The sequence below is a fragment of the Camelina sativa genome, chromosome 12, assembly GCF_030686135.1.
Source record: "Camelina sativa cultivar CO46 ecotype springtype chromosome 12, ASM3068613v1".
Lineage (NCBI taxonomy): Eukaryota > Viridiplantae > Streptophyta > Magnoliopsida > Brassicales > Brassicaceae > Camelina > Camelina sativa.
Window position 1 is genome coordinate 26,065,645 of NC_141891.1, and position 72,089 is coordinate 26,137,733.

Below are 72,089 nucleotides of genomic sequence, written 5' to 3' on the forward strand. Positions count from 1 at the left end.
CTTAGAAGTTGTAAACAGCTATGTTAGTGTTTCTGGGGTTAAAATGTGTCTTAATCCAATGCAACTAACTAATTATAAGAGTTTGAGATAGATGTGAAGAGTTTAAAAGCCACTTATACCCATTTTGTCCAAAAATAGGCTAACAGCAAGAAAACATTGCTTAGTAGCTGTAAACAGCTATGTTAGTGTTTATGGGGTTAAAATGTGTCTTAATCCAATGCAACTAACTAAGTATAAGAGTTTGAAATAGATGTGAAGAGTTTAAAAGCCACTTATACCCATTTTGTCCCAAAACAGGCTAACAGCAAGAAAACATTGCTTAGTAGCTGTAAACAGCTATGTTAGTGTTTATGGGGTTAAAATGTGTCTTAATCCAATGCAACTAACTAAGTATAAGAGTTTGAGATAGATGTGGAGAGTTTAAAAGCCACTTATAACCATTTTGTCCCAAAACAGGTTAAAACCAAGAAAACATTGCTTAGAAGCTGTAAACAGCTATGTTAGTGTTTATGGGGTTAAAATGTGTCTTAATCCAATGCAACTAACTAATTATAAGAGTTTGAGATAGATGTGGAGAGTTTAAAAGCCACTTATACCCATTTTGTCCCAAAATAGGCTAAAACCAAGAAAACATTGCTTAGAAGTTGTAAACAGCTATGTTAGTGTTTCTGGGGTTAAAATGTGTCTTTATCCAATGCAACTAACTAATTATAAGAGTTTGAGATAGATGTGAAGAGTTTAAAAGCCACTTATACCCATTTTGCCCAAAACAGGCTAACAGCAAGAAAACATTGCTTAGTAGCTGTAAACAGCTATGTTAGTGTTTATGGGGTTAAAGTGTTTCTTAATCCAATGCAACTAACTAAGTATAAGAGTTTGAGATAGATGTGGAGAGTTTAAAAGCCACTTATAACCATTTTGTCCCAAAACAGGCTAAAACCAAGAAAACATTGCTTAGAAGCTGTAAACAGCTATGTTAGTGTTTATGGGGTTAAAATGTGTCTTAATCCAATGCAACTAACTAATTATAAGAGTTTGAGATAGATGTGGAGAGTTTAAAAGCCACTTATACCCATTTTGTCCCAAAACAGGCTAACAGCAAGAAAACATTGCTTAGTAGCTGTAAACAGCTATGTTATTGTTTATGGGGTTAAAATGAGTCTTAATCCAATGCAACTAACTAAGTATAAGAGTTTGAGATAGATGTGGAGAGTTTAAAAGTCACTTATAACCATTTTGTCCCAAAACAGGTTAAAACCAAGAAAACATTGCTTAGAAGCTGTAAACAGCTATGTTAGTGTTTATGGGGTTAAAATGTGTCTTAATCAAATGCAACTAACTAATTATAAGAGTTTGAGATAGATGTGGAGAGTTTAAAAGCCACTTATACCCATTTTGTCCCAAAATAGGCTAAAACCAAGAAAACATTGCTTAGAAGTTGTAAACAGCTATGTTAGTGTTTATGGGGTTAAAATGTGTCTTAATCCAATGCAACTAACTAAGTATAAGAGTTTGAGATAGATGTGGAGAGTTTAAAAGCCACTTATAATAATTTTGTCCCAAAACAGGTTAAAACCAAGAAAACATTGCTTAGAAGCTGTAAACAGCTATGTTAGTGTTTATGGGGTTAAAATGTGTCTTAATCCAATGCAACTAACTAAGTATAAGAGTTTGAGATAGATGTGGAGAGTTTAAAAGCCACTTATAAGAGATTATACATTAATATAGGAGAAGAAGGTCATATGACCGTTAGACACAAAGAGAGAAGAAGAAGGTGATAGGGACGTTCTCAATTCAACTTGGTGAAAGCGACTTCCTTCCTTCACCAAACGCTCACGTGAATCTTCTCCCTTCCTTCCTTTTCCTTGTGGGTTTTCCTTTCTTCTTCTTTATGGGCCTCTCTCCCTTGTAAGGCCTCGTTTTCCTTTCTCCCAAGCCTCTCAAACTCGGCCTTTCTATCTCATGGACCAAGAGCAGCCCTTTCTTCTCTTGTTCGCGGCCTAACTGGCCGCTCTCATGCCTCCCATGGCCTCACCGGCCATTCTCTTGGTGTACACGACCTTACCGGCCGTTTCTCCTCTTCCTTCAAGGCTCGGCCTTACCGGCCTCTCCTCTCTCTTCCTCCTTACTCTCTAATACTCCCCCGCACGCTTGATCTGCAGGGCACCATGGGGACCAAAGATCAAGGGTGGACTCGTGTCGACTACCTCATTAAAAACCTTAACAAAGAAAACCACTTGGGAAAAAAACTTTGTTAAGTAAAAAGAGTGTAGTTTCCACGGTCCTTGATGTCCCATTGATCTTGGTTTGTCAAGAACCAGCTCTCTCCTCTTCAGGCCTTTGAACCGCTACACTCCTTAGCCCTTCTTGCCTTGAACTCACTTCATATGATCTCTCCAAGCTTGCACTTCTCGAATTTTCTTTTGAGGCTCTCATAGTCTCCTTCACCCTTGAAACAAGTGATAAAGAAGAAAAGAATAAGTGTTTGCTATGAGGAATATCAAAGAAAATTCTAAAGAAAACTTTAAAAGAACATATTAAAGAGTAAAGACTAGTAATAGAGCTAAGATAATGAATTTAAGAAATTTAAATAGAGTAGAGTTTAGAGCACAGCCTTTATGGTGTTTTGATGGATAGGAAGGAGAGGGTTGAACACTGATGCGGTTTGGAATTCCTCCTTGAGACCGCTTCTCTAACCATGGTTTTTAACCCGGTCAGTTTTATCGTCAGACTGACATATGCCCACTGAATCGGACATAACTTTCGAACGGCTGCTCGGATTGGTATGATTCCACTTCCACTGACAAGATGACTCCATGGTCTAGAACTTTTGTGAAGAACGCGGAAGCTGAATCGCAGTGGAAGGGTTTCGTCCGAGTCGATCTTTGAGACGCTTCGGCTGAGCTTTAAGTAAAAACTTTTGCTTGTGGCCGAGCAGAATCTGTGAGGTACGGTCTGAAGTCACTTGATAGTTGATCTCCCCCGTAACCTTTACTTGATGATGGGCTGAAACCTCATCACCTCAGTTGAAACCTTGTGCATCACCGTTCTTGTGCACATCCGATCAACAGTTGAAACCTTGTGCATCACCTTTCTTAAAGACCATTGTGCACATTCGATCAACAACTTGGCACTAACACACATGCTCTTGGACTGATTCATCACATTCCACCAGCTTAACAAAGACTTGGTGGCCCTTGGTTCTAACTCCAGGCATTGTGCTGCGCTCTCCTCATGGCTATCTTGTAGCCTTCAACCTCGCCACTTCTTCTTCTTGAGATAGTAGGCGAGCTCCACACAATCTTCAAGGCTGAAGCTGAAACCAAATTCAATGGAACAGATTCTAAACAAGAGATTGTTAGAGATTAGAGAATAGAGAATATAGAATATTACTGAAAATAAAATAGAATTTAGAGAATAAGTAACCAAGAATTAGAGAATTAAAGAGAATAATGGCGGAAGTATAAGAGAATGGTGAGTAGAATAGAGAATTTGCTCAAGAGTTCTTATGGACAGAGATTAACTCTGTTTTTCTTGAGTTGAAACAAGCTTTGAAAACAGCCTTGAACAACCCAGAACTTTAGGGAGTATCACACTATGGTGTTTGTTTACTCAAGAACATGGGAGTTTAGCGGCTGCAACTTCTAAGGACCATGGGATTTTGAGTTTCCCACGGTTTAACAACAAAACTCATGGTAGAATCACCTAAAACAGAGTGTTCTCCAAGAGATTCAGGCTTTAGATCCACGAAGATAACATATAGAAGATGTTTTTCGTGGTCCCAAGCAAAGAAGAAACAACAAAAGCCTTTGGAACAACCTATTGTCCAACGGTTAAAAGAATGCATCTTGAACCAACTTGAATCTATTTGACCAAGCGGGCTATACTTGCTAAAATAAAGTCTCTCTCTTCCTCAAACTCGAATCTGGACACACCATATGGCCAGAAACAAAGCTTTCTCAACCTTGAGAAGAAGAATAAGCGATTTAGTAATTAAGCCTTTAAAGGAAATTTAACAAAAGCAAAATTAAACCTTTAGAGGAAAATTAACTAAATCCTAAGAGAACTAAATCCTAAGAATTTCGTGGCTCATACAAGCACACAAGAACCGTGAATCCTCACCATGAACAACACAATTTGCTCAATGGTTCATCACTTCCCACACATCCCAAAATAAACAAAGCTATTACCAAATCGGTAAAGCTTAAGGATGGGGCTTGTAAAATCGATTTCTTTCCACACACTTGGTCTACAAATTCTAACAAGACAAGAGACCAAGCTTACTCAACAATGAGCTGCTAGAGAATCGATTTAATCAACAAAAGCAAAATTAAAACTTTAAAGAAACTAAGCTAAGCGATTTAACACCTAAGCAAAGTCTAAAACTTTAACTAAGCTAACTCCTAAGAAAACGACTTTGAGAATGAGTTTAAAACACCAAGAACAGAACCTGGCTCTGATACCATGTTGGGATTTATGAGACAAAGCTCACAAGAGAGGGTAGACAAACACTTGGTGAATGAATCCCCCTTTACCCACAACAAACTAACTCATTCTCAAGGGGAAGAAGAGGACATCAACTTGTGATGAACTCCTCATAATCTAGGCTTAGTAAAGAGTAAATAAGAAGACTTTAGGTGAGATTTGGGAAGAGAATAGGCTGCCTTAAAGGCAGCCTCTAACCGATTCCCTAAACTATCTACATTGAAGCTAAGAACAAGAACACAAGGTAAAAGAGGGGAAATCGGATTCTCTTCTTATTAGAATGTGTTATATTGTTTTACATATGAGAGATTATACATTAATATAGGAGAAGAAGGTCATATGACCGTTAGACACAAAGAGAGAAGAAGAAGGTGATAGGGACGTTCTCAATTCAACTTGGTGAAAGCGACTTCCTTCCTTCACCAAACGCTCACGTGAATCTTCTCCCTTCCTTCCTTTTCCTTGTGGGTTTTCCTTTCTTCTTCTTTATGGGCCTCTCTCCCTTGTAAGGCCTCGTTTTCCTTTCTCCCAAGCCTCTCAAACTCGGCCTTTCTATCTCATGGACCAAGAGCAGCCCTTTCTTCTCTTGTTCGCGGCCTAACTGGCCGCTCTCATGCCTCCCATGGCCTCACCGGCCATTCTCTTGGTGTACACGACCTTACCGGCCGTTTCTCCTCTTCCTTCAAGGCTCGGCCTTACCGGCCTCTCCTCTCTCTTCCTCCTTACTCTCTAATATAAAATGTGTCTTAATCCAATGCAACTAAGTAATTATAAGAGTTTGAGATAGATGTGAAGAGTTTAAAAGCCACTTATACCCATTTTGTCCCAAAACAGGCTAACAGCAAGAAAACATTGCTTAGTAGCTGTAAACAGCTATGTTAGTGTTTATGGGGTTAAAATGTGTCTTAATCCAATGCAACTAACTAATTATAAGACTTTGAGATAGATGGAGAGTTTAAAAGCCAGTTATACCCATTTTGTCCCAAAACAGGCTAACAGCAAGAAAACATTGCTTAGTAGCTGTAAACAGCTATGTTAGTGTTTATGGGATTAAAATGTGTCTTAATCCAATGCAACTAACTAATTATAAGAGTTTGAGATAGATGTGGAGAGTTTAAAAGCCACTTATAACCATTTTGTCCCAAAACAGGCTAAAACCAAGAAAACATTGCTTAGAAGTTGTAAACAGCTATGTTAGTGTTTATGGGGTTAAAATGTGTCTTAATCCAATGCAACTAACTAATTATAAGAGTTTGAGATAGATGTGAAGAGTTTAAAAGCCACTTATACCCATTTTGTCCCAAAACAGGCTAACAGCAAGAAAACATTGCTTAGTAGCTGTAAACAGCTATGTTAGTGTTTATGGGGTTAAAATGTATCTTAATCCAATGCAACTAACTAATTATAAGATTTTGAGATAGATGTGGAGAGTTTGAAAGCCACTTATACCCATTTTGTCCCAAAACAAGCTAAAACCAAGAAAACATTGCTTAGAAGTTGTAAACAGCTATGTTAGTGTTTCTGGGGTTAAAATGTGTCTTAATCCAATGCAACTAAGTAATTATAAGAGTTTGAGATAGATGTGAAGAGTTTAAAAGCCACTTATACCCATTTTGTCCCAAAACAGGCTAACAGCAAGAAAACATTGCTTAGTAGCTGTAAACAGCTATGTTAGTGTTTATGGGGTTAAAATGTGTCTTAATCCAATGCAACTAACTAATTATAAGAGTTTGAGATAGATGTGGAGAGTTTAAAAGCCACTTATAACCATTTTGTCCCAAAACAGGCTAAAACCAAGAAAACATTGCTTAGATGTTGTAAACAGCTATGTTAGTGTTTATGGGGTTAAACTGTGTCTTAATCCAATGCAACTAACTAATTATAAGAGTTTGAGATAGATGTGAAGAGTTTAAAAGCCACTTATACCCATTTTGTCCCAAAACAGGCTAACAGCAAGAAGACATTGCTTAGTAGCTGTAAACAGCTATGTTAGTGTTTATGGGGTTAAAATGTGTCTTAATCCAATGCAACTAACTAATTATAAGAGTTTGAGATAGATGTGGAGAGTTTGAAAGCCACTTATACCCATTTTGTCCCAAAACAAGCTAAACCCAAGAAAACATTGCTTAGAAGTTGTAAACAGCTATGTTAGTGTTTCTGGGGTTAAAATGTGTCTTAATCCAATGCAACTAAGTAATTATAAGAGTTTGAGATAGATGTGAAGAGTTTAAAAGCCACTTATACCCATTTTGTCCCAAAACAGGCTAACAGCAAGAAAACATTGCTTAGTAGCTGTAAACAGCTATGTTAGTGTTTATGGGGTTAAAATGTGTCTTAATCCAATGCAACTAACTAATTATCAGACTTTGAGATAGATGGAGAGTTTAAAAGCCAGTTATACCCATTTTGTCCCAAAACAGGCTAACAGCAAGAAAACATTGCTTAGTAGCTGTAAACAGCTATGTTAGTGTTTATGGGATTAAAATGTGTCTTAATCCAATGCAACTAACTAATTATAAGAGTTTGAGATAGATGTGGAGAGTTTAAAAGCCACTTATAACCATTTTGTCCCAAAACAGGCTAAAACCAAGAAAACATTGCTTAGAAGTTGTAAACAGCTATGTTAGTGTTTCTGGGGTTAAAATGTGTCTTAATCCAATGCAACTAACTAAGTATAAGAGTTTGAGATAGATGTGGAGAGTTTAAAAGCCACTTATAACCATTTTGTCCCAAAACAGGTTAAAACCAAGAAAACATTGCTTAGAAGCTGTAAACAGCTATGTTAGTGTTTATGGGGTTAAAATGTGTCTTAATCCAATGCAACTAACTAATTATAAGAGTTTGAGATAGATGTGGAGAGTTTAAAAGCCACTTATAACCATTTTGTCCCAAAACAGGTTAAAACCAAGAAAACATTGCTTAGCAGCTGTAAACAGCTATGTTAGTGTTTCTGGGGTTAAAATGTGTCTTAATCCAATGCAACTAACTAATTATAAGAGTTTGAGATAGATGTGGAGAGTTTAAAAGCCACTTATACCCATTTTGTCCCAAAACAGGCTAACAGCAAGAAAGCATTGCTTAGTAGCTGTAAACAGCTATGTTAGTGTTTATGGGGTTAAAATGTGTCTTAATCCAATGCAACTAACTAAGTATAAGAGTTTGAGATAGATGTGGAGAGTTTAAAAGCCACTTATAACCATTTTGTCCCAAAACAGGTTAAAACCAAGAAAACATTGCTTAGAAGCTGTAAACAGCTATGTTAGTGTTTATGGGGTTAAAATGTGTCTTAATCCAATGCAACTAACTAATTATAAGAGTTTGAGATAGATGTGGAGAGTTTAAAAGCCACTTATACCCATTTTGTCCCAAAACAGGCTAAAAGCAAGAAAATATTGCTTAGAAGTTGTTAACAGCTATGTTAGTGTTTCTGGGGTTAAAATGTGTCTTAATCCAATGCAACTAACTAATTATAAGAGTTTGAGATAGATGTGAAGAGTTTAAAAGCCACTTATACCCATTTTGTCCCAAAACAGGCTAACAGCAAGAAAACATTGCTTAGTAGCTGTAAACAGCTATGTTAGTGTTTATGGGGTTAAAATGTGTCTTAATCCAATGCAACTAACTAATTATAAGAATTTGAGATAGATGTGAAGAGTTTAAAAGCCACTTATACCCATTTTGTCCCAAAACAGGCTAACAGCAAGAAAACATTGCTTAGTAGCTGTAAACAGCTATGTTAGTGTTTATGGGGTTAAAATGTGTCTTAATCCAATGCAACTAACTAATTGTAAGAGTTTGAGATAGATGTGGAGAGTTTAAAAGCCACTTATAACCATTTTGTCCCAAAACAGGCTAAAACCAAGAAAACATTGCTTAGATGTTGTAAACAGCTATGTTAGTGTTTATGGGGTTAAAATGTGTCTTAATCCAATGCAACTAACTAACTATAAGAGTTTGAGATAGATGTGAAGAGTTTAAAAGCCACTTATACCCATTTTGTCCCAAAACAGGCTAACAGCAAGAAAACATTGCTTAGTAGCTGTAAACAGCTATGTTAGTGTTTATGGGGTTAAAATGTGTCTTAATCCAATGCAACTAACTAATTGTAAGAGTTTGAGATAGATGTGGAGAGTTTAAAAGCCACTTATAACCATTTTGTCCCAAAACAGGCTAAAACCAAGAAAACATTGCTTAGTAGCTGTAAACAGCTATGTTAGTGTTTATGGGGTTAAAATGTTTCTTAATCCAATGCAACTAACTAACTATAAGAGTTTGAGATAGATGTGAAGAGTTTAAAAGCCACTTATACCCATTTTGTCCCAAAACAAGCTAACAGCAAGAAAACATTGCTTAGTAGCTGTAAACAGCTATGTTAGTGTTTATGGGGTTAAAATGTGTCTTAATCCAATGCAACTAACTAATTGTAAGAGTTTGAGATAGATGTGGAGAGTTTAAAAGCCACTTATAACCATTTTGTCCCAAAACAGGCTAAAACCAAGAAAACATTGCTTAGAAGCTGTAAACAGCTATGTTAGTGTTTATGGGGTTAAAATGTGTCTTAATCCAATGCAACTAACTAACTATAAGAGTTTGAGATAGATGTGAAGAGTTTAAAAGCCACTTATACCCATTTTGTCCCAAAACAAGCTAACAGCAAGAAAACATTGCTTAGTAGCTGTAAACAGCTATGTTAGTGTTTATGGGGTTAAAATGTGTCTTAATCCAATGCAACTAACTAATTGTAAGAGTTTGAGATAGATGTGGAGAGTTTAAAAGCCACTTATAACCATTTTGTCCCAAAACAGGCTAAAACCAAGAAAACATTGCTTAGTAGCTGTAAACAGCTATGTTAGTGTTTATGGGGTTAAAATGTTTCTTAATCCAATGCAACTAACTAACTATAAGAGTTTGAGATAGATGTGAAGAGTTTAAAAGCCACTTATACCCATTTTGTCCCAAAACAAGCTAACAGCAAGAAAACATTGCTTAGTAGCTGTAAACAGCTATGTTAGTGTTTATGGGGTTAAAATGTGTCTTAATCCAATGCAACTAACTAATTGTAAGAGTTTGAGATAGATGTGGAGAGTTTAAAAGCCACTTATAACCATTTTGTCCCAAAACAGGCTAAAACCAAGAAAACATTGCTTAGATGTTGTAAACAGCTATGTTAGTGTTTATGGGGTTAAAATGTGTCTTAATCCAATGCAACTAACTAACTATAAGAGTTTGAGATAGATGTGAAGAGTTTAAAAGCCACTTATACCCATTTTGTCCCAAAACAAGCTAACAGCAAGAAAACATTGCTTAGTAGCTGTAAACAGCTATGTTAGTGTTTATGGGGTTAAAATGTGTCTTAATCCAATGCAACTAACTAATTGTAAGAGTTTGAGATAGATGTGGAGAGTTTAAAAGCCACTTATAACCATTTTGTCCCAAAACAGGCTAAAACCAAGAAAACATTGCTTAGATGTTGTAAACAGCTATGTTAGTGTTTATGGGGTTAAAATGTGTCTTAATCCAATGCAACTAACTAACTATAAGAGTTTGAGATAGATGTGAAGAGTTTAAAAGCCACTTATACCCATTTTGTCCCAAAACAAGCTAACAGCAAGAAAACATTGCTTAGAAGTTGTAAAAAGCTATTTTAGTGTGTCTGGGGTTAAAATGCGTCTTAATACAATGCAACTAACTAATTATAAGAGTTTGAGATAGATGTGAAGAGTTTAAAAGCCACTTATACCCATTTTGTCCCAAAACAGGCTAACAGCAAGAAAACATTGCTTAGTAGCTGTAAACAGCTATGTTAGTGTTTATGGGGTTAAAATGTGTCTTAATCCAATGCAACTAACTAAGTATAAGAGGTTGAGATAGATGTGGAGAGTTTAAAAGCCACTTATAATCATTTTGTCCCAAAAGAGGTTAAAACCAAGAAAACATTGCTTAGAAGCTGTAAACAGCTATGTTAGTGTTTATGGGGTTAAAATGTGTCTTAATCCAATGCAACTAACTAATTATAAGAGTTTGAGATAGATGTGGAGAGTTTAAAAGCCACTTATAACCATTTTGTCCCAAAACAGGCTAAAACCAAGAAAACATTGCTTAGAAGCTGTAAACAGCTATGTTAGTGTTTATGGGGTTAAAATATGTCTTAATCCAATGCAACTAACTAATTATAAGAGTTTAAGATAGATGTGGAGAGTTTAAAAGCCACTTATACCCATTTTGTGCCAAAACAGGTTAAAACCAAGAAAACATGCTTAGAAGTTGTAAACAGCTATGTTAGTGTTTGTGGGGTTAAAATGTGTCTTAATCCAATGCAACTAACTAATTATAAGAGTTTGAGATAGATGTGGAGAGTTTAAAAGCCACTTATACCCATTTTGTCCCAAAACAGGCTAAAACCAAGAAAACATTGCTTAGAAGTTGTAAACAGCTATGTTAGTGTTTCTGGGGTTAAAATGTGTCTTAATCCAATGCAACTAACTAATTATAAGAGTTTGAGACAGATGTGAAGAGTTTAAAAGCCACTTATACCCATTTTGCCCAAAACAGGCTAAGAGCAAGAAAACATTGCTTAGTAGCTGTAAACAGCTATGTTAGTGTTTATGGGGTTAAAATGTTTCTTAATCCAATGCAACTAACTAAGTATAAGAGTTTGAGATAGATGTGGAGAGTTTAAAAGCCACTTATACCCATTTTGTCCCAAAACAGGCTAAAACCAAGAAAACATTGCTTAGAAGCTGTAAACAGCTATGTTAGTGTTTATGGGGTTAAAATGTGTCTTAATCCAATGCAACTAACTAATTATAAGAGTTTGAGATAGATGTGGAGAGTTTAAAAGCCACTTATAACCATTTTGTCCCAAAACAGGTTAAAACAAAGAAAACATTGCTTAGAAGCTGTAAACAGCTATGTTAGTGTTTCTGGGGTTAAAATGTGTCTTAATCCAATGCAACTAACTAATTATAAGAGTTTGAGATAGATGTGGAGAGTTTAAAAGCCACTTATACCCATTTTGTCCCAAAACAGGCTAACAGCAAGAAAACATTGCTTAGTAGCTGTAAACAGCTATGTTAGTTTTTATGGGGTTAAAATGTGTCTTAATCCAATGCAACTAACTAAGTATAAGAGTTTGAGATAGATATGGAGAGTTTAAAAGCCACTTATAACCATTTTGTCCCAAAACAGGTTAAAACCAAGAAAACATTGCTTAGAAGCTGTAAACAGCTATGTTAGTGTTTATGGGGTTAAAATGTGTCTTAATCCAATGCAACTAACTAATTATAAGAGTTTCAGATAGATGTGGAGAGTTTAAAAGCCACTTATACCCATTTTGTCCCAAAACAGGCTAAAACCAAGAAAATATTGCTTAGAAGTTGTTAACAGCTATGTTAGTGTTTCTGGGGTTAAAATGTGTCTTAATCCAATGCAGCTTACTAATTATAAGAGTTTGAGATAGATGTGAAGAGTTTAAAAGCCACTTATACCCATTTTGTCCCAAAACAGGCTAAAACCAAGAAAACATTGCTTAGAAGCTGTAAACAGCTATGTTAGTGTTTATGGGGTTAAAATATGTCTTAATCCAATGCAACTAACTAATTATAAGAGTTTAAGATAGATGTGGAGAGTTTAAAAGCCACTTATACCCATTTTGTGCCAAAACAGGTTAAAACCAAGAAAACATTGCTTAGAAGTTGTAACCAGCTATGTTAGTGTTTCTGGGGTTAAAATGTGTCTTAATCCAATGCAACTAACTAATTATAAGAGTTTGAGATAGATGTGGAGAGTTTAAAACAGGCTAACAGCAAGAAAACATTGCTTAGTAGCTGTAAACAGCTATGTTAGTGTTTATGGGGTTAAAATGTTTCTTAATCCAATGCAACTAACTAAGTATAAGAGTTTGAGATAGATGTGGAGAGTTTAAAAGCCACTTATAACCATTTTGTCCCAAAACAGGCTAAAACCAAGAAAACATTGCTTAGAAGCTGTAAACAGCTATGTTAGTGTTTATGGGGTTAAAATGTGTCTTAATCCAATGCAACTAACTAATTATAAGAGTTTGAGATAGATGTGGAGAGTTTAAAAGCCACTTATACCCATTTTGTCCCAAAACAGGGTAACAGCAAGAAAACATTGCTTAGTAGCTGTAAACAGCTATGTTAGTGTTTATGGGGTTAAAATGTGTCTTAATCCAATGCAACTAACTAAGTATAAGAGTTTGAGATAGATGTGGAGAGTTTAAAAGTCACTTATAACCATTTTGTCCCAAAACAGGTTAAAACCAAGAAAACATTGCTTAGAAGCTGTAAACAGCTATGTTAGTGTTTATGGGGTTAAAATGTGTCTTAATCAAATGCAACTAACTAATTATAAGAGTTTGAGATAGATGTGGAGAGTTTAAAAGCCACTTATACCCATTTTGTCCCAAAACAGGCTAACAGCAAGAAAACATTGCTTAGAAGTTGTAAACAGCTATTTTAGTGTTTCTGGGGTTAAAATGTGTCTTAATCCAATGCAACTAACTAATTATAAGTGTTTGAGATAGACGTGAAGAGTTTTAAAGCCACTTATACCCATTTTGTCCCAAAACAGGCTAACAGCAAGAAAACATTGCTTAGTAGCTGTAAACAGCTATGTTAGTGTTTATGGGGTTAAAATGTGTCTTAATCCAATGCAACTAACTAAGTATAAGAGTTTGAGATAGATGTGGAGAGTTTAAAAGCTACTTATAACCATTTTGTCCCAAAACAGGTTAAAACCAAGAAAACATTGCTTAGAAGCAGTAAACAGCTATGTTAGTGTTTATGGGGTTAAAATGTGTCTTAATCCAATACAACTAACTAATTATAAGAGTTTGAGATAGATGTGGAGAGTTTAAAAGCCACTTATACCCATTTTGTCCCAAAACAGGCTAAAACCAAGAAAACATTGCTTAGAAGTTGTAAACAGCTATGTTAGTGTTTATGGGGTTAAAATGTGTCTTAATCCAATGCAACTAACTAATTATAAGAGTTTGAGATAGATGTGGAGAGTTTAAAACAGGCTAACAGCAAGAAAACATTGCTTAGTAGCGGTAAACAGCTATGTTAGTGTTTATGGGGTTAAAATGTTTCTTAATCCAATGCAACTAACTAAGTATAAAAGTTTGAGATAGATGTGGAGAGTTTAAAAGCCACTTATAACCATTTTGTCCCAAAACAGGCTAAAACCAAGAAAACATTGCTTAGAAGCTGTAAACAGCTATGTTAGTGTTTATGGGGTTAAAATGTGTCTTAATCCAATGCAACTAACTAATTATAAGAGTTTGAGATAGATGTGGAGAGTTTAAAAGCCACTTATACCCATTTTGTCCCAAAACAGGGTAACAGCAAGAAAACATTGCTTAGTAGCTGTAAACAGCTATGTTAGTGTTTATGGGGTTAAAATGTGTCTTAATCCAATGCAACTAACTAAGTATAAGAGTTTGAGATAGATGTGGAGAGTTTAAAAGTCACTTATAACCATTTTGTCCCAAAACAGGTTAAAACCAAGAAAACATTGCTTAGAAGCTGTAAACAGCTATGTTAGTGTTTATGGGGTTAAAATGTGTCTTAATCAAATGCAACTAACTAATTATAAGAGTTTGAGATAGATGTGGAGAGTTTAAAAGCCACTTATACCCATTTTGTCCCAAAACAGGCTAACAGCAAGAAAACATTGCTTAGTAGCTGTAAACAGCTATGTTAGTGTTTATGGGGTTAAAATGTGTCTTAATCCAATGCAACTAACTAAGTATAAGAGTTTGAGATACATGTGGAGAGTTTAAAAGTCACTTATAACCATTTTGTCCCAAAACAGGTTAAAACCAAGAAAACATTGCTTAGAAGCTGTAAACAGCTATGTTAGTGTTTATGGGGTTAAAATGTGTCTTAATCCAATGCAACTAACTAATTATAAGAGTTTGAGATAGATGTGGAGAGTTTAAAAGCCACTTATACCCATTTTGTCCCAAAACAGGCTAACAGCAAGAAAACATTGCTTAGAAGTTGTAAACAGCTATTTTAGTGTTTCTGGGGTTAAAATGTGTCTTAATCCAATGCAACTAACTAATTATAAGTGTTTGAGATAGACGTGAAGAGTTTTAAAGCCACTTATACCCATTTTGTCCCAAAACAGGCTAACAGCAAGAAAACATTGCTTAGTAGCTGTAAACAGCTATGTTAGTGTTTATGGGGTTAAAATGTGTCTTAATCCAATGCAACTAACTAATTATAAGAGTTTGAGATAGATGTGGAGAGTTTAAAAGCCACTTATACCCATTTTGTCCCAAAACAGGTTAAAACCAAGAAAACATTGCTTAGTAGTTGTAAACAGCTATGTTAGTGTTTATGGGGTTAAAATGTGTCTTAATCCAATGCAACTAACTAATTATAAGAGTTTGAGATAGATGTGGAGAGTTTAAAAGCCACTTATAACCATTTTGTCCCAAAACAGGCTAAAACCAAGAAAACATTGCTTAGAAGTTGTAAACAGCTATGTTAGTGTTTATGGGGTTAAAATGTGTCTTAATCCAATGCAACTAACTAATTATAAGAGTTTGAGATAGATGTGAAGAGTTTAAAAGCCACTTATACCCATTTTGTCCCAAAACAGGCTAACAGCAAGAAAACATTGGTTAGTAGCTGTAAACAGCTATGTTAGTGTTTATGGGGTTAAAATTTGTCTTAATCCAATGCAACTAACTAAGTATAAGACTTTGAGATAGATGTGGAGAGTTTAAAAGCCACTTATACCCATTTTGTCCCAAAACAGGCTAACAGCAAGAAAATATTGCTTAGAAGTTGTAAACAGCTATTTTAGTGTTTCTGGGGTTAAAATGTGTCTTAATCCAATGCAACTAACTAATTATAAGTGTTTGAGATAGACGTGAAGAGTTTTAAAGCCACTTATACCCATTTTGTCCCAAAACAGGCTAACAGCAAGAAAACATTGCTTAGTAGCTGTAAACAGCTATGTTAGTGTTTATGGGGTTAAAATGTGTCTTAATCCAATGCAACTAACTAAGTATAAGAGTTTGAGATAGATGTGGAGAGTTTAAAAGCCACTTATAACCATTTTGTCCCAAAACAGGTTAAAACCAAGAAAACATTGCTTAGAAGCAGTAAACAGCTATGTTAGTGTTTATGGGGTTAAAATGTGTCTTAATCCAATGCAACTAACTAATTATAAGAGTTTGAGATAGATGTGGAGAGTTTAAAAGCCACTTATACCCATTTTGTCCCAAAACAGGCTAAAACCAAGAAAACATTGCTTAGAAGTTGTAACCAGCTATGTTAGTGTTTCTGGGGTTAAAATGTGTCTTAATCCAATGCAACTAACTAATTATAAGAGTTTGAGATAGATGTGGAGAGTTTAAAAGCCACTTATAACCATTTTGTCCCAAAACAGGCTAAAACCAAGAAAACATTGCTTAGAAGTTGTAAACAGCTATGTTAGTGTTTATGGGGTTAAAATGTGTCTTAATCCAATGCAACTAACTAATTATAAGAGTTTGAGATAGATGTGAAGAGTTTAAAAGCCACTTATACCCATTTTGTCCCAAAACAGGCTAACAGCAAGAAAACATTGGTTAGTAGCTGTAAACAGCTATGTTAGTGTTTATGGGGTTAAAATTTGTCTTAATCCAATGCAACTAACTAAGTATAAGACTTTGAGATAGATGTGGAGAGTTTAAAAGCCACTTATACCCATTTTGTCCCAAAACAGGCTAACAGCAAGAAAATATTGCTTAGAAGTTGTAAACAGCTATTTTAGTGTTTCTGGGGTTAAAATGTGTCTTAATCCAATGCAACTAACTAATTATAAGTGTTTGAGATAGACGTGAAGAGTTTTAAAGCCACTTATACCCATTTTGTCCCAAAACAGGCTAACAGCAAGAAAACATTGCTTAGTAGCTGTAAACAGCTATGTTAGTGTTTATGGGGTTAAAATGTGTCTTAATCCAATGCAACTAACTAAGTATAAGAGTTTGAGATAGATGTGGAGAGTTTAAAAGCCACTTATAACCATTTTGTCCCAAAACAGGTTAAAACCAAGAAAACATTGCTTAGAAGCAGTAAACAGCTATGTTAGTGTTTATGGGGTTAAAATGTGTCTTAATCCAATGCAACTAACTAATTATAAGAGTTTGAGATAGATGTGGAGAGTTTAAAAGCCACTTATACCCATTTTGTCCCAAAACAGGCTAAAACCAAGAAAACATTGCTTAGAAGTTGTAACCAGCTATGTTAGTGTTTCTGGGGTTAAAATGTGTCTTAATCCAATGCAACTAACTAATTATAAGAGTTTGAGATAGATGTGGAGAGTTTAAAACAGGCTAACAGCAAGAAAACATTGCTTAGTAGCTGTAAACAGCTATGTTAGTGTTTATGGGGTTAAAATGTTTCTTAATCCAATGCAACTAACTAAGTATAAGAGTTTGAGATAGATGTGGAGAGTTTAAAAGCCACTTATAACCATTTTGTCCCAAAACAGGCTAAAACCAAGAAAACATTGCTTAGAAGCTGTAAACAGCTATGTTAGTGTTTATGGGGTTAAAATGTGTCTTAATCCAATGCAACTAACTAATTATAAGAGTTTGAGATAGATGTGGAGAGTTTAAAAGCCACTTATACCCATTTTGTCCCAAAACAGGGTAACAGCAAGAAAACATTGCTTAGTAGCTGTAAACAGCTATGTTAGTGTTTATGGGGTTAAAATGTGTCTTAATCCAATGCAACTAACTAAGTATAAGAGTTTGAGATAGATGTGGAGAGTTTAAAAGTCACTTATAACCATTTTGTCCCAAAACAGGTTAAAACCAAGAAAACATTGCTTAGAAGCTGTAAACAGCTTTGTTAGTGTTTATGGGGTTAAAATGTGTCTTAATCAAATGCAACTAACTAATTATAAGAGTTTGAGATAGATGTGGAGAGTTTAAAAGCCACTTATACCCATTTTGTCCCAAAACAGGCTAACAGCAAGAAAACATTGCTTAGAAGTTGTAAACAGCTATTTTAGTGTTTCTGGGGTTAAAATGTGTCTTAATCCAATGCAACTAACTAATTATAAGTGTTTGAGATAGACGTGAAGAGTTTTAAAGCCACTTATACCCATTTTGTCCCAAAACAGGCTAACAGCAAGAAAACATTGCTTAGTAGCTGTAAACAGCTATGTTAGTGTTTATGGGGTTAAAATGTGTCTTAATCCAATGCAACTAACTAATTATAAGAGTTTGAGATAGATGTGGAGAGTTTAAAAGCCACTTATACCCATTTTGTCCCAAAACAGGTTAAAACCAAGAAAACATTGCTTAGTAGTTGTAAACAGCTATGTTAGTGTTTATGGGGTTAAAATGTGTCTTAATCCAATGCAACTAACTAATTATAAGAGTTTGAGATAGATGTGGAGAGTTTAAAAGCCACTTATAACCATTTTGTCCCAAAACAGGCTAAAACCAAGAAAACATTGCTTAGAAGTTGTAAACAGCTATGTTAGTGTTTATGGGGTTAAAATGTGTCTTAATCCAATGCAACTAACTAATTATAAGAGTTTGAGATAGATGTGAAGAGTTTAAAAGCCACTTATACCCATTTTGTCCCAAAACAGGCTAACAGCAAGAAAACATTGGTTAGTAGCTGTAAACAGCTATGTTAGTGTTTATGGGGTTAAAATTTGTCTTAATCCAATGCAACTAACTAAGTATAAGACTTTGAGATAGATGTGGAGAGTTTAAAAGCCACTTATACCCATTTTGTCCCAAAACAGGCTAACAGCAAGAAAATATTGCTTAGAAGTTGTAAACAGCTATTTTAGTGTTTCTGGGGTTAAAATGTGTCTTAATCCAATGCAACTAACTAATTATAAGTGTTTGAGATAGACGTGAAGAGTTTTAAAGCCACTTATACCCATTTTGTCCCAAAACAGGCTAACAGCAAGAAAACATTGCTTAGTAGCTGTAAACAGCTATGTTAGTGTTTATGGGGTTAAAATGTGTCTTAATCCAATGCAACTAACTAAGTATAAGAGTTTGAGATAGATGTGGAGAGTTTAAAAGCCACTTATAACCATTTTGTCCCAAAACAGGTTAAAACCAAGAAAACATTGCTTAGAAGCAGTAAACAGCTATGTTAGTGTTTATGGGGTTAAAATGTGTCTTAATCCAATGCAACTAACTAATTATAAGAGTTTGAGATAGATGTGGAGAGTTTAAAAGCCACTTATACCCATTTTGTCCCAAAACAGGCTAAAACCAAGAAAACATTGCTTAGAAGTTGTAACCAGCTATGTTAGTGTTTCTGGGGTTAAAATGTGTCTTAATCCAATGCAACTAACTAATTATAAGAGTTTGAGATAGATGTGGAGAGTTTAAAACAGGCTAACAGCAAGAAAACATTGCTTAGTAGCTGTAAACAGCTATGTTAGTGTTTATGGGGTTAAAATGTTTCTTAATCCAATGCAACTAACTAAGTATAAGAGTTTGAGATAGATGTGGAGAGTTTAAAAGCCACTTATAACCATTTTGTCCCAAAACAGGCTAAAACCAAGAAAACATTGCTTAGAAGCTGTAAACAGCTATGTTAGTGTTTATGGGGTTAAAATGTGTCTTAATCCAATGCAACTAACTAATTATAAGAGTTTGAGATAGATGTGGAGAGTTTAAAAGCCACTTATACCCATTTTGTCCCAAAACAGGGTAACAGCAAGAAAACATTGCTTAGTAGCTGTAAACAGCTATGTTAGTGTTTATGGGGTTAAAATGTGTCTTAATCCAATGCAACTAACTAAGTATAAGAGTTTGAGATAGATGTGGAGAGTTTAAAAGTCACTTATAACCATTTTGTCCCAAAACAGGTTAAAACCAAGAAAACATTGCTTAGAAGCTGTAAACAGCTTTGTTAGTGTTTATGGGGTTAAAATGTGTCTTAATCAAATGCAACTAACTAATTATAAGAGTTTGAGATAGATGTGGAGAGTTTAAAAGCCACTTATACCCATTTTGTCCCAAAACAGGCTAACAGCAAGAAAACATTGCTTAGAAGTTGTAAACAGCTATTTTAGTGTTTCTGGGGTTAAAATGTGTCTTAATCCAATGCAACTAACTAATTATAAGTGTTTGAGATAGACGTGAAGAGTTTTAAAGCCACTTATACCCATTTTGTCCCAAAACAGGCTAACAGCAAGAAAACATTGCTTAGTAGCTGTAAACAGCTATGTTAGTGTTTATGGGGTTAAAATGTGTCTTAATCCAATGCAACTAACTAAGTATAAGAGTTTGAGATAGATGTGGAGAGTTTAAAAGCCACTTATAACCATTTTGTCCCAAAACAGGTTAAAACCAAGAAAACATTGCTTAGAAGCAGTAAACAGCTATGTTAGTGTTTATGGGGTTAAAATGTGTCTTAATCCAATGCAACTAACTAATTATAAGAGTTTGAGATAGATGTGGAGAGTTTAAAAGCCACTTATACCCATTTTGTCCCAAAACAGGCTAAAACCAAGAAAACATTGCTTAGAAGTTGTAAACAGCTATGTTAGTGTTTATGGGGTTAAAATGTGTCTTAATCCAATGCAACTAACTAATTATAAGAGTTTGAGATAGATGTGGAGAGTTTAAAACAGGCTAACAGCAAGAAAACATTGCTTAGTAGCGGTAAACAGCTATGTTAGTGTTTATGGGGTTAAAATGTTTCTTAATCCAATGCAACTAACTAAGTATAAAAGTTTGAGATAGATGTGGAGAGTTTAAAAGCCACTTATAACCATTTTGTCCCAAAACAGGCTAAAACCAAGAAAACATTGCTTAGAAGCTGTAAACAGCTATGTTAGTGTTTATGGGGTTAAAATGTGTCTTAATCCAATGCAACTAACTAATTATAAGAGTTTGAGATAGATGTGGAGAGTTTAAAAGCCACTTATACCCATTTTGTCCCAAAACAGGGTAATAGCAAGAAAACATTGCTTAGTAGCTGTAAACAGCTATGTTAGTGTTTATGGGGTTAAAATGTGTCTTAATCCAATGCAACTAACTAAGTATAAGAGTTTGAGATAGATGTGGAGAGTTTAAAAGTCACTTATAACCATTTTGTCCCAAAACAGGTTAAAACCAAGAAAACATTGCTTAGAAGCTGTAAACAGCTATGTTAGTGTTTATGGGGTTAAAATGTGTCTTAATCAAATGCAACTAACTAATTATAAGAGTTTGAGATAGATGTGGAGAGTTTAAAAGCCACTTATACCCATTTTGTCCCAAAACAGGCTAACAGCAAGAAAACATTGCTTAGTAGCTGTAAACAGCTATGTTAGTGTTTATGGGGTTAAAATGTGTCTTAATCCAATGCAACTAACTAAGTATAAGAGTTTGAGATACATGTGGAGAGTTTAAAAGTCACTTATAACCATTTTGTCCCAAAACAGGTTAAAACCAAGAAAACATTGCTTAGAAGCTGTAAACAGCTATGTTAGTGTTTATGGGGTTAAAATGTGTCTTAATCCAATGCAACTAACTAATTATAAGAGTTTGAGATAGATGTGGAGAGTTTAAAAGCCACTTATACCCATTTTGTCCCAAAACAGGCTAACAGCAAGAAAACATTGCTTAGAAGTTGTAAACAGCTATTTTAGTGTTTCTGGGGTTAAAATGTGTCTTAATCCAATGCAACTAACTAATTATAAGTGTTTGAGATAGACGTGAAGAGTTTTAAAGCCACTTATACCCATTTTGTCCCAAAACAGGCTAACAGCAAGAAAACATTGCTTAGTAGCTGTAAACAGCTATGTTAGTGTTTATGGGGTTAAAATGTGTCTTAATCCAATGCAACTAACTAATTATAAGAGTTTGAGATAGATGTGGAGAGTTTAAAAGCCACTTATACCCATTTTGTCCCAAAACAGGTTAAAACCAAGAAAACATTGCTTAGTAGCTGTAAACAGCTATGTTAGTGTTTCTGAGGTTAAAATGTGTCTTAATCCAATGAAACTAACTAATTATAAGAGTTTGAGATAGATGTGAAGAGTTTAAAAGCCACTTATACCCATTTTGTCCCAAAATAGGCTAACAGCAAGAAAACATTGCTTAGTAGCTGTAAACAGCTATGTTAGTGTTTATGGGGTTAAAATGTGTCTTAATCCAATGCAACTAACTAAGTATAAGAGTTTGAAATAGATGTGAAGAGTTTAAAAGCCACTTATACCCATTTTGTCCCAAAACAGGCTAACAGCAAGAAAACATTGCTTAGTAGCTTTAAACAGCTATGTTAGTGTTTATGGGGTTAAAATGTGTCTTAATCCAATGCAACTAACTAAGTATAAGAGTTTGAGATAGATGTGGAGAGTTTAAAAGCCACTTATAACCATTTTGTCCCAAAACAGGTTAAAACCAAGAAAATATTGCTTAGAAGCTGTAAACAGCTATGTTAGTGTTTATGGGGTTAAAATGTGTCTTAATCCAATGCAACTAACTAATTATAAGAGTTTGAGATAGATGTGGAGAGTTTAAAAGCCACTTATACCCATTTTGTCCCAAAATAGGCTAAAACCAAGAAAACATTGCTTAGAAGTTGTAAACAGCTATGTTAGTGTTTCTGGGGTTAAAATGTGTCTTTATCCAATGCAACTAACTAATTATAAGAGTTTGAGATAGATGTGAAGAGTTTAAAAGCCACTTATACCCATTTTGCCCAAAACAGGCTAACAGCAAGAAAACATTGCTTAGTAGCTGTAAACAGCTATGTTAGTGTTTATGGGGTTAAAGTGTTTCTTAATCCAATGCAACTAACTAAGTATAAGAGTTTGAGATAGATGTGGAGAGTTTAAAAGCCACTTATAACCATTTTGTCCCAAAACAGGCTAAAACCAAGAAAACATTGCTTAGAAGCTGTAAACAGCTATGTTAGTGTTTATGGGGTTAAAATGTGTCTTAATCCAATGCAACTAACTAATTATAAGAGTTTGAGATAGATGTGGAGAGTTTAAAAGCCACTTATACCCATTTTGTCCCAAAACAGGCTAACAGCAAGAAAACATTGCTTAGTAGCTGTAAACAGCTATGTTAGTGTTTATGGGGTTAAAATGTGTCTTAATCCAATGCAACTAACTAAGTATAAGAGTTTGAGATAGATGTGGAGAGTTTAAAAGTCACTTATAACCATTTTGTCCCAAAACAGGTTAAAACCAAGAAAACATTGCTTAGAAGCTGTAAACAGCTATGTTAGTGTTTATGGGGTTAAAATGTGTCTTAATAAAATGCAACTAACTAATTATAAGAGTTTGAGATAGATGTGGAGAGTTTAAAAGCCACTTATACCCGTTTTGTCCAAAAACAGGCTAACAGCAAGAAAACATTGCTTAGTAGCTGTAAACAGCTATGTTAGTGTTTATGGGGTTAAAATGTGTCTTAATCCAATGCAACTAACTAAGTATAAGAGTTTGAAATAGATGTGAAGAGTTTAAAAGCCACTTATACCCATTTTGTCCCAAAACAGGCTAACAGCAAGAAAACATTGCTTAGTAGCTTTAAACAGCTATGTTAGTGTTTATGGGGTTAAAATGTGTCTTAATCCAATGCAACTAACTAAGTATAAGAGTTTGAGATAGATGTGGAGAGTTTAAAAGCCACTTATAACCATTTTGTCCCAAAACAGGTTAAAACCAAGAAAATATTGCTTAGAAGCTGTAAACAGCTATGTTAGTGTTTATGGGGTTAAAATGTGTCTTAATCCAATGCAACTAACTAATTATAAGAGTTTGAGATAGATGTGGAGAGTTTAAAAGCCACTTATACCCATTTTGTCCCAAAATAGGCTAAAACCAAGAAAACATTGCTTAGAAGTTGTAAACAGCTATGTTAGTGTTTCTGGGGTTAAAATGTGTCTTTATCCAATGCAACTAACTAATTATAAGAGTTTGAGATAGATGTGAAGAGTTTAAAAGCCACTTATACCCATTTTGCCCAAAACAGGCTAACAGCAAGAAAACATTGCTTAGTAGCTGTAAACAGCTATGTTAGTGTTTATGGGGTTAAAGTGTTTCTTAATCCAATGCAACTAACTAAGTATAAGAGTTTGAGATAGATGTGGAGAGTTTAAAAGCCACTTATAACCATTTTGTCCCAAAACAGGCTAAAACCAAGAAAACATTGCTTAGAAGCTGTAAACAGCTATGTTAGTGTTTATGGGGTTAAAATGTGTCTTAATCCAATGCAACTAACTAATTATAAGAGTTTGAGATAGATGTGGAGAGTTTAAAAGCCACTTATACCCATTTTGTCCCAAAACAGGCTAACAGCAAGAAAACATTGCTTAGTAGCTGTAAACAGCTATGTTAGTGTTTATGGGGTTAAAATGTGTCTTAATCCAATGCAACTAACTAAGTATAAGAGTTTGAGATAGATGTGGAGAGTTTAAAAGTCACTTATAACCATTTTGTCCCAAAACAGGTTAAAACCAAGAAAACATTGCTTAGAAGCTGTAAACAGCTATGTTAGTGTTTATGGGGTTAAAATGTGTCTTAATAAAATGCAACTAACTAATTATAAGAGTTTGAGATAGATGTGGAGAGTTTAAAAGCCACTTATACCCGTTTTGTCCAAAAACAGGCTAACAGCAAGAAAACATTGCTTAGTAGCTGTAAACAGCTATGTTAGTGTTTATGGGGTTAAAATGTGTCTTAATCCAATGCAACTAACTAAGTATAAGAGTTTGAAATAGATGTGAAGAGTTTAAAAGCCACTTATACCCATTTTGTCCCAAAACAGGCTAACAGCAAGAAAACATTGCTTAGTAGCTTTAAACAGCTATGTTAGTGTTTATGTGGTTAAAATGTGTCTTAATCCAATGCAACTAACTAAGTATAAGAGTTTGAGATAGATGTGGAGAGTTTAAAAGCCACTTATAACCATTTTGTCCCAAAACAGGTTAAAACCAAGAAAATATTGCTTAGAAGCTGTAAACAGCTATGTTAGTGTTTATGGGGTTAAAATGTGTCTTAATCCAATGCAACTAACTAATTATAAGAGTTTGAGATAGATGTGGAGAGTTTAAAAGCCACTTATACCCATTTTGTCCCAAAATAGGCTAAAACCAAGAAAACATTGCTTAGAAGTTGTAAACAGCTATGTTAGTGTTTCTGGGGTTAAAATGTGTCTTTATCCAATGCAACTAACTAATTATAAGAGTTTGAGATAGATGTGAAGAGTTTAAAAGCCACTTATACCCATTTTGCCCAAAACAGGCTAACAGCAAGAAAACATTGCTTAGTAGCTGTAAACAGCTATGTTAGTGTTTATGGGGTTAAAGTGTTTCTTAATCCAATGCAACTAACTAAGTATAAGAGTTTGAGATAGATGTGGAGAGTTTAAAAGCCACTTATAACCATTTTGTCCCAAAACAGGCTAAAACCAAGAAAACATTGCTTAGAAGCTGTAAACAGCTATGTTAGTGTTTATGGGGTTAAAATGTGTCTTAATCCAATGCAACTAACTAATTATAAGAGTTTGAGATAGATGTGGAGAGTTTAAAAGCCACTTATACCCATTTTGTCCCAAAACAGGTTAAAACCAAGAAAACATTGCTTAGTAGCTGTAAACAGCTATGTTAGTGTTTCTGAGGTTAAAATGTGTCTTAATCCAATGAAACTAACTAATTATAAGAGTTTGAGATAGATGTGAAGAGTTTAAAAGCCACTTATACCCATTTTGTCCCAAAATAGGCTAACAGCAAGAAAACATTGCTTAGTAGCTGTAAACAGCTATGTTAGTGTTTATGGGGTTAAAATGTGTCTTAATCCAATGCAACTAACTAAGTATAAGAGTTTGAAATAGATGTGAAGAGTTTAAAAGCCACTTATACCCATTTTGTCCCAAAACAGGCTAACAGCAAGAAAACATTGCTTAGTAGCTTTAAACAGCTATGTTAGTGTTTATGGGGTTAAAATGTGTCTTAATCCAATGCAACTAACTAAGTATAAGAGTTTGAGATAGATGTGGAGAGTTTAAAAGCCACTTATAACCATTTTGTCCCAAAACAGGTTAAAACCAAGAAAATATTGCTTAGAAGCTGTAAACAGCTATGTTAGTGTTTATGGGGTTAAAATGTGTCTTAATCCAATGCAACTAACTAATTATAAGAGTTTGAGATAGATGTGGAGAGTTTAAAAGCCACTTATACCCATTTTGTCCCAAAATAGGCTAAAACCAAGAAAACATTGCTTAGAAGTTGTAAACAGCTATGTTAGTGTTTCTGGGGTTAAAATGTGTCTTTATCCAATGCAACTAACTAATTATAAGAGTTTGAGATAGATGTGAAGAGTTTAAAAGCCACTTATACCCATTTTGCCCAAAACAGGCTAACAGCAAGAAAACATTGCTTAGTAGCTGTAAACAGCTATGTTAGTGTTTATGGGGTTAAAGTGTTTCTTAATCCAATGCAACTAACTAAGTATAAGAGTTTGAGATAGATGTGGAGAGTTTAAAAGCCACTTATAACCATTTTGTCCCAAAACAGGCTAAAACCAAGAAAACATTGCTTAGAAGCTGTAAACAGCTATGTTAGTGTTTATGGGGTTAAAATGTGTCTTAATCCAATGCAACTAACTAATTATAAGAGTTTGAGATAGATGTGGAGAGTTTAAAAGCCACTTATACCCATTTTGTCCCAAAACAGGCTAACAGCAAGAAAACATTGCTTAGTAGCTGTAAACAGCTATGTTAGTGTTTATGGGGTTAAAATGTGTCTTAATCCAATGCAACTAACTAAGTATAAGAGTTTGAGATAGATGTGGAGAGTTTAAAAGTCACTTATAACCATTTTGTCCCAAAACAGGTTAAAACCAAGAAAACATTGCTTAGAAGCTGTAAACAGCTATGTTAGTGTTTATGGGGTTAAAATGTGTCTTAATAAAATGCAACTAACTAATTATAAGAGTTTGAGATAGATGTGGAGAGTTTAAAAGCCACTTATACCCGTTTTGTCCAAAAACAGGCTAACAGCAAGAAAACATTGCTTAGTAGCTGTAAACAGCTATGTTAGTGTTTATGGGGTTAAAATGTGTCTTAATCCAATGCAACTAACTAAGTATAAGAGTTTGAAATAGATGTGAAGAGTTTAAAAGCCACTTATACCCATTTTGTCCCAAAACAGGCTAACAGCAAGAAAACATTGCTTAGTAGCTTTAAACAGCTATGTTAGTGTTTATGGGGTTAAAATGTGTCTTAATCCAATGCAACTAACTAAGTATAAGAGTTTGAGATAGATGTGGAGAGTTTAAAAGCCACTTATAACCATTTTGTCCCAAAACAGGTTAAAACCAAGAAAATATTGCTTAGAAGCTGTAAACAGCTATGTTAGTGTTTATGGGGTTAAAATGTGTCTTAATCCAATGCAACTAACTAATTATAAGAGTTTGAGATAGATGTGGAGAGTTTAAAAGCCACTTATACCCATTTTGTCCCAAAATAGGCTAAAACCAAGAAAACATTGCTTAGAAGTTGTAAACAGCTATGTTAGTGTTTCTGGGGTTAAAATGTGTCTTTATCCAATGCAACTAACTAATTATAAGAGTTTGAGATAGATGTGAAGAGTTTAAAAGCCACTTATACCCATTTTGCCCAAAACAGGCTAACAGCAAGAAAACATTGCTTAGTAGCTGTAAACAGCTATGTTAGTGTTTATGGGGTTAAAGTGTTTCTTAATCCAATGCAACTAACTAAGTATAAGAGTTTGAGATAGATGTGGAGAGTTTAAAAGCCACTTATAACCATTTTGTCCCAAAACAGGCTAAAACCAAGAAAACATTGCTTAGAAGCTGTAAACAGCTATGTTAGTGTTTATGGGGTTAAAATGTGTCTTAATCCAATGCAACTAACTAATTATAAGAGTTTGAGATAGATGTGGAGAGTTTAAAAGCCACTTATACCCATTTTGTCCCAAAACAGGCTAACAGCAAGAAAACATTGCTTAGTAGCTGTAAACAGCTATGTTAGTGTTTATGGGGTTAAAATGTGTCTTAATCCAATGCAACTAACTAAGTATAAGAGTTTGAGATAGATGTGGAGAGTTTAAAAGTCACTTATAACCATTTTGTCCCAAAACAGGTTAAAACCAAGAAAACATTGCTTAGAAGCTGTAAACAGCTATGTTAGTGTTTATGGGGTTAAAATGTGTCTTAATAAAATGCAACTAACTAATTATAAGAGTTTGAGATAGATGTGGAGAGTTTAAAAGCCACTTATACCCGTTTTGTCCAAAAACAGGCTAACAGCAAGAAAACATTGCTTAGTAGCTGTAAACAGCTATGTTAGTGTTTATGGGGTTAAAATGTGTCTTAATCCAATGCAACTAACTAAGTATAAGAGTTTGAAATAGATGTGAAGAGTTTAAAAGCCACTTATACCCATTTTGTCCCAAAACAGGCTAACAGCAAGAAAACATTGCTTAGTAGCTTTAAACAGCTATGTTAGTGTTTATGTGGTTAAAATGTGTCTTAATCCAATGCAACTAACTAAGTATAAGAGTTTGAGATAGATGTGGAGAGTTTAAAAGCCACTTATAACCATTTTGTCCCAAAACAGGTTAAAACCAAGAAAATATTGCTTAGAAGCTGTAAACAGCTATGTTAGTGTTTATGGGGTTAAAATGTGTCTTAATCCAATGCAACTAACTAATTATAAGAGTTTGAGATAGATGTGGAGAGTTTAAAAGCCACTTATACCCATTTTGTCCCAAAATAGGCTAAAACCAAGAAAACATTGCTTAGAAGTTGTAAACAGCTATGTTAGTGTTTCTGGGGTTAAAATGTGTCTTTATCCAATGCAACTAACTAATTATAAGAGTTTGAGATAGATGTGAAGAGTTTAAAAGCCACTTATACCCATTTTGCCCAAAACAGGCTAACAGCAAGAAAACATTGCTTAGTAGCTGTAAACAGCTATGTTAGTGTTTATGGGGTTAAAGTGTTTCTTAATCCAATGCAACTAACTAAGTATAAGAGTTTGAGATAGATGTGGAGAGTTTAAAAGCCACTTATAACCATTTTGTCCCAAAACAGGCTAAAACCAAGAAAACATTGCTTAGAAGCTGTAAACAGCTATGTTAGTGTTTATGGGGTTAAAATGTGTCTTAATCCAATGCAACTAACTAATTATAAGAGTTTGAGATAGATGTGGAGAGTTTAAAAGCCACTTATACCCATTTTGTCCCAAAACAGGCTAACAGCAAGAAAACATTGCTTAGTAGCTGTAAACAGCTATGTTAGTGTTTATGGGGTTAAAATGTGTCTTAATCCAATGCAACTAACTAAGTATAAGAGTTTGAGATAGATGTGGAGAGTTTAAAAGTCACTTATAACCATTTTGTCCCAAAACAGGTTAAAACCAAGAAAACATTGCTTAGAAGCTGTAAACAGCTATGTTAGTGTTTATGGGGTTAAAATGTGTCTTAATAAAATGCAACTAACTAATTATAAGAGTTTGAGATAGATGTGGAGAGTTTAAAAGCCACTTATACCCGTTTTGTCCCAAAACAGGCTAACAGCAAGAAAACATTGCTTAGTAGCTGTAAACAGCTATGTTAGTGTTTATGGGGTTAAAATGTGTCTTAATCCAATGCAACTAACTAAGTATAAGAGTTTGAGATAGATGTGGAGAGTTTAAAAGCCACTTATAATAATTTTGTCCCAAAACAGGTTAAAACCAAGAAAACATTGCTTAGAAGCTGTAAACAGCTATGTTAGTGTTTATGGGGTTAAAATGTGTCTTAATCCAATGCAACTAACTAAGTATAAGAGTTTGAGATAGATGTGGAGAGTTTAAAAGCCACTTATAACCATTTTGTCCCAAAACAGGCTAACAGCAAGAAAACATTGCTTAGTAGCTGTAAACAGCTATGTTAGTGTTTATGGGGTTAAAATGTGTCTTAATCCAATGCAACTAACTAATTATAAGAGTTTGAGATAGATGTGGAGAGTTTAAAAGCCACTTATAACCATTTTGTCCCAAAACAGGCTAACAGCAAGAAAACATTGCTTAGTAGCTGTAAACAGCTATGTTAGTGTTTATGGGGTTAAAGTGTTTCTTAATCCAATGCAACTAACTAAGTATAAGAGTTTGAGATAGATGTGGAGAGTTTAAAAGCCACTTATAACCATTTTGTCCCAAAACAGGCTAAAACCAAGAAAACATTGCTTAGAAGCTGTAAACAGCTATGTTAGTGTTTATGGGGTTAAAATGTGTCTTAATCCAATGCAACTAACTAATTATAAGAGTTTGAGATAGATGTGGAGAGTTTAAAAGCCACTTATACCCATTTTGTCCCAAAACAGGCTAACAGCAAGAAAACATTGCTTAGTAGCTGTAAACAGCTATGTTAGTGTTTATGGGGTTAAAATGTGTCTTAATCCAATGCAACTAACTAAGTATAAGAGTTTGAGATAGATGTGGAGAGTTTAAAAGTCACTTATAACCATTTTGTCCCAAAACAGGTTAAAACCAAGAAAACATTGCTTAGAAGCTGTAAACAGCTATGTTAGTGTTTATGGGGTTAAAATGTGTCTTAATAAAATGCAACTAACTAATTATAAGAGTTTGAGATAGATGTGGAGAGTTTAAAAGCCACTTATACCCGTTTTGTCCCAAAACAGGCTAACAGCAAGAAAACATTGCTTAGTAGCTGTAAACAGCTATGTTAGTGTTTATGGGGTTAAAATGTGTCTTAATCCAATGCAACTAACTAAGTATAAGAGTTTGAGATAGATGTGGAGAGTTTAAAAGCCACTTATAATAATTTTGTCCCAAAACAGGTTAAAACCAAGAAAACATTGCTTAGAAGCTGTAAACAGCTATGTTAGTGTTTATGGGGTTAAAATGTGTCTTAATCCAATGCAACTAACTAAGTATAAGAGTTTGAGATAGATGTGGAGAGTTTAAAAGCCACTTATAACCATTTTGTCCCAAAACAGGCTAACAGCAAGAAAACATTGCTTAGTAGCTGTAAACAGCTATGTTAGTGTTTATGGGGTTAAAATGTGTCTTAATCCAATGCAACTAACTAATTATAAGAGTTTGAGATAGATGTGGAGAGTTTAAAAGCCACTTATAACCATTTTGTCCCAAAACAGGCTAACAGCAAGAAAACATTGCTTAGTAGCTGTAAACAGCTATGTTAGTGTTTATGGGGTTAAAATGTGTCTTAATCCAATGCAACTAACTAATTATAAGAGTTTGAGATAGATGTGGAGAGTTTAAAAGCCACTTATACCCATTTTGTCCCAAAACAGGCTAACAGCAAGAAAACATTGCTTAGTAGCTGTAAACAGCTATGTTAGTGTTTATGGGGTTAAAGTGTTTCTTAATCCAATGCAACTAACTAAGTATAAGAGTTTGAGATAGATGTGGAGAGTTTAAAAGCCACTTATAACCATTTTGTCCCAAAACAGGCTAAAACCAAGAAAACATTGCTTAGAAGCTGTAAACAGCTATGTTAGTGTTTATGGGGTTAAAATGTGTCTTAATCCAATGCAACTAACTAATTATAAGAGTTTGAGATAGATGTGGAGAGTTTAAAAGCCACTTATACCCATTTTGTCCCAAAACAGGCTAACAGCAAGAAAACATTGCTTAGTAGCTGTAAACAGCTATGTTAGTGTTTATGGGGTTAAAATGTGTCTTAATCCAATGCAACTAACTAAGTATAAGAGTTTGAGATAGATGTGGAGAGTTTAAAAGTCACTTATAACCATTTTGTCCCAAAACAGGTTAAAACCAAGAAAACATTGCTTAGAAGCTGTAAACAGCTATGTTAGTGTTTATGGGGTTAAAATGTGTCTTAATAAAATGCAACTAACTAATTATAAGAGTTTGAGATAGATGTGGAGAGTTTAAAAGCCACTTATACCCGTTTTGTCCCAAAACAGGCTAACAGCAAGAAAACATTGCTTAGTAGCTGTAAACAGCTATGTTAGTGTTTATGGGGTTAAAATGTGTCTTAATCCAATGCAACTAACTAAGTATAAGAGTTTGAGATAGATGTGGAGAGTTTAAAAGCCACTTATAATAATTTTGTCCCAAAACAGGTTAAAACCAAGAAAACATTGCTTAGAAGCTGTAAACAGCTATGTTAGTGTTTATGGGGTTAAAATGTGTCTTAATCCAATGCAACTAACTAAGTATAAGAGTTTGAGATAGATGTGGAGAGTTTAAAAGCCACTTATAACCATTTTGTCCCAAAACAGGCTAACAGCAAGAAAACATTGCTTAGTAGCTGTAAACAGCTATGTTAGTGTTTATGGGGTTAAAATGTGTCTTAATCCAATGCAACTAACTAATTATAAGAGTTTGAGATAGATGTGGAGAGTTTAAAAGCCACTTATAACCATTTTGTCCCAAAACAGGCTAACAGCAAGAAAACATTGCTTAGTAGCTGTAAACAGCTATGTTAGTGTTTATGGGGTTAAAATGTGTCTTAATCCAATGCAACTAACTAATTATAAGAGTTTGAGATAGATGTGGAGAGTTTGAAAGCCACTTATACCCATTTTGTCCCAAAACAAGCTAAAACCAAGAAAACATTGCTTAGAAGTTGTAAACAGCTATGTTAGTGTTTCTGGGGTTAAAATGTGTCTTAATCCAATGCAACTAAGTAATTATAAGAGTTTGAGATAGATGTGAAGAGTTTAAAAGCCACTTATACCCATTTTGTCCCAAAACAGGCTAACAGCAAGAAAACATTGCTTAGTAGCTGTAAACAGCTATGTTAGTGTTTATGGGGTTAAAATGTGTCTTAATCCAATGCAACTAACTAATTATAAGACTTTGAGATAGATGGAGAGTTTAAAAGCCAGTTATACCCATTTTGTCCCAAAACAGGCTAACAGCAAGAAAACATTGCTTAGTAGCTGTAAACAGCTATGTTAGTGTTTATGGGGTTAAAATGTGTCTTAATCCAATGCAACTAACTAATTATAAGAGTTTGAGATAGATGTTGAGAGTTTAAAAGCCACTTATAACCATTTTGTCCCAAAACAGGCTAAAACCAAGAAAACATTGCTTAGAAGTTGTAAACAGCTATGTTAGTGTTTATGGGGTTAAAATGTGTCTTAATCCAATGCAACTAACTAATTATAAGAGTTTGAGATAGATGTGAAGAGTTTAAAAGCCACTTATACCCATTTTGTCCCAAAACAGGCTAACAGCAAGAAAACATTGCTTAGTAGCTGTAAACAGCTATGTTAGTGTTTATGGGGTTAAAATGTGTCTTAATCCAATGCAACTAACTAATTATAAGAGTTTGAGATAGATGTGGAGAGTTTGAAAGCCACTTATACCCATTTTGTCCCAAAACAAGCTAAAACCAAGAAAACATTGCTTAGAAGTTGTAAACAGCTATGTTAGTGTTTCTGGGGTTAAAATGTGTCTTAATCCAATGCAACTAAGTAATTATAAGAGTTTGAGATAGATGTGAAGAGTTTAAAAGCCACTTATACCCATTTTGTCCCAAAACAAGCTAAAACCAAGAAAACATTGCTTAGAAGTTGTAAACAGCTATGTTAGTGTTTCTGGGGTTAAAATGTGTCTTAATCCAATGCAACTAAGTAATTATAAGAGTTTGAGATAGATGTGAAGAGTTTAAAAGCCACTTATACCCATTTTGTCCCAAAACAAGCTAACAGCAAGAAAACATTGCTTAGTAGCTGTAAACAGCTATGTTAGTGTTTATGGGGTTAAAATGTGTCTTAATCCAATGCAACTAACTAATTATAAGAGTTTGAGATAGATGTGGAGAGTTTAAAAGCCACTTATAACCATTTTGTCCCAAAACAGGCTAAAACCAAGAAAACATTGCTTAGATGTTGTAAACAGCTATGTTAGTGTTTATGGGGTTAAAATGTGTCTTAATCCAATGCAACTAACTAATTATAAGAGTTTGAGATAGATGTGAAGAGTTTAAAAGCCACTTATACCCATTTTGTCCCAAAACAGGCTAACAGCAAGAAGACATTGCTTAGTAGCTGTAAACAGCTATGTTAGTGTTTATGGGGTTAAAATGTTTCTTAATCCAATGCAACTAACTAATTATAAGACTTTGAGATAGATGTGGAGAGTTTAAAAGCCACTTATACCCATTTTGTCCCAAAACAGGCTAACAGCAAGAAAACATTGCTTAGAAGTTGTAAAAAGCTATTTTAGTGGTTCTGGGGTTAAAATGTGTCTTAATCCAATGCAACTAACTAATTATAAGAGTTTGAGATAGATGTGAAGAGTTTAAAAGCCACTTATACCCATTTTGTCCCAAAACAGGCTAACAGCAAGAAAACATTGCTTAGTACCTGTAAACAGCTATGTTAGTGTTTATGGGGTTAAAATGTGTCTTAATCCAATGCAACTAACTAAGTATAAGAGTTTGAGATAGATGTGGAGAGTTTAAAAGCCACTTATAACCATTTTGTCCCAAAACAGGTTAAAACCAAGAAAACATTGCTTAGAAGCTGTAAACAGCTATGTTAGTGTTTATGGGGTTAAAATGTGTCTTAATCCAATGCAACTAAGTAATTATAAGAGTTTGAGATAGATGTGAAGAGTTTAAAAGCCACTTATACCCATTTTGTCCCAAAACAGGCTAACAGCAAGAAAACATTGCTTAGTAGCTGTAAACAGCTATGTTAGTGTTTATGGGGTTAAAATGTGTCTTAATCCAATGCAACTAACTAATTATAAGAGTTTGAGATAGATGTGGAGAGTTTAAAAGCCACTTATAACCATTTTGTCCCAAAACAGGCTAAAACCAAGAAAACATTGCTTAGATGTTGTAAACAGCTATGTTAGTGTTTATGGGGTTAAAATGTGTCTTAATCCAATGCAACTAACTAATTATAAGAGTTTGAGATAGATGTGAAGAGTTTAAAAGCCACTTATACCCATTTTGTCCCAAAACAGGCTAACAGCAAGAAGACATTGGTTAGTAGCTGTAAACAGCTATGTTAGTGTTTATGGGGTTAAAATGTGTCTTAATCCAATGCAACTAACTAATTATAAGACTTTGAGATAGATGTGGAGAGTTTAAAAGCCACTTATACCCATTTTGTCCCAAAACAGGCTAACAGCAAGAAAACATTGCTTAGAAGTTGTAAAAAGCTATTTTAGTGGTTCTGGGGTTAAAATGTGTCTTAATCCAATGCAACTAACTAATTATAAGAGTTTGAGATAGATGTGAAGAGTTTAAAAGCCACTTATACCCATTTTGTCCCAAAACAGGCTAACAGCAAGAAAACATTGCTTAGTACCTGTAAACAGCTATGTTAGTGTTTATGGGGTTAAAATGTGTCTTAATCCAATGCAACTAACTAAGTATAAGAGTTTGAGATAGATGTGGAGAGTTTAAAAGCCACTTATAACCATTTTGTCCCAAAACAGGTTAAAACCAAGAAAACATTGCTTAGAAGCTGTAAACAGCTATGTTAGTGTTTATGGGGTTAAAATGTGTCTTAATCCAATGCAACTAACTAATTATAAGAGTTTGAGATAGATGTGGAGAGTTTAAAAGCCACTTATACCCATTTTGTCCCAAAACAGGCTAACAGCAAGAAAACATTGCTTAGTAGCTGTAAACAGTTATGTTAGTGTTTATGGGGTTAAAATGTGTCTTAATCCAATGCAACTAACTAAGTATAAGAGTTTGAGATAGATGTGGAGAGTTTAAAAGTCACTTATAACCATTTTGTCCCAAAACAGGTTAAAACCAAGAAAACATTGCTTAGAAGCTGTAAACAGCTATGTTAGTGTTTATGGGGTTAAAATGTGTCTTAATAAAATGCAACTAACTAATTATAAGAGTTTGAGATAGATGTGGAGAGTTTAAAAGCCACTTATACCCGTTTTGTCCCAAAACAGGCTAACAGCAAGAAAACATTGCTTAGTAGCTGTAAACAGCTATGTTAGTGTTTATGGGGTTAAAATGTGTCTTAATCCAATGCAACTAACTAAGTATAAGAGTTTGAGATAGATGTGGAGAGTTTAAAAGCCACTTATAATAATTTTGTCCCAAACCAGGTTAAAACCAAGAAAACATTGCTTAGAAGCTGTAAACAGCTATGTTAGTGTTTATGGGGTTAAAATGTGTCTTAATCCAATGCAACTAACTAAGTATAAGAGTTTGAGATAGATGTGGAGAGTTTAAAAGCCACTTATAATAATTTTGTCCCAAAACAGGTTAAAACCAAGAAAACATTGCTTAGAAGCTGTAAACAGCTATGTTAGTGTTTATGGGGTTAAAATGTGTCTTAATCCAATGCAACTAACTAAGTATAAGAGTTTGAGATAGATGTGGAGAGTTTAAAAGCCACTTATAACCATTTTGTCCCAAAACAGGCTAACAGCAAGAAAACATTGCTTAGTACCTGTAAATAGCTATGTTAGTGTTTATGGGGTTAAAATGTGTCTTAATCCAATGCAACTAACTAAGTATAAGAGTTTGAGATAGATGTGGAGAGTTTAAAAGCCACTTATAACCATTTTGTCCCAAAACAGGTTAAAACCAAGAAAACATTGCTTAGAAGCTGTAAACAGCTATGTTAGTGTTTATGGGGTTAAAATGTGTCTTAATCCAATGCAACTAACTAATTATAAGAGTTTGAGATAGATGTGGAGAGTTTAAAAGCCACTTATACCCATTTTGTCCCAAAACAGGCTAACAGCAAGAAAACATTGCTTAGTAGCTGTAAACAGTTATGTTAGTGTTTATGGGGTTAAAATGTGTCTTAATCCAATGCAACTAACTAAGTATAAGAGTTTGAGATAGATGTGGAGAGTTTAAAAGTCACTTATAACCATTTTGTCCCAAAACAGGTTAAAACCAAGAAAACATTGCTTAGAAGCTGTAAACAGCTATGTTAGTGTTTATGGGGTTAAAATGTGTCTTAATAAAATGCAACTAACTAATTATAAGAGTTTGAGATAGATGTGGAGAGTTTAAAAGCCACTTATACCCGTTTTGTCCCAAAACAGGCTAACAGCAAGAAAACATTGCTTAGTAGCTGTAAACAGCTATGTTAGTGTTTATGGGGTTAAAATGTGTCTTAATCCAATGCAACTAACTAAGTATAAGAGTTTGAGATAGATGTGGAGAGTTTAAAAGCCACTTATAATAATTTTGTCCCAAAACAGGTTAAAACCAAGAAAACATTGCTTAGAAGCTGTAAACAGCTATGTTTGTGTTTATGGGGTTAAAATGTGTCTTAATCCAATGCAACTAACTAAGTATAAGAGTTTGAGATAGATGTGGAGAGTTTAAAAGCCACTTATAATAATTTTGTCCCAAAACAGGTTAAAACCAAGAAAACATTGCTTAGAAGCTGTAAACAGCTATGTTAGTGTTTATGGGGTTAAAATGTGTCTTAATCCAATGCAACTAACTAATTATAAGAGTTTGAGATAGATGTGGAGAGTTTGAAAGCCACTTATACCCATTTTGTCCCAAAACAAGCTAAAACCAAGAAAACATTGCTTAGAAGTTGTAAACAGCTATGTTAGTGTTTCTGGGGTTAAAATGTGTCTTAATCCAATGCAACTAAGTAATTATAAGAGTTTGATGTTGAAATAAGCGGAAGACTTAGAGAGATTTGAGAGGTTTAGAATGAAGAAGAAGAGTTGGTGGCGAATAGTATGAAAGAGAGTGATAATAGATTAGAATTAGGTAGAATATCCCAAATACAACACATGACAAAGGTTTTAAATAGGGAGGCAGCTAGGGCGACCACATGACCTAAAATAGAAACAAAAGAAATCGACAATTAGGAGAGAGAGGGGGTAGGTGATCGGTGATAGCGACTTGTCCTAGTCTTCCACTCTTGTCCACTTGCGCTTTCTCCCTAACGGCTACACAAGGGATTCTCGATCCTTCTCATGGGCTGAAGGTAAGCAGGCCTCCTCACTATCCTCACACATAGATGACTCGGCCTTAGTGCTTCACTCGGCCTTATTGCTTGCACGTACGGACGGTACGGACTGTACGGACGCCGTAGGCTTATTCTTGATCAATACTCCCCCTCAAGCTTAGCCTGATGAAATGGCTAAGCTTGGAACCCGTGAAGCAGCACCTCATTAAAAACCTTGACTTAGAAAACCTCATGGGACAAAACTAAGCCAAGGGAAAAAGAGTGTGCTGTCCACGGATTAGGAAAGTTGATCACGGCCGTGTGATGTCTACAAGTCCAAGTTTGCTATGAATATAATCACAAACCTTGGGACTTGCAGATTTGGTGAAGATGTCGGCTAGCTGGTCTTGACTCCTTGTGTGGCATGGTAGAACCGCTCCCTCTTCGATCCTCTCCCTAACCTTGTGGCAGTCGCTCTCAATGTGCTTGGTCCGTTCATGGAAGACTGAGTTAGTGGCTATGTGGATCGCTGCCTCATTGTCACAATGCATTGTCATCGGCTGTCTTGTTTCAATGCCGAGATCCTTAAGTAGACCTTTCAACCATGTCATCTCATTAGTTAGCTTCCTCATAGCTCGGTACTCAGCCTCGGCACTTGAACATGACACCACCTTTTGCTTCTTAGACCTCCATGTAACTAGGTTTCCTCCAACAAAGGTGCAATATCCAGTAGTTGACCGCCTATCCAATGTGTCTCCATTATAGTCCGCATCACAATAACCCACGATCTCAGTGTTGCCGTTTTTACCCATCCAAATGCCTTGACCAGGGCTGCCCTTGAGATAGCTCAAAATCCTCTCCACTTGACTCCATTGATACTTGCTTGGAGCTTGCATGTGCTGACTCACCTGATTCACAGCATAAGAGATATCAGGTCGTGTGATAGTTAAATAGATCAACTTACCTACAAGCCGTCGGTAGCGTGTGACGTCCGGGAACGGCTCGTCCAATGGTTCGCGTGGTTTGCCTTCCTTCGCCCGAATGCTCTCCCCCTTTCGCTTGAGCTGGTAATCTTCATCCAGTGGTGTAGTAGCTGGAACCGTACCAAGTTTGCCTGTCTCAGCAAGCAAGTCAAGAGCATACTTGCGTTGTGAGAGGAAGATACCCTCCGGGGAACGGCAGATTTCGATGCCGAGGAAGTATTTGAGCTCTCCGAGGTCCTTAATGTCAAAGGCAGACTTGAGAGAGTCTTTAATGGCAACAATGCCAGCCTTGTCATCGCCAGTCACGATGATGTCATCGACATAAACCAGCACCACAACCAGGCCAAGTGATGTCTTGAGAGTGAAAAGAGTGTGGTCAGCCTCCGATCGTCTAAAGCCATTCGCCTTAAGAGTGGAGCTGAGCTTATGGTACCAGGCGCGTGGTGACTGTTTGAGGCCATAGATGGCCTTGCGTAACCGTAAGACCTTCCCGGGAGCAACAATGTCCTCAAGGCCAGGCGGAGGAGTCATGTACACTTCTTCATCTAGCTCGCCTTGGAGGAACGCGTTCTTCACATCCATTTGCCATAAGTCCCAAGAAAGGTTCACGGCCACCGATAGCACTACTCGCACGGTATGCAATTTGGCCACGGGAGCAAACGTTGCCGTGTAGTCATCTCCATAGGTTTGAGTGAACCCTCGGGCCACCAGTCGTGCCTTATGCCTTTCAATCTCTCCCGTGCTCAAGAACTTGATGGTGAATACCCACTTTGAACTTACGGCCTTCTTCCCTTTGGGGAGGTCAGCCTCATCCCATGTGTGATTTCTGATCATTGCACCAGCTTCATCCTCCACAGCATCTACCCATACCTTATGTTCTTTGGCCTCCTCGTACGTTTGGGGAACCCAGTGTTCATCAACTTGGCCGAAGAAGGCTTGGTGCTCGGTCGGAAGCAGCTCGAGCGAACATACGGCGTGGATAGGATGTGCGACGGCTTGACTGTTGTAGTAGACCCTCTTATCTTTCCATGTAGAGGGGTGAGACCGGACACGCGTGCTTCGTCGTGGAGCTGGTTGAGCTGGCGGCACTGATTGGCTGGACTGAGTGACATCTTCGATGACCGGTTCAGCATCAGGTCGTGTCTCGGTCAGGCTTGAGTTTGGCTCGGGCATCTCATGTGCCTCGGTCATGCTCTGGTTTGGCTTGGGCATCTCATGGTCCGGGGATATTATCTCGGGCATAGCACCTTCCGGCTCGAGCGTATGGTCAATGGAGCTCGGGTTGGGTTCTGGCTGAGGAAGGGCTGTGGCCGTAGGCGGATTTCCGAGATGGTCAAGGAGAAACTTAAGGCTGGAGGCTCTATCATTTGGTGATGATGAAAGATCCTTCAAGCTGTTCCAGTCTTTGTTATCAAAATAACCCACATTTTCCAAGAACCGAACATCTCTTGATACATACAGCCGGCTTGTCTTTGGGTCAAAACACTTGTATCCCTTTTGAGTAGTGGAGTAGCCGATGAACATACACCTTATGCTTTTGGGATCGAGCTTACTCCGCTGTTCTCCTGGCACAAGTACAAAAGAAACACACCCAAAGACCCGTAAGTGCTCTAGAGATGGTTTAAATCCATTCAATACCTCAAATGGCGATAGGTCATTAAGGACTTTGGTTGGTGTCCGATTGATCAAGTAGCATGCTGTCATCACAGCATCACCCCAATATCGCCTTGTAACGTGTGAATGGAACATCATCGACCGTGCCACCTCCATTAGATGTCGGTTCTTCCTCTCGGCCACACCATTTTGTTGGGGCGTATAGGGACAACTCGTTTGGTGTAGTATGCCGTGTTTTGCTAGGTGTTCTCTGAATTTGTGACTTGTATACTCTCCACCATTGTCTGATCTAAGTACCTTAATTTTAGCATTGAAATGATTAGTAACATAATTTTGAAAGTTTATAAAAGCATCAAACACTCTATCCTTTGAAGGCAACAAAGTAATCCATGTGTACTTAGATTTTTCATCAATAAAAGTCACAAAATATTTGTTATTATCTCTAGAAAGGCATGGTGAAGTCCACACATCCGAGTGCACTAAATCAAAACAATGCTCATAAATAGTTTTAGACTTGGGAAAAATAGATTTGCAATGTTTACCAAGAATACAAGACTCACACATTGAACTATCAAAAGAAACACTTGGTAACATTAAAGCAAGGGCACGAGAATGAGGATGGCCTAATCTAGCATGCCACACACTATCCAAATTAACAACAAAACAAGATTTAGTAGATAAACTTGGCGAGGTTTTCTCTAGGACATAGAGATCTCCACTCCCTTGTCCCTCTCCAAGAACTTTTCCAGTCTCAATATCCTGAAAATGAACACTATTAGGACCAAAGATTGCATAACAATTCAAATCATTAGTGGTTCTCTTAACCGATAGAAGATTAGATGTGAAGGTAGGCATAAAGAAAGCTTTTGTGGTTTTATCAAATAGTTTCAAGTCCCCTATTCCTTTCACTGGTATTTGTTCTCCATTTGCAATTATAACATTTCCTAAAGCCGGTTTTATATTGTCAATTAGACTAGGATTACTAATCATGTGGTGAGAAGCACCCGAGTCTATGACAAGAGATTTACTAGGCTTAGAGGTAAAGAAAGAGATACCAGACTCCTTGAGTGAGGCAATGGAACGGATGAGCGCCTCAAGGTCTGATTTCCTAACCACTTCTCCATAGGCTGCGGTCATGGCTGCCTCATCTCCTTGCTTTGACGGCCCGGCTCCCTTGTCGCTAACCGCTTCCTTTGAGAGGTTTGCTTTGAACTTGGCCGGTTTGAGATGAGGGTGGAGGACCCAGCACTTGTCTTTCAGGTGACCCCGCCTCTTGCAGTGGTCGCATATCCACACCTTCCTCTCCTCTTGCTTGTACACTCCTTTATTAGCCGTAGCAAGCTCCCCCTTACCGCTAAACAAGTCAAGAGAACCTTGCTCTCTTTGGATTTGTGAACAAATGTTTTCAAAAGAGGGAAGTTTCTCTGCCCTGAGGATGTGCTTCAAGAGATCGTTGAAGGATGGGTTTAAAGTAAGAAGGAGACCAAAGATCTTGTCTTGCTCCTTTCTTTCAGTCAACACACTCGGATCGAGTGTACTCGGCCGCAACATGTCAAGCTCGGACCATAAAGCTCGAAACTTGCCAAGATGTTTAGTGAACTCCACATCATCTTGGTTAAGCTCATTTATGGCCTTCTTGACCTCAAAGACTCGAGTCAAGTTGGAGATATTGCCATAGACACCTTTAAGTGTCTCCCACAACTCCTTGGCCGTCTCGCAATATGAGTAGGCCTCAAGGATTGGTGTGTCAAGAGAGTTTTGGAGAACAGATAGGACCACTTGGTCTTCTTGGAACCACTTGGCCTTCCTCTCGCTCTCTTCTTCTACTTCCTCCTCGGAAGCGCCTTCATCTTCTCCTTTGAGGTTTTGTTTTGGAGCATAGTCACTCTCGACATGACTCCAAAGACCACGACCTCCAAGGGCAGTTCTTGTGGTTCTAGTCCACAGCAAGTAGTTTGTTCCTTTGAGAACAACCGGCATGACAATGGGTTTGGCGTTTTCCATGGTTTAACCGCTATGGACCGATGGACAAAGCTTTTACCCGGAGAATAAAGAGAAATAGGACTGAGAATCGAGTGAACAAGAATGAAGAATGGAAGAATAGAAGAGATAGGTTATCAAGAACGACAACCTAGCTCTGATACCATGTTGAAATAAGCGGAAGACTTAGAGAGATTTGAGAGGTTTAGAATGAAGAAGAAGAGTTGGTGGCGAATAGTATGAAAGAGAGTGATAATAGATTAGAATTAGGTAGAATATCCCAAATACAACACATGACAAAGGTTTTAAATAGGGAGGCAGCTAGGGCGACCACATGACCTAAAATAGAAACAAAAGAAATCGACAATTAGGAGAGAGAGGGGGTAGGTGATCGGTGATAGCGACTTGTCCTAGTCTTCCACTCTTGTCCACTTGCGCTTTCTCCCTAACGGCTACACAAGGGATTCTCGATCCTTCTCATGGGCTGAAGGTAAGCAGGCCTCCTCACTATCCTCACACATAGATGACTCGGCCTTAGTGCTTCACTCGGCCTTATTGCTTGCACGTACGGACGGTACGGACTGTACGGACGCCGTAGGCTTATTCTTGATCAATATTTGAGATAGATGTGAAGAGTTTAAAAGCCACTTATACCCATTTTGTCCCAAAACAGGCTAACAGCAAGAAAACATTGCTTAGTAGCTGTAAACAGCTATGTTAGTGTTTATGGGGTTAAAATGTGTCTTAATCCAATGCAACTAACTAATTATAAGACTTTGAGATAGATGGAGAGTTTAAAAGCCAGTTATACCCATTTTGTCCCAAAACAGGCTAACAGCAAGAAAACATTGCTTAGTAGCTGTAAACAGCTATGTTAGTGTTTATGGGGTTAAAATGTGTCTTAATCCAATGCAACTAACTAATTATAAGAGTTTGAGATAGATGTTGAGAGTTTAAAAGCCACTTATAACCATTTTGTCCCAAAACAGGCTAAAACCAAGAAAACATTGCTTAGAAGTTGTAAACAGCTATGTTAGTGTTTATGGGGTTAAAATGTGTCTTAATCCAATGCAACTAACTAATTATAAGAGTTTGAGATAGATGTGAAGAGTTTAAAAGCCACTTATACCCATTTTGTCCCAAAACAGGCTAACAGCAAGAAAACATTGCTTAGTAGCTGTAAACAGCTATGTTAGTGTTTATGGGGTTAAAATGTGTCTTAATCCAATGCAACTAACTAATTATAAGAGTTTGAGATAGATGTGGAGAGTTTGAAAGCCACTTATACCCATTTTGTCCCAAAACAAGCTAAAACCAAGAAAACATTGCTTAGAAGTTGTAAACAGCTATGTTAGTGTTTCTGGGGTTAAAATGTGTCTTAATCCAATGCAACTAAGTAATTATAAGAGTTTGAGATAGATGTGAAGAGTTTAAAAGCCACTTATACCCATTTTGTCCCAAAACAAGCTAAAACCAAGAAAACATTGCTTAGAAGTTGTAAACAGCTATGTTAGTGTTTCTGGGGTTAAAATGTGTCTTAATCCAATGCAACTAAGTAATTATAAGAGTTTGAGATAGATGTGAAGAGTTTAAAAGCCACTTATACCCATTTTGTCCCAAAACAAGCTAACAGCAAGAAAACATTGCTTAGTAGCTGTAAACAGCTATGTTAGTGTTTATGGGGTTAAAATGTGTCTTAATCCAATGCAACTAACTAATTATAAGAGTTTGAGATAGATGTGGAGAGTTTAAAAGCCACTTATAACCATTTTGTCCCAAAACAGGCTAAAACCAAGAAAACATTGCTTAGATGTTGTAAACAGCTATGTTAGTGTTTATGGGGTTAAAATGTGTCTTAATCCAATGCAACTAACTAATTATAAGAGTTTGAGATAGATGTGAAGAGTTTAAAAGCCACTTATACCCATTTTGTCCCAAAACAGGCTAACAGCAAGAAGACATTGCTTAGTAGCTGTAAACAGCTATGTTAGTGTTTATGGGGTTAAAATGTTTCTTAATCCAATGCAACTAACTAATTATAAGACTTTGAGATAGATGTGGAGAGTTTAAAAGCCACTTATACCCATTTTGTCCCAAAACAGGCTAACAGCAAGAAAACATTGCTTAGAAGTTGTAAAAAGCTATTTTAGTGGTTCTGGGGTTAAAATGTGTCTTAATCCAATGCAACTAACTAATTATAAGAGTTTGAGATAGATGTGAAGAGTTTAAAAGCCACTTATACCCATTTTGTCCCAAAACAGGCTAACAGCAAGAAAACATTGCTTAGTACCTGTAAACAGCTATGTTAGTGTTTATGGGGTTAAAATGTGTCTTAATCCAATGCAACTAACTAAGTATAAGAGTTTGAGATAGATGTGGAGAGTTTAAAAGCCACTTATAACCATTTTGTCCCAAAACAGGTTAAAACCAAGAAAACATTGCTTAGAAGCTGTAAACAGCTATGTTAGTGTTTCTGGGGTTAAAATGTGTCTTAATCCAATGCAACTAAGTAATTATAAGAGTTTGAGATAGATGTGAAGAGTTTAAAAGCCACTTATACCCATTTTGTCCCAAAACAGGCTAACAGCAAGAAAACATTGCTTAGTAGCTGTAAACAGCTATGTTAGTGTTTATGGGGTTAAAATGTGTCTTAATCCAATGCAACTAACTAATTATAAGAGTTTGAGATAGATGTGGAGAGTTTAAAAGCCACTTATAACCATTTTGTCCCAAAACAGGCTAAAACCAAGAAAACATTGCTTAGATGTTGTAAACAGCTATGTTAGTGTTTATGGGGTTAAAATGTGTCTTAATCCAATGCAACTAACTAATTATAAGAGTTTGAGATAGATGTGAAGAGTTTAAAAGCCACTTATACCCATTTTGTCCCAAAACAGGCTAACAGCAAGAAGACATTGGTTAGTAGCTGTAAACAGCTATGTTAGTGTTTATGGGGTTAAAATGTGTCTTAATCCAATGCAACTAACTAATTATAAGACTTTGAGATAGATGTGGAGAGTTTAAAAGCCACTTATACCCATTTTGTCCCAAAACAGGCTAACAGCAAGAAAACATTGCTTAGAAGTTGTAAAAAGCTATTTTAGTGGTTATGGGGTTAAAATGTGTCTTAATCCAATGCAACTAACTAATTATAAGAGTTTGAGATAGATGTGAAGAGTTTAAAAGCCACTTATACCCATTTTGTCCCAAAACAGGCTAACAGCAAGAAAACATTGCTTAGTACCTGTAAACAGCTATGTTAGTGTTTATGGGGTTAAAATGTGTCTTAATCCAATGCAACTAACTAAGTATAAGAGTTTGAGATAGATGTGGAGAGTTTAAAAGCCACTTATAACCATTTTGTCCCAAAACAGGTTAAAACCAAGAAAACATTGCTTAGAAGCTGTTAACAGCTATGTTAGTGTTTATGGGGTTAAAATGTGTCTTAATCCAATGCAACTAACTAATTATAAGAGTTTGAGATAGATGTGGAGAGTTTAAAAGCCACTTATACCCATTTTGTCCCAAAACAGGCTAACAGCAAGAAAACATTGCTTAGTAGCTGTAAACAGTTATGTTAGTGTTTATGGGGTTAAAATGTGTCTTAATCCAATGCAACTAACTAAGTATAAGAGCATTCCCATCCCACATACTGTGGGGATGGGTATCAGAAAATAATAATTATAAAAAATAAAAATAAGGAGAGAGAAGATTAAATCTTCATATCAAATGTCTCTGCAGAGACACTCAAGAGATGGGGATGAGAAAAAAACGTCCAGCTGTCTTCTTTTTACTGGTCATAGACAATAAATTTAATTAAATAATAAAATAATATATATATATTAGAAAAAAAAATTTTGAGACACTCCAAACTAAGATGACCAATGGATTTGCTCTAAGAGTTTGAGATAGATGTGGAGAGTTTAAAAGCCACTTATAACCATTTTGTCCCAAAACAGGTTAAAACCAAGAAAACATTGCTTAGAAGCTGTAAACAGCTATGTTAGTGTTTATGGGGTTAAAATGTGTCTTAATCCAATGCAACTAACTAATTATAAGAGTTTGAGATAGATGTGAAGAGTTTAAAAGCCACTTATACCCATTTTGTCCCAAAACAGGCTAACAGCAAGAAAACATTGCTTAGTGCTGTAAACAGCTATGTTAGTGTTTATGGGGTTAAAATGTGTCTTAATCCAATGCAACTAACTAATTATAAGAGTTTGAGATAGATGTGGAGAGTTTAAAAGCCACTTATACCCATTTTGTCCCAAAACAGGCTAACAGCAAGAAAACATTGCTTAGTACCTGTAAACAGCTATGTTAGTGTTTATGGGGTTAAAATGTGTCTTAATCCAATGCAACTAACTAAGTATAAGAGTTTGAGATAGATGTGGAGAGTTTAAAAGCCACTTATAACCATTTTGTCCCAAAACAGGTTAAAACCAAGAAAACATTGCTTAGAAGCTGTAAACAGCTATGTTAGTGTTTCTGGGGTTAAAATGTGTCTTAATCCAATGCAACTAAGTAATTATAAGAGTTTGAGATAGATGTGAAGAGTTTAAAAGCCACTTATACCCATTTTGTCCCAAAACAGGCTAACAGCAAGAAAACATTGCTTAGTAGCTGTAAACAGCTATGTTAGTGTTTATGGGGTTAAAATGTGTCTTAATCCAATGCAACTAACTAATTATAAGAGTTTGAGATAGATGTGGAGAGTTTAAAAGCCACTTATAACCATTTTGTCCCAAAACAGGCTAAAACCAAGAAAACATTGCTTAGATGTTGTAAACAGCTATGTTAGTGTTTATGGGGTTAAAATGTGTCTTAATCCAATGCAACTAACTAATTATAAGAGTTTGAGATAGATGTGAAGAGTTTAAAAGCCACTTATACCCATTTTGTCCCAAAACAGGCTAACAGCAAGAAGACATTGGTTAGTAGCTGTAAACAGCTATGTTAGTGTTTATGGGGTTAAAATGTGTCTTAATCCAATGCAACTAACTAATTATAAGACTTTGAGATAGATGTGGAGAGTTTAAAAGCCACTTATACCCATTTTGTCCCAAAACAGGCTAACAGCAAGAAAACATTGCTTAGAAGTTGTAAAAAGCTATTTTAGTGGTTATGGGGTTAAAATGTGTCTTAATCCAATGCAACTAACTAATTATAAGAGTTTGAGATAGATGTGAAGAGTTTAAAAGCCACTTATACCCATTTTGTCCCAAAACAGGCTAACAGCAAGAAAACATTGCTTAGTACCTGTAAACAGCTATGTTAGTGTTTATGGGGTTAAAATGTGTCTTAATCCAATGCAACTAACTAAGTATAAGAGTTTGAGATAGATGTGGAGAGTTTAAAAGCCACTTATAACCATTTTGTCCCAAAACAGGTTAAAACCAAGAAAACATTGCTTAGAAGCTGTTAACAGCTATGTTAGTGTTTATGGGGTTAAAATGTGTCTTAATCCAATGCAACTAACTAATTATAAGAGTTTGAGATAGATGTGGAGAGTTTAAAAGCCACTTATACCCATTTTGTCCCAAAACAGGCTAACAGCAAGAAAACATTGCTTAGTAGCTGTAAACAGTTATGTTAGTGTTTATGGGGTTAAAATGTGTCTTAATCCAATGCAACTAACTAAGTATAAGAGCATTCCCATCCCACATACTGTGGGGATGGGTATCAGAAAATAATAATTATAAAAAATAAAAATAAGGAGAGAGAAGATTAAATCTTCATATCAAATGTCTCTGCAGAGACACTCAAGAGATGGGGATGAGAAAAAAACGTCCAGCTGTCTTCTTTTTACTGGTCATAGACAATAAATTTAATTAAATAATAAAATAATATATATATATTAGAAAAAAAAATTTTGAGACACTCCAAACTAAGATGACCAATGGATTTGCTCTAAGAGTTTGAGATAGATGTGGAGAGTTTAAAAGCCACTTATAACCATTTTGTCCCAAAACAGGTTAAAACCAAGAAAACATTGCTTAGAAGCTGTAAACAGCTATGTTAGTGTTTATGGGGTTAAAATGTGTCTTAATCCAATGCAACTAACTAATTATAAGAGTTTGAGATAGATGTGAAGAGTTTAAAAGCCACTTATACCCATTTTGTCCCAAAACAGGCTAACAGCAAGAAAACATTGCTTAGTGCTGTAAACAGCTATGTTAGTGTTTATGGGGTTAAAATGTGTCTTAATCCAATGCAACTAACTAATTGTAAGAGTTTGAGATAGATGACGAGAGTTTAAAAGCCACTTATACCGATCTTGTCCCAAAACAGGCTAACAGCAAAAAAACACTGCTTAGTAGCTGTAAACAGCTATGTTAGTGTTTATGGGGTTAAAATGTGTCTTAATCCAATGCAACTAACTAATTATAAGATTTTGAGATAGATGTGGAGAGTTTAAAAGCCACTTATAACCATTTTGTCCCAAAACAGGCTAAAACCAAGAAAACATTGCTTAGAAGTTGTAAACAGCTATGCTAGTGTTTATGGGGTTAAAATGTGTCTTAATCCAATGCAACTAACTAATTATAAGAGTTTGAGATAGATGTGAAGAGTTTAAAAGCCACTTATACCCATTTTGTCCCAAAACAAGCTAACAGCAAGAAAACATTGCTTAGTAGCTGTAAACAGCTATGTTAGTGTTTATGGGGTTAAAATGTGTCTTAATCCAATGCAACTAACTAATTATAAGACTTTGAGATAGATGTGGAGAGTTTAAAAGCCACTTATACCCATTTTGTCCCAAAACAGGCTAAAACCAAGAAAACATTGCTTAGAAGTTGTAAACAGCTATGTTAGTGTTTCTGGGGTAAAAATATGTCTTAATCCAATGCAACTAACTAATTATAAGAGTTTGAGATAGATGTGAAGAGTTTAAAAGCCACTTATCCCCATTTTGTCCCAAAATAGGCTAACAGCAAGAAAACATTGCTTAGTAGCTGTAAACAGCTATGTTAGTGTTTATGGGGTTAAAATGTGCCTTAATCCAATGCAACTAACTAAGTATAAGAGTTTGAGATAGATGTGGAGAGTTTAAAAGCCACCTATAACCATTTTGTCCCAAAACAGGGTAAAACCAAGAAAACATTGCTTAGAAGCTGTAAACAGCTATGTTAGTGTTTATGGGGTTAAAATGTGTCTTAATCCAATGCAACTAACTAATTATAAGAGTTTGAGATAGATGTGAAGAGTTTAAAAGCCACTTATACCCATTTTGTCCCAAAACAGGCTAACAGCAAGAAAACATTGCTTAGTAGCTGTAAACAGCTATGTTAGTGTTTATGGGGTTAAAATGTGTCTTAATCCAATGCAACTAACTAATTGTAAGAGTTTGAGATAGATGTGGAGAGTTTAAAAGCCACTTATAACCATTTTGTCCCAAAACAGGCTAAAACCAAGAAAACATTGCTTAGATGTTGTAAACAGCTATGTTAGTGTTTATGGGGTTAAAATGTGTCTTAATCCAATGCAACTAACTAACTATAAGAGTTTGAGATAGATGTGAAGAGTTTAAAAGCCACTTATACCCATTTTGTCCAAAAGCAGGCTAACAGCAAGAAAACATTGCTTAGTAGCTGTAAACTGCTATGTTAGTGTTTATGGGGTTAAAATGTGTCTTAATCCAATGCAACTAACTAATTATAAGACTTTGAGATAGATGTGGAGAGTTTAAAAGCCACTTATACCCATTTTGTCCCAAAACAGGCTAACAGCAAGAAAACATTGCTTAGAAGTTGTAAAAAGCTATTTTAGTGTTTCTGGGGTTAAAATGCGTCTTAATACAATGCAACTAACTAATTATAAGAGTTTGAGATAGATGTGAAGAGTTTAAAAGCCACTTATACCCATTTTGTCCCAAAACAGGCTAACAGCAAGAAAACATTGCTTAGTAGCTGTAAACAGCTATGTTAGTGTTTATGGGGTTAAAATGTGTCTTAATCCAATGCAACTAACTAAGTATAAGAGTTTGAGATAGATGTGGAGAGTTTAAAAGCCACTTATAATCATTTTGTCCCAAAAGAGGTTAAAACCAAGAAAACATTGCTTAGAAGCTGTAAACAGCTATGTTAGTGTTTATGGGGTTAAAATGTGTCTTAATCCAATGCAACTAACTAATTATAAGAGTTTGAGATAGATGTGGAGAGTTTAAAAGCCACTTATAACCATTTTGTCTCAAAACAGGTTAAAACCAAGAAAACATTGCTTAGAAGCTGTAAACAGCTATGTTAGTGTTTATGGGGTTAAAATATGTCTTAATCCAATGCAACTAACTAATTATAAGAGTTTAAGATAGATGTGGAGAGTTTAAAAGCCACTTATACCCATTTTGTGCCAAAACAGGTTAAAACCAAGAAAACATGCTTAGAAGTTGTAAACAGCTATGTTAGTGTTTCTGGGGTTAAAATGTGTCTTAATCCAATGCAACTAACTAATTATAAGAGTTTGAGATAGATGTGAAGAGTTTAAAAGCCACTTATATCCATTTTGTCCCAAAACAGGCTAACAACAAGAAAACATTGCTTAGTAGCTGTAAACAGCTATGTTAGTGTTTATGGGTTAAAATGTGTCTTAATCCAATGCAACTAACTAAGTATAAGAGTTTGAGATAGATGTGGAGAGTTTAAAAGCCACTTATAACCATTTTGTCCCAAAACAGGTTAAAACCAAGAAAACATTGCTTAGAAGCTGTAAACAGCTATGTTAGTGTTTATGGGGTTAAAATGTGTCTTAATCCAATAAAACTAACTAATTACAAGAGTTTGAGATAGATGTGGAGAGTTTAAAAGCCACTTATACCCATTTTGTCCTAAAACAGGCTAAAACCAAGAAAACATTGCTTAGAAGTTGTAAACAGCTATGTTAGTGTTTCTGGGGTTAAAATGTGTCTTAATCCAATGCAACTAACTAATTATAAGAGTTTGATATAGATGTGAAGAGTTTAAAAGCCACTTATACCCATTTTGTCCCAAAACAGGCTAAAACCAAGAAAACATTGCTTAGAAGCTATAAACAGCGATGTTAGTGTTTATGGGGTTAAAATGTGTCTTAATCCAATGCAACTAACTAATTATAAGAGTTTGAGATAGATGTGGAGAGTTTAAAAGCCACTTATAACCATTTTGTCCCAAAACAGGTTAAACCCAAGAAAACATTGCTTAGAAGCTGTAAACAGCTATTTTAGTGTATGGGGTTAAAATGTGTCTTAATCCAATGCAATTAACTAATTATAAGAGTTTGAGATAGATGTGGAAAGTTTAAAAGCCACTTATACCCATTTTGTCCCAAAACAGGCTAAAACCAAGAAAACATTGCTTAGAAGTTGTAAACAGCTATTTTAGTGTTTCTGGGGTTAAAATGTATCTTAATCCAATGCAACTAACTAATTATAAGAGTTTGAGATAGATGTGGAGTGTTTAAAAACCACTTATACCCATTTTGTCCCAAAACAGGCTAACAGCAAGAAAACATTGCTTAGTAGCTGTAAACAGCTATGTTAGTGTATATGGGGTTAAAATGTTTCTTAATCCAATGCAACTAACTAATTATAAGACTTTGAGATAGATGTGGAGAGTTTAAAAGCCACTTATACCCATTTTGTCCCAAAACAGGCTAACAGCAAGAAAACATTGCTTAGTAGCTGTAAACAGCCATGTTAGTGTTTATGGGGTTAAAATGTGTCTTAATCCAATGCAACTAACTAAGTATAAGAGTTTGAGATAGATGTGGAGAGTTTAAAAGCCACTTATAACCATTTTGCCCCAAAACAGGTTAAAACCAAGAAAACATTGCTTAGAAGCTGTAAACAGCTATGTTAGTGTTTATGGGGTTAAAATGTGTCTTAATCCAATGCAACTAACTAATTATAAGAGTTTGAGATAGATGTGGAGAGTTTAAAAGCCACTTATACCCATTTTGTCCCAAAACAGGCTAAAACCAAGAAAACATTGCTTAGAAGTTGTAAACAGCTATGTTAGTGTTTGTGGGGTTAAAATGTGTCTTAATCCAATGCAACTAACTAATTATAAGAGTTGGAGATAGATGTGAAGAGTTTAAAAGCCACTTATACCCATTTTGTCCCAAAACAGGCTAACAGCAAGAAAACATTGCTTAGTAGCTGTAAACAGCTATGTTAGTGTTTATGGGGTTAAAATGTTTCTTAATCCAATGCAACTAACTAATTATAAGACTTTGAGATAGATGTGGAGAGTTTAAAAGCCACTTATACCCATTTTGTCCCAAAACAGGCTAACAGCAAGAAAACATTGCTTAGTAGCTGTAAACAGCCATGTTAGTGTTTATGGGGTTAAAATGTGTCTTAATTCAATGCAACTAACTAATTATAAGACTTTGAGATAGATGTGGAGAGTTTAAAAGCCACTTATACCCATTTTGTCCCAAAATAGGCTAAAACCAAGAAAACATTGCTTAGAAGTTGTAAACAGCTATGTTAGTGTTTCTGGGGTTAAAATGTGTCTTAATCCAATGCAACTAACTAATTATAAGAGTTTGAGATAGATGTGAAGAGTTTAAAAGCCACTTATACCCATTTTGTCCAAAAGCAGGCTAACAGCAAGAAAACATTGCTTAGTAGCTGTAAACTGCTATGTTAGTGTTTATGGGGTTAAAATGTGTCTTAATCCAATGCAACTAACTAATTATAAGACTTTGAGATAGATGTGGAGAGTTTAAAAGCCACTTATACCCATTTTGTCCCAAAACAGGCTAACAGCAAGAAAACATTGCTTAGAAGTTGTAAAAAGCTATTTTAGTGTTTCTGGGGTTAAAATGCGTCTTAATACAATGCAACTAACTAATTATAAGAGTTTGAGATAGATGTGAAGAGTTTAAAAGCCACTTATACCCATTTTGTCCCAAAACAGGCTAACAGCAAGAAAACATTGCTTAGTAGCTGAAACAGCTATGTTAGTGTTTATGGGGTTAAAATGTGTCTTAATCCAATGCAACTAACTAAGTATAAGAGTTTGAGATAGATGTGGAGAGTTTAAAAGCCACTTATAATCATTTTGTCCCAAAAGAGGTTAAAACCAAGAAAACATTGCTTAGAAGCTGTAAACAGCTATGTTAGTGTTTATGGGGTTAAAATGTGTCTTAATCCAATGCAACTAACTAATTATAAGAGTTTGAGATAGATGTGGAGAGTTTAAAAGCCACTTATAACCATTTTGTCTCAAAACAGGTTAAAACCAAGAAAACATTGCTTAGAAGCTGTAAACAGCTATGTTAGTGTTTATGGGGTTAAAATATGTCTTAATCCAATGCAACTAACTAATTATAAGAGTTTAAGATAGATGTGGAGAGTTTAAAAGCCACTTATACCCATTTTGTGCCAAAACAGGTTAAAACCAAGAAAACATGCTTAGAAGTTGTAAACAGCTATGTTAGTGTTTCTGGGGTTAAAATGTGTCTTAATCCAATGCAACTAACTAATTATAAGAGTTTGAGATAGATGTGAAGAGTTTAAAAGCCACTTATATCCATTTTGTCCCAAAACAGGCTAACAACAAGAAAACATTGCTTAGTAGCTGTAAACAGCTATGTTAGTGTTTATGGGTTAAAATGTGTCTTAATCCAATGCAACTAACTAAGTATAAGAGTTTGAGATAGATGTGGAGAGTTTAAAAGCCACTTATAACCATTTTGTCCCAAAACAGGTTAAAACCAAGAAAACATTGCTTAGAAGCTGTAAACAGCTATGTTAGTGTTTATGGGGTTAAAATGTGTCTTAATCCAATAAAACTAACTAATTACAAGAGTTTGAGATAGATGTGGAGAGTTTAAAAGCCACTTATACCCATTTTGTCCTAAAACAGGCTAAAACCAAGAAAACATTGCTTAGAAGTTGTAAACAGCTATGTTAGTGTTTCTGGGGTTAAAATGTGTCTTAATCCAATGCAACTAACTAATTATAAGAGTTTGATATAGATGTGAAGAGTTTAAAAGCCACTTATACCCATTTTGTCCCAAAACAGGCTAAAACCAAGAAAACATTGCTTAGAAGCTATAAACAGCGATGTTAGTGTTTATGGGGTTAAAATGTGTCTTAATCCAATGCAACTAACTAATTATAAGAGTTTGAGATAGATGTGGAGAGTTTAAAAGCCACTTATAACCATTTTGTCCCAAAACAGGTTAAACCCAAGAAAACATTGCTTAGAAGCTGTAAACAGCTATTTTAGTGTATGGGGTTAAAATGTGTCTTAATCCAATGCAATTAACTAATTATAAGAGTTTGAGATAGATGTGGAAAGTTTAAAAGCCACTTATACCCATTTTGTCCCAAAACAGGCTAAAACCAAGAAAACATTGCTTAGAAGTTGTAAACAGCTATTTTAGTGTTTCTGGGGTTAAAATGTATCTTAATCCAATGCAACTAACTAATTATAAGAGTTTGAGATAGATGTGGAGTGTTTAAAAACCACTTATACCCATTTTGTCCCAAAACAGGCTAACAGCAAGAAAACATTGCTTAGTAGCTGTAAACAGCTATGTTAGTGTATATGGGGTTAAAATGTTTCTTAATCCAATGCAACTAACTAATTATAAGACTTTGAGATAGATGTGGAGAGTTTAAAAGCCACTTATACCCATTTTGTCCCAAAACAGGCTAACAGCAAGAAAACATTGCTTAGTAGCTGTAAACAGCCATGTTAGTGTTTATGGGGTTAAAATGTGTCTTAATCCAATGCAACTAACTAAGTATAAGAGTTTGAGATAGATGTGGAGAGTTTAAAAGCCACTTATAACCATTTTGCCCCAAAACAGGTTAAAACCAAGAAAACATTGCTTAGAAGCTGTAAACAGCTATGTTAGTGTTTATGGGGTTAAAATGTGTCTTAATCCAATGCAACTAACTAATTATAAGAGTTTGAGATAGATGTGGAGAGTTTAAAAGCCACTTATACCCATTTTGTCCCAAAACAGGCTAAAACCAAGAAAACATTGCTTAGAAGTTGTAAACAGCTATGTTAGTGTTTGTGGGGTTAAAATGTGTCTTAATCCAATGCAACTAACTAATTATAAGAGTTGGAGATAGATGTGAAGAGTTTAAAAGCCACTTATACCCATTTTGTCCCAAAACAGGCTAACAGCAAGAAAACATTGCTTAGTAGCTGTAAACAGCTATGTTAGTGTTTATGGGGTTAAAATGTTTCTTAATCCAATGCAACTAACTAATTATAAGACTTTGAGATAGATGTGGAGAGTTTAAAAGCCACTTATACCCATTTTGTCCCAAAACAGGCTAACAGCAAGAAAACATTGCTTAGTAGCTGTAAACAGCCATGTTAGTGTTTATGGGGTTAAAATGTGTCTTAATTCAATGCAACTAACTAATTATAAGACTTTGAGATAGATGTGGAGAGTTTAAAAGCCACTTATACCCATTTTGTCCCAAAATAGGCTAAAACCAAGAAAACATTGCTTAGAAGTTGTAAACAGCTATGTTAGTGTTTCTGGGGTTAAAATGTGTCTTAATCCAATGCAACTAACTAATTATAAGAGTTTGAGATAGATGTGAAGAGTTTAAAAGCCACTTATACCCATTTTGTCCCAAAATAGGCTAACAGCAAGAAAACATTGCTTAGTAGCTGTAAACAGCTATGTTAGTGTTTATGGGGTTAAAATGTGTCTTAATCCAATGCAACTAACTAAGTATAAGAGTTTGAGATAGATGTGGAGAGTTTAAAAGCCACTTATAACCATTTTGTCCCAAAACAGGTTAAAACCAAGAAAACATTGCTTATAAGCTGTAAACAGCTATGTTAGTGTTTATGGGGTTAAAATGTGTCTTAATCCAATGCAACTAACTAATTATAAGAGTTTGAGATAGATGTGGAGAGTTTGAAAGCCACTTATACCCATTTTGTCCCAAAACAGGCTAAAACCAAGAAAACATTGCTTAGAAGCTGTAAACAGCTATGTTAGTGTTTATGGGGTTAAAATGTGTCTTAATCTAATAAAACTAACTAATTACAAGAGTTTGAGATAGATGTGGAGAGTTTAAAAGCCACTTATACCCATTTTGTCCTAAAACAGGCTAAAACCAAGAAAACATTGCTTAGAAGTTGTAAACAGCTATGTTAGTGTTTCTGGGGTTAAAATGTGTCTTAATCCAATGCAACTAACTAATTATAAGAGTTTGAGATAGATGTGAAGAGTTTAAAAGCCACTTATACCCATTTTGTCCCAAAACAGGCTAAAACCAAGAAAACATTGCTTAGAAGCTATCAACAGCGATGTTAGTGTTTATGGGGTTAAAATGTGTCTTAATCCAATGCAACTAACTAATTATAAGAGTTTGAGATAGATGTGGAGAGTTTAAGAGCCACTTATACCCATTTTGTCCCAAAACAGGTTAAAACCAAGAAAACATTGCTTAGAAGCTGTAAACAGCTATGTTAGTGTATGGGGTTAAAATGTGTCTTAATCCAATGCAACTAACTAATTATAAGAGTTTGAGATAGATGTGGAAAGTTTAAAAGCCACTTATACCCATTTTGTCCCAAAACAGGCTAAAACCAAGAAAACATTGCTTAGAAGTTGTAAACAGCTATTTTAGTGTTTCTGGGGTTAAAATGTATCTTAATCCAATGCAACTAACTAATTATAAGAGTTTGAGATAGATGTGGAGTGTTTAAAAACCACTTATACCCATTTTGTCCCAAAACAGGCTAACAGCAAGAAAACATTGCTTAGTAGCTGTAAACAGCTATGTTAGTGTATATGGGGTTAAAATGTTTCTTAATCCAATGCAACTAACTAATTATAAGACTTTGAGATAGATGTGGAGAGTTTAAAAGCCACTTATACCCATTTTGTCCCAAAACAGGCTAACAGCAAGAAAACATTGCTTAGTAGCTGTAAACAGCCATGCTAGTGTTTATGGGGTTAAAATGTGTCTTAATCCAATGCAACTAACTAATTATAAGAGTTTGAGATAGATGTGAAGAGTTTAAAAGCCACTTATACCCATTTTGTCCCAAAACAGGCTAACAGCAAGAAAACATTGCTTAGTAGCTGTAAACAGCTATGTTAGTGTTTATGGGGTTAAAATGTGTCTTAATCCAATGCAACTAACTAATTATAAGACTTTGAGATAGATGTGGAGAGTTTAAAAGCCACTTATACCCATTTTGTCCCAAAACAGGCTAAAACCAAGAAAACATTGCTTAGAAGTTGTAAACAGCTATGTTAGTGTTTCTGGGGTAAAAATATGTCTTAATCCAATGCAACTAACTAATTATAAGAGTTTGAGATAGATGTGAAGAGTTTAAAAGCCACTTATCCCCATTTTGTCCCAAAATAGGCTAACAGCAAGAAAACATTGCTTAGTAGCTGTAAACAGCTATGTTAGTGTTTATGGGGTTAAAATGTGTCTTAATCCAATGCAACTAACTAAGTATAAGAGTTTGAGATAGATGTGGAGAGTTTAAAAGCCACCTATAACCATTTTGTCCCAAAACAGGGTAAAACCAAGAAAACATTGCTTAGAAGCTGTAAACAGCTATGTTAGTGTTTATGGGGTTAAAATGTGTCTTAATCCAATGCAACTAACTAATTATAAGAGTTTGAGATAGATGTGGAGAGTTTGAAAGCCACTTATACCCATTTTGTCCCAAAACAGGCTAAAACCAAGAAAAACATTGCTTAGAAGTTGTAAACAGCTATGTTAGTGTTTCTGGGGTAAAAATATGTCTTAATCCAATGCAACTAACTAATTATAAGAGTTTGAGATAGATGTGAAGAGTTTAAAAGCCACTTATACCCATTTTGTCCCAAAACAGGCTAACAGCAAGAAAACATTGCTTAGTAGCTGTAAACAGCTATGTTAGTGTTTATGGGGTTAAAATGTGTCTTAATCCAATGCAACTAACTAATTATAAGAGTTTGAGATAGATGTGAAGAGTTTAAAAGCCACTTATACCCATTTTGTCCCAAAACAGGCTAACAGCAAGAAAACATTGCTTAGTAGCTGTAAACAGCTATGTTAGTGTTTATGGGGTTAAAATGTGTCTTAATCCAATGCAACTAACTAATTGTAAGAGTTTGAGATAGATGTGGAGAGTTTAAAAGCCACTTATAACCATTTTGTCCCAAAACAGGCTAAAACCAAGAAAACATTGCTTAGATGTTGTAAACAGCTATGTTAGTGTTTATGGGGTTAAAATGTGTCTTAATCCAATGCAACTAACTAACTATAAGAGTTTGAGATAGATGTGAAGAGTTTAAAAGCCACTTATACCCATTTTGTCCAAAAACAGGCTAACAGCAAGAAAACATTGCTTAGTAGCTGTAAACTGCTATGTTAGTGTTTATGGGGTTAAAATGTGTCTTAATCCAATGCAACTAACTAATTATAAGACTTTGAGATAGATGTGGAGAGTTTAAAAGCCACTTATACCCATTTTGTCCCAAAACAGGCTAACAGCAAGAAAACATTGCTTAGAAGTTGTAAAAAGCTATTTTAGTGTTTCTGGGGTTAAAATGCGTCTTAATACAATGCAACTAACTAATTATAAGAGTTTGAGATAGATGTGAAGAGTTTAAAAGCCACTTATACCCATTTTGTCCCAAAACAGGCTAACAGCAAGAAAACATTGCTTAGTAGCTGTAAACAGCTATGTTAGTGTTTATGGGGTTAAAATGTGTCTTAATCCAATGCAACTAGCTAAGTATAAGAGTTTGAGATAGATGTGGAGAGTTTAAAAGCCACTTATAATCATTTTGTCCCAAAAGAGGTTAAAACCAAGAAAACATTGCTTAGAAGCTGTAAACAGCTATGTTAGTGTTTATGGGGTTAAAATGTGTCTTAATCCAATGCAACTAACTAATTATAAGAGTTTGAGATAGATGTGGAGAGTTTAAAAGCCACTTATAACCATTTTGTCTCAAAACAGGTTAAAACCAAGAAAACATTGCTTAGAAGCTGTAAACAGCTATGTTAGTGTTTATGGGGTTAAAATATGTCTTAATCCAATGCAACTAACTAATTATAAGAGTTTAAGATAGATGTGGAGAGTTTAAAAGCCACTTATACCCATTTTGTGCCAAAACAGGTTAAAACCAAGAAAACATGCTTAGAAGTTGTAAACAGCTATGTTAGTGTTTCTGGGGTTAAAATGTGTCTTAATCCAATGCAACTAACTAATTATAAGAGTTTGAGATAGATGTGAAGAGTTTAAAAGCCACTTATATCCATTTTGTCCCAAAACAGGCTAACAGCAAGAAAACATTGCTTAGTAGCTGTAAACAGCTATGTTAGTGTTTATGGGGTTAAAATGTGTCTTAATCCAATGCAACTAACTAATTATAAGAGTTTGAGATAGATGTGAAGAGTTTAAAAGCCACTTATACCCATTTTGTCCCAAAACAGGCTAACAGCAAGAAAACATTGCTTAGTAGCTGTAAACAGCTATGTTAGTGTTTATGGGGTTAAAATGTGTCTTAATCCAATGCAACTAACTAATTGTAAGAGTTTGAGATAGATGTGGAGAGTTTAAAAGCCACTTATAACCATTTTGTCCCAAAACAGGCTAAAACCAAGAAAACATTGCTTAGATGTTGTAAACAGCTATGTTAGTGTTTATGGGGTTAAAATGTGTCTTAATCCAATGCAACTAACTAACTATAAGAGTTTGAGATAGATGTGAAGAGTTTAAAAGCCACTTATACCCATTTTGTCCAAAAACAGGCTAACAGCAAGAAAACATTGCTTAGTAGCTGTAAACTGCTATGTTAGTGTTTATGGGGTTAAAATGTGTCTTAATCCAATGCAACTAACTAATTATAAGACTTTGAGATAGATGTGGAGAGTTTAAAAGCCACTTATACCCATTTTGTCCCAAAACAGGCTAACAGCAAGAAAACATTGCTTAGAAGTTGTAAAAAGCTATTTTAGTGTTTCTGGGGTTAAAATGCGTCTTAATACAATGCAACTAACTAATTATAAGAGTTTGAGATAGATGTGAAGAGTTTAAAAGCCACTTATACCCATTTTGTCCCAAAACAGGCTAACAGCAAGAAAACATTGCTTAGTAGCTGTAAACAGCTATGTTAGTGTTTATGGGGTTAAAATGTGTCTTAATCCAATGCAACTAACTAAGTATAAGAGTTTGAGATAGATGTGGAGAGTTTAAAAGCCACTTATACCCATTTTGTCCCAAAAGAGGTTAAAACCAAGAAAACATTGCTTAGAAGCTGTAAACAGCTATGTTAGTGTTTATGGGGTTAAAATGTGTCTTAATCCAATGCAACTAACTAATTATAAGAGTTTGAGATAGATGTGAAGAGTTTAAAAGCCACTTATATCCATTTTGTCCCAAAACAGGCTAACAACAAGAAAACATTGCTTAGTAGCTGTAAACAGCTATGTTAGTGTTTATGGGTTAAAATGTGTCTTAATCCAATGCAATTAACTAATTATAAGAGTTTGAGATAGATGTGGAAAGTTTAAAAGCCACTTATACCCATTTTGTCCCAAAACAGGCTAAAACCAAGAAAACATTGCTTAGAAGTTGTAAACAGCTATTTTAGTGTTTCTGGGGTTAAAATGTATCTTAATCCAATGCAACTAACTAATTATAAGAGTTTGAGATAGATGTGGAGTGTTTAAAAACCACTTATAACCATTTTGTCCCAAAACAGGCTAACAGCAAGAAAACATTGCTTAGTAGCTGTAAACTGCTATGTTAGTGTTTATGGGGTTAAAATGTGTCTTAATCCAATGCAACTAACTAATTATAAGACTTTGAGATAGATGTGGAGAGTTTAAAAGCCACTTATACCCATTTTGTCCCAAAACAGGCTAACAGCAAGAAAACATTGCTTAGAAGTTGTAAAAAGCTATTTTAGTGTTTCTGGGGTTAAAATGCGTCTTAATACAATGCAACTAACTAATTATAAGAGTTTGAGATAGATGTGAAGAGTTTAAAAGCCACTTATACCCATTTTGTCCCAAAACAGGCTAACAGCAAGAAAACATTGCTTAGTAGCTGTAAACAGCTATGTTAGTGTTTATGGGGTTAAAATGTGTCTTAATCCAATGCAACTAACTAAGTATAAGAGTTTGAGATAGATGTGGAGAGTTTAAAAGCCACTTATAATCATTTTGTCCCAAAAGAGGTTAAAACCAAGAAAACATTGCTTAGAAGCTGTAAACAGCTATGTTAGTGTTTATGGGGTTAAAATGTGTCTTAATCCAATGCAACTAACTAATTATAAGAGTTTGAGATAGATGTGGAGAGTTTAAAAGCCACTTATAACCATTTTGTCTCAAAACAGGTTAAAACCAAGAAAACATTGCTTAGAAGCTGTAAACAGCTATGTTAGTGTTTATGGGGTTAAAATATGTCTTAATCCAATGCAACTAACTAATTATAAGAGTTTAAGATAGATGTGGAGAGTTTAAAAGCCACTTATACCCATTTTGTGCCAAAACAGGTTAAAACCAAGAAAACATGCTTAGAAGTTGTAAACAGCTATGTTAGTGTTTCTGGGGTTAAAATGTGTCTTAATCCAATGCAACTAACTAATTATAAGAGTTTGAGATAGATGTGAAGAGTTTAAAAGCCACTTATATCCATTTTGTCCCAAAACAGGCTAACAACAAGAAAACATTGCTTAGTAGCTGTAAACAGCTATGTTAGTGTTTATGGGTTAAAATGTGTCTTAATCCAATGCAATTAACTAATTATAAGAGTTTGAGATAGTTGTGGAAAGTTTAAAAGCCACTTATACCCATTTTGTCCCAAAACAGGCTAAAACCAAGAAAACATTGCTTAGAAGTTGTAAACAGCTATTTTAGTGTTTCTGGGGTTAAAATGTATCTTAATCCAATGCAACTAACTAATTATAAGAGTTTGAGATAGATGTGGAGTGTTTAAAAACCACTTATACCCATTTTGTCCCAAAACAGGCTAACAGCAAGAAAACATTGCTTAGTAGCTGTAAACAGCTATGTTAGTGTTTATGGGGTTAAAATGTGTCTTAATCCAATGCAACTAACTAATTATAAGACTTTGAGATAGATGTGGAGAGTTTAAAAGCCACTTATACCCATTTTGTCCCAAAACAGGCTAAAACCAAGAAAACATTGCTTAGAAGTTGTAAACAGCTATGTTAGTGTTTATGGGGTTAAAATATGTCTTAATCCAATGCAACTAACTAATTATAAGACTTTGAGATAGATGTGAAGAGTTTAAAAGCCACTTATCCCCATTTTGTCCCAAAATAGGCTAACAGCAAGAAAACATTGCTTAGTAGCTGTAAACAGCTATGTTAGTGTTTATGGGGTTAAAATGTGTCTTAATCCAATGCAACTAACTAATTATAAGAGTTTGAGATAGATGTGAAGAGTTTAAAAGCCACTTATACCCATTTTGTCCCAAAACAGGCTAACAGCAAGAAAACATTGCTTAGTAGCTGTAAACAGCTATGTTAGTGTTTATGGGGTTAAAATGTGTCTTAATCCAATGCAACTAACTAAGTATAAGACTTTGAGATAGATTTGGAGAGTTTAAAAGCCACTTATAACCATTTTGTCCCAAAACAGGTTAAAACCAAGAAAACATTGCTTAGAAGCTATAAACAGCTATGTTAGTGTTTATGGGGTTAAAATGTGTCTTAATCCAATGCAACAGCTAATTATAAGAGTTTGAGATAGATGTGGAGAGTTTAAAAGCCACTTATTCCCATTTTGTCCCAAAACAGGCTAAAACCAAAAAACATTGCTTAGAAGTTGTAAATATTGATCAAGAGAATAAGCCTAAGGCAGCCATGGCCGTCCGTACAATTATGGGGCCGTCCGTACAACCAAGCAATAAGGCCGAGTCATGTAAGTGTGTAAAGACAATGAGGAGGCCTGCTCTCCTTAGGCCCATGAGAAGGATCTAGAATGTCGCTTGTAGCCGTTAGAGAGGAGGAACAAGTGGAGTCACGGGTTATGTTGTGTTTAAGGAGACTAGGACGGGTCACTATCACCGTTGGGATTAGTTCTATCTCTCTCCTTGTCCCTATCACTTATACGATCGGTTGGTAGAGGGTGTAGCCCTAATTTTCCCTTGATATATATAGGCTTTAGCCTACATTGTAATATGTATTCTTATGGAACAATAACCTAATCTTTTCTTCTTCCTCATTCTCTTTGTCTACCGATATCTCTCATCAATCTCTTGATTCTCTTCTTTATTCTACAAAGTCTAACATGGTATCAGAGCGAGTTCTTCGATTCTCTACAGTCTAATCTCATTCTCCTACTCATTTCTACACTCTAGTCTCCTTATCTTCGTTTCTTCTCACTCGCATCTCTTTTATTCTCCGGGTAAAAGCTTTACCCATCGGTCCATAGAAATCCGACCATGGAAAACGCCAAGCCCATTGTTTCACCGGTTGTCCTAAAGGGGACAAACTACTTGCTGTGGACAAGAACCACAAGAACCGCCCTTGGAGGTCGTGGCCTTTGGAGTCATGTCGAGTCCGACTATGTCCCAAAGAAAAACCCCAAAGGAGAGGACGCTTCCGAGGCGGAAGCGGAGGAAGAGAGCGAGAGGAAGGCCAAATGGTTCCAAGAAGACCAAGTTGTCCTATCTGTTCTCCAAAACTCTCTGGACACGCCTATCCTTGAGGCCTACTCATATTGCGAGACGGCCAAGGAACTGTGGGAAACACTTAAAGGCGTGTATGGTAATGTCTCTAACATGACTAGAGTCTTTGAGGTCAAGAAGGCCATAAATGATCTTAACCAAGATGATGTGGAGTTCACTAAGCATCTTGGTAAGTTCCGTGCACTATGGTCCGAGCTTGACATGTTGCGGCCAAGTACACTTGAGGCAAGTGTGCTAAACGAAAGAAAGGAGCAAGACAAAGTCTTCGGACTCCTACTTACCTTGAACCCGTCCTTCAATGACCTCTTGAAGCACATCCTAAGGGCAGAGAAGCTCCCCTCCTTTGAAGATATTTGCTCCCAAATTCAGAAAGAGCAAGGATCCCTTGATTTGTTTAGCGGTAAGGGGGAGCTCGCTTCGGCCAACAAAGGAACGTACAAGCAAGAGGAGAGGAAGTGGTTGGTGTGCGACCACTGCAAGAAGCGGGGTCATCTGAAAGACAAGTGCTGGGTTCTCCATCCTCATCTCAAGCCGGCCAAGTTCAAAGCCAACCTCTCAAAGGAAGCGGTTAGCGATAAAGGAGCCGGATCATCAAAGCAGGGAGATGAGGTGGCCATGACCGCAGCCTACGGAGATGTGGTGAGGAAGTCAGACCTTGAGGCTCTCATCCGCTCCATTGCTTCACTCAAGGAGTCTGGTATCTCTTTCTTTACTTCTAGGCCTAGCAAATCGCTTGTTATTGACTCGGGAGCCTCACATCATATGATTAGTAACCCTAGTTTAATTGACAACATAAAACCGGCCTTAGGAAGTGTTGTTATTGCAAATGGAGAACAAATACCAGTAAAGGGAATAGGGGACTTGAAACTATTTGATAAAACCTCAAAAGCTTTCTTTATGCCTACCTTTACCTCCAATTTACTATCGGTTAAGAGGGCCACAAATGATTTGAATTGTTATGCAATCTTTGGTCCTAACAATGTTTATTTTCAGGATATTGAGACTGGAAAGGTTCTTGGAGAAGGGCAAGGGAGTGGAGATCTCTATGTCCTAGAGAAAACCGATCCAAATTTATCCTCTACTAAGTCTTGTTTTGTTGTTGATTCGAATATGGTGTGGCATGCTAGGCTAGGCCACCCACATTCACGTGCTTTAGGGTTGATGTTTCCTAATATTTCTTTTGATAATTCTACTTGTGAACCTTGTATTCTTGGAAAACATTGCAAGTCTATCTTTCCTAAGTCAACTACTATTTATGAGAATTGTTTTGATTTAGTTCACTCAGATGTTTGGACATCACCATGCCTATCTAGAGATAATAACAAGTATTTTGTGACCTTTATTGATGAAAAATCAAAATACACTTGGATTACCTTGTTACCATCTAAAGATAGAGTATTTGATGCCTTTATCAACTTTCAAAATTATGTGACTAATCACTTCAATGCTAAACTTAAGGTACTTAGGTCTGATAATGGGGGGGAATACACAAATTGCAAGTTCAAAGAACATCTCTCCAAGCATGGCATTCTCCATCAAACGAGTTGTCCCTACACGCCACAACAAAATGGTGTGGCCGAGAGGAAGAACCGGCACCTCATGGAAGTGGCGCGGGCAATCATGTTCCATTCGAGTGTTCCTAAACGATATTGGGGTGATGCCGTGATGACTGCATGCTACCTAATCAACCGAACACCAACTAGAGTTCTTCATGACTTATCTCCATTTGAAGTACTAAACAAATTTAAACCATCTCTTGATCACTTACGAGTTTTCGGCTGTGTTTGTTTTGTGTTAGTACCAGGAGAACAAAGGAGTAAGCTGGATGCCAGAAGTACAAAGTGTATGTTCATTGGCTACTCTACCACACAAAAGGGGTACAAATGTTATGATCCGGCCACAAGTCGACTATATGTCTCTCGAGATGTCCGGTTTCTAGAACATGTGGGCTACCATGACAAGAGGGATTGGAACAGCCTTAAAGATCTCTCTCACTCACCTAATGACCGAGCTTCGAGTCTACGGTTCCTTCTTGATCACCTTGGCAACCCATCTCCACCAACGGGTGCCGTGCGGCCAACACTAAGTCAAATTTCTACCGATGGTGGGTCTGACCAAGGAGATGCAAATGACAATGGTTCAGCCCAAGATGGTGAATCTCTCGAGTCTGGCCTACCCATAACCGGTGTTCCCGTCCCTGGCCCTACAACGGACACGCATGCTCCGGCGGCGGCCTCTACCGAGGAAAACACGGAGACGGCTCCTACGGACGGTACGTCCACCGTGTTGCCTAGCGTGGATCCACTTCCAGCACCAGTCCTGCGTCGGAGCACCAGACCTCGGTCGGATCCCTCCACTTGGAAGAACAAGCGTGTCTATTACAACAGCCAAGCTGTCGCTCATCCCATTCAGTCCGTTTGTTCCCTTGAGCTGTTACCTGCTGATCACCAAGCTTTCTTCGGCCAAGTGGACGCCAATTGGATCCCGCAGACATATGATGAAGCCAAGGAACATCAAGTTTGGTTAGATGCGGTCAAGGATGAAACTGGCGCCATGATCCGGAATCATACGTGGGACGAATCGGATCTTCCTCAAGGCAAGCGGGCAGTTAGCTCCAAATGGGTGTTTACCATAAAGTATTTGAGCAATGGTGACATTGAACGGCATAAAGCCAGGTTAGTGGCCCGTGGCTTCACCCAAACCTATGGCGCGGACTACACGGACACCTTTGCACCCGTGGCCAAGCTCCATACGGTTCGGGTTGTGCTGTCTCTTGCTGTCAACCTCTCATGGGACTTATGGCAGATGGATGTGAAGAACGCCTTCCTTCAAGGTGAACTTGATGAAGAAGTGTACATGACGCCTCCTCCCGGCCTTGAAGACATGGTTACACCCGGAAAAGTCTTGAGGCTACGTAAGGCCATCTATGGCCTTAAGCAGTCCCCACGAGCGTGGTACCACAAACTAAGCTCCACTCTCAAGACTGATGGTTTTACGCGATCGGAGGCTGATCATACCCTCTTCACGCGTCGCACCTCTATTGGTTGGGTGGTGGTGCTCATATACGTCGACGACATCATCGTGACTGGTGATGATAAGGCGGCCATTCAGGACACCAAGGACTCTCTCAAGTCGGTATTTGACATCAAGGACCTTGGGGAACTCAAATACTTTCTTGGTATTGAGATTTGTCGCTCACCGGAAGGACTCTTCCTCTCACAACGCAAGTATACTCTTGACTTGTTAGAGGAGACTGGCAAGCTTGGTGTGTCTCCGGTTGCTACGCCCCTTGATGAAGATTACCAGCTCAAGCGAAAGGGGGAGAGCTTACGGGCAAAAGAAGGCCGACCTAAGGAACCAATGGACGAGCCATTCTTAGACGTCACACGCTACCGCCGGCTTGTAGGTAAGCTGATATACCTTACTATCACACGACCTGACATATCTTACGCTGTGAATCAGGTTAGCCAACATATGAAGGCACCAAGCAAGTACCAATGGAGTCAAGTCGAAAGGATCCTAAGCTATCTCAAGGGCAGTCCGGGTCAAGGTATTTGGATGGGCAAGAATGACAACACCGAAATCGTTGGCTATTGTGATGCGGATTACAATGGCGACACGCTGGATAGGAGATCCACCACTGGGTACTGCACGTTTGTTGGAGGCAACTTGGTTACATGGAGGTCTAAGAAACAAAAGGTGGTTTCATGCTCTAGCGCCGAGGCCGAGTATAGAGCTATGAGGAAGCTCACTAACGAGATGACATGGCTGAAGGGCCTACTCAAGGACTTAGGCATCGAGACAGAGCAGCCCATGACCATGCACTGCGACAATGAAGCGGCCATCCACATTGCCACAAACTCAGTCTTTCATGAGAGGACCAAGCACATAGAAAGCGATTGCCACAAGGTGAGAGAGAAGATTGAAGAAGGAGTGGTGTTACCATGCCACACAAGGAGTCAAGATCAGCTAGCTGACATCTTCACCAAGTCTGCAAGCTCCAAGGTTTGTGATCACATCTACAGCAAACTTGGACTTGTAGACATTACACGGCCATGATCAAGCTTCCCTAATCCGTGGACGGCACACTCTTTTTCCCTTGACTTGGTTTTGTCCCATGAGGTTTTCTAAGTCAAGGTTTTTAATGAGGTGCTGCTTCACGGGTTCCAAGCTTAGCCATTTCACTTGGCTAAGCTTGAGGGGGAGTATTGATCAAGAGAATAAGCCTAAGGCAGCCATGGCCGTCCGTACAATTATGGGGCCGTCCGTACAACCAAGCAATAAGGCCGAGTCATGTAAGTGTGTAAAGACAATGAGGAGGCCTGCTCTCCTTAGGCCCATGAGAAGGATCTAGAATGTCGCTTGTAGCCGTTAGAGAGGAGGAACAAGTGGAGTCACGGGTTATGTTGTGTTTAAGGAGACTAGGACGGGTCACTATCACCGTTGGGATTAGTTCTATCTCTCTCCTTGTCCCTATCACTTATACGATCGGTTGGTAGAGGGTGTAGCCCTAATTTTCCCTTGATATATATAGGCTTTAGCCTACATTGTAATATGTATTCTTATGGAACAATAACCTAATCTTTTCTTCTTCCTCATTCTCTTTGTCTACCGATATCTCTCATCAATCTCTTGATTCTCTTCTTTATTCTACAAAGTCTAACAGTAAACAGCTATGTTAGTGTTTCTGGGGTTAAAATGTGTCTTAATCCAATGCAACTAACTAATTATAAGAGTTTGAGATAGATGTGAAGAGTTTAAAAGCCACTTATACCCATTTTGTCCCAAAACAGGCTAACAGCAAGAAAACATTGCTTAGTAGCTGTAAACAGCTATGTTAGTGTTTATGGGGTTAAAATGTGTCTTAATCCAATGCAACTAACTAAGTATAAGAGTTTGAGATAGATTTGGAGAGTTTAAAAGCCACTTATAACCATTTTGTCCCAAAACAGGTTAAAACCAAGAAAACATTGCTTAGAAGCTATAAACAGCTATGTTAGTGTTTATGGGGTTAAAATGTGTCTTAATCCAATGCAACTAACTAATTATAAGAGTTTGAGATAGTTTTGGAGAGTTTAAAAGCCACTTATACCCATTTTGTCCCAAAACAGGTTAAAACCAAGAAAACATTGCTTAGAAGCTGTAAACAGCTATGTTAGTGTTTATGGGGTTAAAATGTGTCTTAATCCAATGCAACTAACTAATTGTAAGAGTTTGAGATAGATGTGGAGAGTTTAAAAGCCACTTATACCCATTTTGTCCCAAAACAGGCTAACAGCAAGAAAACATTGCTTAGTAGCTGTAAACAGCTATGTTAGTGTTTATGGGGTTAAAATGTGTCTTAATCCAATGCAACTAACTAAGTATAAGAGTTTGAGATAGATGTGGAGAGTTTAAAAGCCACTTATAACCATTTTGTCCCAAAACAGGTTAAAACCAAGAAAACATTGCTTAGAAGCTATAAACAGCTATGTTAGTGTTTATGGGGTTAAAATGTGTCTTAATCCAATGCAACTAACTAATTATAAGAGTTTGAGATAGTTGTGGAGAGTTTAAAAGCCACTTATAACCATTTTGTCCCAAAACAGGTTAAAACCAAGAAAACATTGCTTAGAAGCTATAAACAGCTATGTTAGTGTTTATGGGGTTAAAATGTGTCTTAATCCAATGCAACTAACTAATTATAAGAGTTTGAGATAGATGTGGAGACTTTAAAAGCCACTTATACCCATTTTGTCCCAAAACAGGTTAAAACCAAGAAAACATTGCTTAGAAGCTGTAAACAGCTATGTTAGTGTTTATGGGGTTAAAATGTGTCTTAATCCAATGCAACTAACTAATTATAAGAGTTTGAGATAGATGTGGAGAGTTTAAAAGCCACTTATAACCATTTTGTCCCAAAACAGGTTAAAACCAAGAAAACATTGCTTAGAAGCTATAAACAGCTATGTTAGTGTTTATGGGGTTAAAATGTGTCTTAATCCAATGCAACTAACTAATTATAAGAGTTTGAGATAGATGTGGAGAGTTTAAAAGCCACTTATACCCATTTTGTCCCAAAACAGGCTAAAACTAAGAAAACATTGCTTAGAAGTTGTAAACAGCTATGTTAGTGTTTCTGGGGTTAAAATGTGTCTTAATCCAATGCAACTAACTAATTATAAGAGTTTGAGATAGATGTGAAGAGTTTAAAAGCCACTTATACCCATTTTGTCCCAAAACAGGCTAACAGCAAGAAAACATTGCTTTGTAGCTGTAAACAGCTATGTTAGTGTTTATGGGGTTAAAATGTGTCTTAATCCAATGCAACTAACTAATTATAAGAGTTTGAGATAGATGTGGAGAGTTTAAAAGCCACTTATAACCATTTTGTCCCAAAACAGGCTAAAACCAAGAAAACATTGCTTAGATGTTGTAAACAGCTATGTTAGTGTTTATGGGGTTAAAATGTGTCTTAATCCAATGCAACTAACTAATTATAAGAGTTTGAGATAGATGTGAAGAGTTTAAAAGCCACTTATACCCATTTTGTCCCAAAACAGGCTAACAGCAAGAAAACATTGTTTAGTAGCTGTAAACAGCTATGTTAGTGTTTATGGGGTTAAAATGTGTCTTAATCCAATGCAACTTACTAATTATAAGACTTTGAGATAGATGTGGAGAGTTTAAAACCACTTATACCCATTTTGTCATAAAACAGGCTAACAGCAAGAAAACATTGCGTAAAAGTTGAAAAAAGCTATTTTAGTGTTTCTGGGGTTAAAATGTGTCTTAATCCAATGCAACTAACTAATTATAAGAGTTTGAGATAGATGTGAAGAGTTTAAAAGCCACTTGTACCCATTTTGTCCCAAAACAGGCTAACAGCAAGAAAACATTGCTTAGGAGCTGTAAACAGCTATGTTAGTGTTTATGGGGTTAAAATGTGTCTTAATCCAATGCAACTAACTAAGTATAAGAGTTTGAGATAGATGTGGAGAGTTTAAAAGCCACTTATAACCATTTTGTCCCAAAATAGGTTAAAACCAAGAAAACATTGCTTAGAAGCTGTAAACAGCTATGTTAGTGTTTATGGGGTTAAAATGTGTCTTAATCCAATGTAACTAACTAATTATAAGAGTTTGAGATAGATGTGGAGAGTTTAAAAGCCACTTATACCCATTTTGTCCCAAAACAGGCTAACAGCAAGAAAACATTGCTTAGTACCTGTAAACAGCTATGTTAGTGTTTATGGGGTTAAAATGTGTCTTAATCCAATGCAACTAACTAAGTATCAGAGTTTGAGATAGATGTGGAGAGTTTAAAAGCCACTTATAACCATTTTGTCCCAAAACAGGTTAAAACCAAGAAAACATTGCTTAGAAGCTGTAAACAGCTATGTTAGTGTTTATGGGGTTAAAATGTGTCTTAATCCAATGCAACTAACTAATTATAAGAGTTTGAGATAGATGTGGAGAGTTTAAAAGCCACTTATACCCATTTTGTCCCAAAACAGGCTAACAGCAAGAAAACATTGCTTAGTAGCTGTAAACAGCTATGTTAGTGTTTATGGGGTTAAAATGTGTTTTAATCCAATGCAACTAACTAAGTATAAGAGTTTGAGATAGATGTGGAGAGTTTAAAAGCTACTTATAACCATTTTGTCCCAAAACAGGTTAAAACCAAGAAAACATTGCTTAGAAGCTGTAAACAGCTATGTTAGTGTTTATGGGGTTAAAATGTGTCTTAATCCAATGCAACTAACTAATTATAAGAGTTTGAGATAGATGTGGAGAGTTTAAAAGCCACTTATACCCATTTTTGTCCCAAAAAAGGCTAAAACCAAGAAAACATTGCTTAGAAGTTGTAAACAGATATGTTAGTGTTTCTGGGGTTAAAATATGTCTTAATCCAATGCAACTAACTAATTATAAGAGTTTGAGATAGATGTGAAGAGTTTAAAAGCCACTTATACCCATTTTGTCCCAAAACAGGCTAACAGCAAGAAAACATTGCTTTGTAGCTGTAAACAGCTATGTTAGTGTTTATGGGGTTAAAATGTGTCTTAATCCAATGCAACTAACTAATTATAAGAGTTTGAGATAGATGTGGAGAGTTTAAAAGCCACTTATAACCATTTTGTCCCAAAACAGGCTAAAACCAAGAAAACATTGCTTAGATGTTGTAAACAGCTATGTTAGTGTTTATGGGGTTAAAATGTGTCTTAATCCAATGCAACTAACTAATTATAAGAGTTTGAGATAGATGTGAAGAGTTTAAAAGCCACTTATACCCATTTTGTCCCAAAACAGGCTAACAGCAAGAAAACATTGTTTAGTAGCTGTAAACAGCTATGTTAGTGTTTATGGGGTTAAAATGTGTCTTAATCCAATGCAACTTACTAATTATAAGACTTTGAGATAGATGTGGAGAGTTTAAAACCACTTATACCCATTTTGTCCCAAAACAGGCTAACAGCAAGAAAACATTGCGTAAAAGTTGAAAAAAGCTATTTTAGTGTTTCTGGGGTTAA